This window comes from Bactrocera neohumeralis, chromosome 4 (genome assembly GCF_024586455.1).
Source record: "Bactrocera neohumeralis isolate Rockhampton chromosome 4, APGP_CSIRO_Bneo_wtdbg2-racon-allhic-juicebox.fasta_v2, whole genome shotgun sequence".
Lineage (NCBI taxonomy): Eukaryota > Metazoa > Arthropoda > Insecta > Diptera > Tephritidae > Bactrocera > Bactrocera neohumeralis.
This window is the reverse complement of record NC_065921.1, coordinates 32,316,050-32,368,591: the sequence shown is the minus strand read 5'-3', so window position 1 is coordinate 32,368,591 and position 52,542 is coordinate 32,316,050. Positions and strand designations below refer to the sequence as shown.

The following is a 52,542-nucleotide window of genomic DNA, read 5'->3' as shown; positions in this document are numbered from 1 at the left end:
TGCATCGATTTTAAACAAATTAGGTACATAAGATTCTTTTAATATTTCTGTGTCATAGTGCTAAAACGGAGGAAATCAGACCATAGCCGCGCTTATTTTCCATACAACACAATTTAAATTTCCATCTGATTCTCTCACATTCCATTATACGAGTACAATACAAATAAAACACCAATTAATATAGTGGGATAAAACTTTGCAGTGTGTCACCTTATGTGGAATCCAGTGCCTTTAGTTGATAATTGTATGTCTGAATGCCAAAGTGGGCTGAATCCGGTCAATACTTCCCTTAGCCGCCATATATCTAATATAAATATTTCCGAACTTCCTGGTGACCTTATACCGCATTTATCGGTCAATATGTTAGTTATATCAACGAAAATGAGAGCGCGTATTTTACTAATAACAATGTATCTTTGTACCTAAAATGGATTAAAGGGCTGAAATATAACTAATTTCAGAATTTTCGAACATCCGGCTGACTTAACTCTATAAATTGGTGATGGTATGTAAGGTACCTTTATAAACCCAGCAACTCTGTAAATTTGGTGAAAGACACGATTCTTTCCGTCCAGCTGCCGAATGTTTCTTAAGGTACAATGTTGCCAAGCTCCCTTTTGCCTAACTTTGTGGTTTGTCCTGTGTTGCTTATGTCCAAAAGACCTGGGGTGTTCCGCTTAGGCTCACAATTAAAAGTTGGTAAAAGTCTTGACTTGTTGTATAACCTAACTCTATGAGATTTTGAATTGGCACTACGACTGGCCTTAATTACCGCTTGGCTATCCACCAGAATGTTTATGGACTTGCTGGTTAGGACAGAAGCCACTTGGCTCCTTCTGTTACGCCCACAATTTCGGCATGAAAGACCGAATTGTAATAATTTAGTTTGAAGCTGTTTTCCTTGTTTGGATTACTATAGAAAAAGCCCACAGACCTGTGACCGGAGAAGGAGAACCTTTATTTCTGCTCTAACTAAACTTACCAATACGATATTAGGCCAACCACACGTCTATTGCATATGGTTAAGTCTAACAATTCTCTTCTACACGTTGTGAAGATTCATTGTTAGTAGGTCCTTATCGTTAATGTCCGAGCTACCCAAGACTGTATGATGGATTTTTATCCGACCAAAGAATATCAACTTGGTAACATTTTTCAAAATTATTTCAGTAATGTTTTCTGCCGCTACAACAACAACAACTGGAACTGTTCTACACCTTTTTTATATCCATAATATAACGAATTTCGATCCTCTGCTTGGCGTTTTCCATATCAAGTCAATATATTAAATTTATCCTCTTAGTTTGAGTTTACATCACATATGTATTTTTATCTCATTGGATGATTATTTTAGTATAATTTTCGAGGCACGACGTAAAATATAGTAACAACACTAAGTGATCCCAGGACATATACATAGGTTCATAACATACCAAATTTGATTGTAATCCATTCACGATTTCGTCGAATTTTTCGCAACATTTTTAAATATAAAGTTTACCGACACCTGATGTGATGAACCAGACCTCGATCTTTTGAAAATACAAGAGTGTACAATTAAACTCTTAAACAGTAACCATATTAAACTTTTCAAAAGCATACTCTGAACTTTCTGATCCGTAAAGACATTAACCATTATTTATAGCTCAATCACGTATTCATTTGGATACCATATGACTAACACCCAATTATTCAATTCAATTCTCAATGGGTTACATTTTTTCTATTCGTAATGTAATATTGTAAGGATTATACCTCATAGAGGATTACTTTTTATTCGTTACAAAATAGTTTCATAATTTTTTCCGCTTTATATTTTAAGGAACATGTACGTAGAGAGTTCTCTGAAATACAAGTAGATAGGTGGTGGTGTCCTTCATCTCCTGATTTTTTGAAAGTTATGCTAAAGTTGCGTAGATTTAAACACAGCATTGTTTACAGACCGTTTGTTTATTTCTTCCACATATTGTATTAATATTATGTAATTTTTAAATAATAATAGATACACAATAAAGACTGTTTGTATATATGTATGTATGTATGAATGAACATACAGTTTTGACTACAACAGCATACATTTAAACATTGCTGAAGCTTATAATCTTGGTGTTTTTTACATTTAATATATTTGGTTGCTAGTAATTGTGTCTCAATAAAAGTGATGATAGTGTTTGGCCCGCTTTTATTTTAAGTTTAAACTTTTCTTATGGGTAACGCATGCAAAAAATTAGACTATGTTTTATACATACTCTCATATATTATACTTCCAATAAATTGCAAGGCATATGTATATGTATGTAAATATGTTGATATATTGTGCAAAATATTATTTACGTAGCGATCGTCGGAAAGAAACATCTTGGGAAAAGTGCGCTTTATAAAGTGAAGTTAAATATGGCTAATTTTCAAAATACGTTATAAAAACTAATATGCAGTAATAACGAAATTCGTCTAATGTCAATCGAACTTCACAAATATTGTACATATTTATATGAATAAAGGCTTATGATAACATTGTGTTTTTTTAACATTACTATGTATTGTTGGTTGAATCAAGTCAAAGAAAATAGTTATGCATAAATATTCAGTTATATTTATATGTATATATATAGGGTTCATTCTAATTAGGCTTTCAATTATCATTTTTATTTATCAACTTCATAACAACTTTACCATTTTGTACTTCGAGAGCATAAAGACTTCCGTCTCTCACCTCATTATTCAATACCTCGTCAGTGACGTTTACATGTACGCCTGAAGGGCCTGCTAGAAAAATAAAGTTTTTGGTGCTATCATTGAAAATATTTGAACCGCTGCCGGAATATTTCGAGTGTATGCTCCAGCTACTGTAAATCGAGCCATTTTCTAATGCACCATTTGTGTTGCCATTTGCAATCATGTCGTAGAATCCAGGCATTTTGCACAATTTCTGCATTAGCTCCTTTGATGTGTTCGATAGCAAGTATATGGCATTGTAGCTATTGCCATCCAAACTTACATAAAGTGTAAGACGCGGCGCAATAGCTCTGAAAAATAATTTTCATTAATACTTAGTATGTATGTAATAAAGAAATTAAAAGGAAAATATGGTCATACTTAGCGCGCAATATGTTGAACATGCGAATTCCATCGGCAAGCCCACATATTTGAATCAAATCCTCTTTAGACATCCTAAGAAAAAAATGGTCATAATTAGTCAAAATTAAAGTGTAAGATCTATTATTTTCGACTAAGAGATGAAAACAGTTTAAATTTTTATATTATCGTAGTTTTTGTATAGTAACACACTATCTGCCACTACTACTCTATATAGTACTCTAAATATGTATAGGTTACCATGTGATATATTCACACGTTCGTGATATATAGTCCAAACGTTTCCTTAACCCGCTATACCCAATGTAATAATTTCCAACCCTCTCTGGTTTATGTATAATGGATTAGTAAGTGAGAGCTGCACCTGGCCTCAGCTGTTTTTATATTTTAAAGAATTTATTTTTCTTTTAAGTGACGAAAAACGAGTGTAAACGAACAATTTTTACTCTCACAGCCGGAGAAATACTTTCAGGAGTTGCAAGCTATTCATATATACAGTTTCGTAAGAGGATTCGAATTCAGTATATTAAAGGGACCAATTACTTTTATATTTAACACATTTTTTGTTAGAAAAATTGTCTAACTAATTTTAATAAAATATCACTCGTATTAAACGACATGAATGCTTTAAAGACAGATGGAAGTCAAAATGGATGAAGAATATGCTGGGACTATGTGAGTCTAAATCCAAAGACTCAGCGCATAATAGACCCAAGGTCGCGGTGCGATCCACATGCAATAATCTAATTTAACCTAAATATGGGAGCTAGGGGATATATGTACCTAGCTTATCACTAGAAATATATATATCTTTGAGTTTCATTAAAATACCTTACAGATTGGCCAATATATAAGGTAAGGTCAAGTGGATGTTTGAAAATCCTTATATTAGGTATATGAAGGCTAGGCTCCGATTTTATTCATTTTAGGCAACAAAATATAATGTTGTTAGGAAACACGCAAATTCATTAAGATATTCTATATATTGACGATATATGCGGTATAAAGTCAACGGCAAGTTCGATTTTTATTTTTGGTATATGCTATATAGGGGCTAAGAGAAGTATTAATCCAATTTGATCCATTTTTGGCACAAGGAAATAACATTACTAGACTTCTTAGAGTGATTGATATTTGTTTAGTGAGACATTCTATAGGTTTTCTATTCGTTAGTTTCATCAAGATATCTTAATTTTTACTCATGTTACAGTTTGCATAGACGGACAGACGGTCAGCCCATTCAGATCAAATTTATTTCACTACTTGAATATCGATATATGTGACCTGGTCTACGGAAAGGGGGCTTAGGTGTCAAAAAATCAATGAGATAACGAGAAATTGACGAAACGAGTTGTTTATTTTTAACAGCTGTTTCCCAGATAACTAGTTTTCGCACGTTAGCTCCCTTTTCGTAGACCAGGACACATATGTAAATACGTCAAGATTGCTTGATTGATAATAAAGATATATTCTCGGCATATCTTCTCTGCAATATGAACTGGCATGGCTTTTATAACAGGAATAATTGATTTTATTTACTTACCTCATTATGTCGGCACCGGAAAAGTGTGAAAAGGTTGACAGGTAAGAAGTCAATCTATGGTGGCTCAACCATTGCGCAACTTGGCTTGGAGAGGATTCTGGCAAAATGTTGATTGCCTACAAAAATCAGTTGAAGAAGTTATGCTATCAACTTTAAGTTCTTCAACAAACTTACGTAGTCATCCACGTCTGGCGTGACCGACTGCTGCGGAGACACCATGTTAGCTTCCATTAGTTTCAGCGTTGGAGAATTTGTTGAAGTAACACTATTTATGGCTATGGGACTGGAGTTGGTAACAGGTGATCCTCCAGTGTACGGCAATATGCCATCGTACTTGGGAATGTGTACCGGTGAATTGGGCCAAATCTTCATACTAAGTTAGGAAGTAAAAAGAGCAAATGTGGATATGTCACTGAATCAATTTTGGTATACGTATTTATATACGAAATTAATATGTATTATTAGGTTTCGATTTCGTTTTTGGCGAATAAACTAATACCAACTAATTATACTCGTACTCCTCTGATAATAATCTAAATTACTTTGCATCCCGATAGACGGATGTGATAACGCTAATATATACATATGTACATATATAGGTAGAGGTTAGGATAAAAAGTAAGAAGAACTGACAAAACAATAAAAGTAAAATGAAATAAAATGCAATATGCAACCTTTTAAAAACAACACAATTAATAAATTACGTTTTTTTTTTAATTTGAACATCCCGATCATAAATCAAAAACCACAATTACTGAAAGCATTTTGTCACTTATCTTATTCAAACATTCGTCGCTGTATTTAGTTTTTCTACCCATTTTGAAAGTCTCACTACGTTTGTGGTGCAACATACTTTTCCATAATTTGTAATACATATCTGATTGAAATCTATTCGTTCTTTTAATATCACAAAAACTCTTCCGAAATAGCTGGATCGATTGTGATAAAATTTGATGTGCTTATCAGGTAGGTCTGCGAATCAGTCAACATTTATTTTTCATACGCCGTCGCTAAATTATTTTTGTTTTATGATTTCACATTGAAAAATACGTTGAACTCTAAATTTTCACTCTTATACGATCTAAACCGATTTTCATAACCATATTCTGTTCCACTATATACACAGATCCACAACTGGAATCGAATATAATTACAATTGTAGTATTTCTTAAAATTAACGAATATAGCAAACTAACATTTGCCGGTCCAAATGGTTAATATTAGATACTTATATTAGATAGATATTAGAACGAAAGTAATGGATAAGTGAGAGTAGTTATGTACGTTATCAAAAATACATGAATTCTGTTCATGACTGCGCAAACCTACAAACACAGGTTTCAGACACCTATTTTATCTTAGGGCACTTATTTTAATAGTCGTTTTGCAAAATTTTAAAATATTTATACGGTTTCAAGCTATAGCATCACATATTGGCTTTTTTCTTTTTTTGTTTTTTGTATTTTCATATGTTATCATTTAGAGATATGCAATCTGGATGTGATTGTAAGTACACTCATACAAAAATATTTATATATACTATATGTATGTTAACTCAAAATACACATATTCAAACTTTTAGGAAAATTTCCTTTTTCTACGCACACAAAGTTTTTTCTATGATAAAACTATTTGTTAAAAATTGTATTGAATATTAATTTGCATTTATATTATTAATATTATTAAAATTAATTCTAAATAAAATAAATATTAATATAATTTAAAATAATATATTACTTATATTATTTATAAATATTAATATTATTTAAAATAATATAATATATTACCATGAAATTTATTTTAATATTAATGGAATATAAAAAAGTAAATTTGAAAATACAAATGTTTTTATGTTGGGAAAATTTCAACTGTTAAAAATAAAAATTTCAAGACATTAGATACAATTCATTTGTGTCCTGGTTTACCTGAAGCTGCTTTCATAATTGAAACTGAATATCTTACATAACGTATGTGTACGAGTATATGCATTACGTAACATACATGACATATTTTTGTACTCTTGCAACATGTTGCTGCGGAGTATAATAGTTTTGTTCACTTAGCGGTTGAATGTATCACCTAAAACTATTCGGAATAGATATAGGGTTATGTACATACATATATATGACCAAGATGACGAGACGAATTGAAATCCGTGCAAGCGTCCGTGGGCACTGCCACGCCCACAAAACGCCTTTAAATGAAAACGTATAAAGTACCATAACTAAGGACTAAGTTAAGATATAAAACTCTAATTTGGCACAAGTTATCGCCGTGACAAGGGACGCGGGCAAATAATTTTTAAAAAGTGGGCGTGGCAACGCCCTCTAATAAGTTTAATATACACATCTCCTAAAGCTACAAACTCACTCCCCATATATCGGCACTATTAAAACCTACTAAAAGCGCGATAAATCAATAACTAAATACGCCATAGAGCCAAGATCAAAATTGGACGAAATCGAACTACACCCACGCCTTCCCCCTGCGGGTAGGGGGACCCCCTTTGGGTAAGGGGGGAAACCGAATATGCCCGCGGCAAGGCATGCCTGTCGTAAGAGGCGACTAAAAGCCAAATGCACTATGTCTGACAAGTACAGGTCTGTTTATAATTGTCAACATGGTCTAAGTCGGAACAGTGCTATAAAAAACAGCTCGAAATGATGTCTTATTCTTAAATGGGTTTGCGATTGTATAACAAATTCTAAAATCTAAAGTGATAACAAAAATCATACAGTCGGGTTCTTAAGAGTTCCTTGGAATTCTTGGGGGCTCGACTGGCAGTAGCTTAAGCGCAAGCTTGGGCTACAGGTCACACCAAAGACTAAAACATGGTACCACGGGGAGCAGCCGCCCCTGAAGTTCGCTTCAGTCTGCTCATTGGGTTTTGGCCCTTTGGGGAGATTCGTGGTGGCTGTGGTTTAAACCTAAATGCAGGAAGGGTAATTGTCCAATGTGGAGTCGCACTGCGGCCGGATGCCGGACCCAGATACGGCAGAGGTTTTAGATGGGCCTCGAACCCGACCAAGGTGGCTAGGGTGTTTCCTTTGGTTTTCACCCGAACCGATTGGAACCAAAGTGTATGTGTGTGGGGCGGCACTCATACCTTGGTTTCTTCCAGAGTGTAGTGTTGTACATGCACTTACGCTTTGGGGCGCTGATCAACGCATTAATTTGATCTACATATGTATGTACATATGTGCTACCAGCAATAGATAGCACCGTGGATTTGAGCCTTCGTAGGCAGATACCCACGTAAAACACATTGACAGTTACACCCACGCCTACTTTCTGTATAACACAATTTTAAATTCCATTTGAAACTTTAACTTTTAAGTGTACAAAACAAGAACTAATTACTATATCAGGATAAAACTTTGTACGAAAAGTGCTTTTGAGGTGTGCCACCTTGTGACTAAAAATTGCGAAAATCGAACAAGAACTGTTTAATATTGTGTTCGGACCGACATTGAAAACATTTTGAAAACACATTTGTAAGTTGTGGAATCTAAGTCGTTTGGACCGACAATGTGTGTTTTCGATGAGTTTTCACTGACAACTATCAATAGCGGCATTCTCTTGCTCTCGCAAGATTGCACGATGACACAAAATGCAAAAATCCTATATCGAAATATGCAAGGCCAAGAGAGCACCCATTGCAGAATCTAGTTATATATGACGGCACGAAAATAAACATAATAATTTTCTGCGTGTGTTTGGTTGTGCTGTTGCACCAAGAGGAAAATTCTGCAATTCGTGCACCGCGCAAGGGCTTTGCAAGAGCAAGAGAATCCTCCTAATATGAGAATATCAAGCGACAGCTGTGTTTGTATATGGAATGTAAACAAATATCAAGTGACAATTTAGAGCCGGCAAAATATGTCTTCCAAAAACATCGATTAAACTAGAGCAGGCAGCGATTGTAATGAGTGGAATGTAAGTTTTCAAGTAGTTTTCAGCGAAAACTGTGTTTCCGTTTTGACAGATTTTACATGAACGAAAACACAATTTTTCGTGCGAAAACCAGTTTTTCCCACGAAAACATGTTTTCGTTGTCGGTCCGAACATAGTACATATAAGCCCCTAAGCACAGTTTTTACCGAAAATATCGGTCAATGTGTGAGATATATAAATGAAGTTCAGAGAGAATTCTTTTCTGATAGTTGTGTAGCTGTGTGTCGAAAATGGTTTGGTTGAATTGGGTTATGTACCTGATTGTACCCTGGCTTTAACCCTTGCAATTTGCAAGAGTACGAGTATGTATGAGTTGTTCGGTTAGACGCAAACTTAGCTCTTCCTAAATTCTTTTAGTTTATGCTTCGAGTTGTAGCAAGCCTTAAAATGATGGGCTCATACATACATACATACCACAAGCTATGTCAAGCGTGCAACCAATTCTTCAGTAATTTTATTAACAACAACAACGATGTTTGTTAGCGAACTATCAAACACGGCGTAACAATTTTGTTTTTGAGCTTAACAATTCTAGGCATTCAGTAAAGTTGTATGCAGCTGTGCGGCAATCCCTTGACGTAGAGTACATGATCGACGAAACGTATCGGACCATTCAAGTTTTTTCGTCTACCGCCTACCCTGTGAATTATTCTCGTGTACCGATCTAAAGCTATCGAAACAAAAACACTTAGTCTTAACTGGAGCCTTCGCCAATACTCGTATGCAGGCTAAGTTAGTTCTCGTCCGTACATAAGATTTTACAGCACAAAAAACACCGAATTTTGTCGTTGAGATTAAAATGAAGTCTCTTTTTTGCTTTCTTTTTTTCTGTAACGACGCGCTTGCGCTTAAGGCTTACTAACACTCCCGATCACATTCAAACTCGAATACGTACTGAACACGATACCGATACTGGAGCTCCTACACAACAGTCTTAAGTATAGTAACAATAGCTGTTGCAAAATGTTCAGTTTCGCAAATGCCAATTTCCATGTAGTGGTGAGATTTTGTTGGCCGGTATTATCAACGCACGTATTGGTGCACAGAGTATATGTACATATTTAGTATTGGTTCAGCTCTGCGTTTGCAATTGTGTTTGTGCATTCAATTGAGAAAGTCTTCTGCACTCTTTGTCGGAGTCAGAGTCGATATGGAGTTCGCTATCGGCAGAGTCCGTTGTCACACTTTAAAAAATTTGCAAAATAACGCATACAAACACTGAGGAACGATGGCAGCTATGTCAAGCATCAACGTGTGTATGAGAATGTTTAGTCATGTGTTTGTTTGTTTTACATATGTATGTAGATATCATATGTACGACCATGTATAAATATAGCGAATCATTTTAGTTGCAATGACAAAACCGGTTGGGTTTGTTTCTGTAAATTGGTGAAGATTGGTAAAGTCTAAGACACATATACTCACATACATATGTTAACCCAATACTTGTGAGGGCGCTACATTCATATTTCGGAACCTATATTTATGTACACCGATGAGAATCTACAGTATGCTATGGGCGATAATGAATTTGGCTAAAAGAAGTCGTTATCACCTTAGTAGAAACTCAAATTAATTTATTAGGCAAACGTCTACGCACACTCCTGCAGTTTCTTTTTTAATTAACGCCAACAGCAGGCAATAACTTTTAAGAGTTAGGTGATAATTAACATGGAGACGTACATATGTATGTGTGTGAAAAATATACGATTGTGTTCTAAAAACGAACTTCAGAGATAGGAGTTAAAGTGAAGACTCCTGCTCAAAGAATAAAAGAAGGCATTATCCTATGCGGAACTGAAGCCCTATTATACCTAAGAAAGCAAAGTATAAGTGTACCATAGATATTTGACTTTTGAGAATCCATTAGTGTGAGTCATTGCAAGCAGAGGTTGAGAGGAATATTTTCAGAAATCAAACTCTTATGTACGTATTAAGGATATGACGGCTAGACAAAGGTCTTGACCAATTTCTTTCAAAATTATAAAATATTATATACCTGATCTTAATAAAATATTACACATTCTGACCGACATAAACGCTCTAGCTTCAATTCGTTGACCATCTATGAATTTAATAAAAATCACTAAATGGGTTATATAGGGACTAAGCTCAATAAAAGACAAGCTCCAACTAAACTTGATCTGGGTTCCCGGTCACAGGAACATTTTCGATAACGAAAAAGCACACGAGTTGGCAAAGGCAGGAGCTTTCCTCAACGAATCCGAGGGGGAGCTAATACCAAGCCCGCTAGGATCGATCAAAGGAGAGATCAATAGACAATTTCAACAAGTTGCAAATAACAGGTGGAAAAACATTACAAAATGTGTCGTACGATATCTGCCGTGGCTGCGGAGTAGCAGGGAACAAGGAAACAATCTTCCATTTTCTCTGCGAATGCCCAGCTCTAGCACAGATCCGACACAAAACACTTGGAATCCATCAAGCACCAAGCCTTGAATGGATTTCCACTAAAAGCATATCGGACATAAGTAGTTTCAGCGAAACCTCAAAATGGTGTGAGAGGGAAGGTGAAACGTAATAGCAGATACAGGAGGTTCTACGAATAGTGTATCAAAATGGCACATCAAGTGCTAATTGAGCCCGATAGGGCTGCACTCAAACCTACCTACCTATATAAGGACTAGGGAAGGTCTGGACTGATTGCAGTCACGTTTTTCATTACTAAAGTATAACATACTCGCATTTGTGTGAAGATAATTCACACACTAGCCAACATATTGGGCATAAAATCTACTAGACAATCTTTATATGAAGAATATGGGAGCTTGGGTACTTAAACTATTCTACATCCAATATTATACGTTTACTTAATTTTGGTAAGATTCCTTTAATACTGACCGATATATTCGGTATAAAACCCCCGGAAGTGTGAATTTCTTATTTAAGGTATATGGGAGCTAGAGACATATGTATAAACCCGATTTTAAGAAATGGATACTCTCTAAGATAAATTACAGATTGACCTATGTATATGGAAAGGTCAAGTTGATGTTTGAAAATCCGTAGATTACATAGGTATAACATATGAGGGGTAACATCGGGTCAAAACATCCCCTAGCCCTCATATGGTACCTCATATATGGTAAATGTTGTCGAACTTAAGATTGACTTTATTAGTGAGTTGTCTTAATGCAAGTCATACTATTATTATTGTACCTAAAATGGATCAAATCGAGTTAATACTTCCCGATGTTTTGATCCGATGTTACCCCTTTCTGGCACAAGTAAATACTATTATCAGGAAAATGTTTTCTCTTCTTCTTCTTAATTGGCGTAGACACCGTTACTTCTTTTCGCTACGCGGCGCCAATTGAATATTCCAAGCGAAGCCAGGTCCTTCTCCACTTGGTCCTTCCAACGGAGTGGAGGTCTTCCTCTTCCTCTGCTTCCCCCGACGGGTACTGCGTCGAATACTTTCAGAGCTGGAGTGTTTTCGTCCATCCGGACAACATGACCTAGCCAGCGTAGCCGTTGTCTTTTAATTCGCTGAATTATGTCGATGTCGTCGTATATCTCGTACAGCTCATCGTTCCATCGAATGCGATATTCGCCGTGGCTAACGCGCAAAGGACCATAAATCTTTCGCAGAACTTTTCTCTCGAAAACTCGCAACGTCGACTCATCCGTTGTTGACATCGTCGAATACTCTGCACCATATTCGGAGGATGAAGTCATGTGTAGAAGTTCACGCAAGTGAGGAAAGTTCTCTGATCGCCATTCACTTGGGAGTGGCCAGAAACGATTCTTTTACACATGGCTCAAGCAGCTAACAACTTCCGGTCTTTGACCAAGTATCCTCTGGGTAGCCTAAGAACATCGTTCGAAGGCGAGCTAAAGTGAGAAGGCGAAACATCCCCTACATAGGGTTGTGCGCTGGGTTTGGGACCCGCCACGTAAAAAGCCCCCCCCCAATGAAAGATTACCAACTGCCTCGGATGAGAGACCCCCCTTTTGATGATGACCATGGCAAACGAAATAAGGACTATGAAATAAGGGCATGCACTTGGAATGTCCGGACCCTTAATTGGGAAGGTGCCGCTGCCCAGCTGGTTGATGTCCTCGCGAAAATAAAGGCTGACATCAACGCCGTCCAAGAAATGCGATGGACGGGACAAGGACAGAGACGAGTAGGAGAGAGACTCCGTAGCCGAGTACTATCATTCACTGCGGTGAATGAACGTCTAGCCACAATCCGCATCAAAGCGAGGTTCTTCAACATATCGCTGATTTGCGCCCACGCCCCGACGGAAGAGAAGGACGATGTGACCAAAGATGCCTTCTATGAGCGCTTGGAGCGCGCTTATGAGAGCTGCCCCGCCACGATGTCAAAATCGTGCTTCGCGACTTTAACGCCAGGGTGGGCAAAGAAGGTATCTTTGGCACTACGGCCGGTAAATTCAGCCTCCACGACGAAACATCCCCAAATATGGTTATCTGTAGTACTAGATTCCAGCATAATGTTTTTTTAACTCTCAAAAATATATCTCACAATTTTAACTATATTTTATGTAAGTAAAAAATCAGTAATAAGCACTGAGGGCAACATATACATATGGATTTCCACAGTTTTAGACAAAATCTGTCATGTTCCAAAGACACTCGTTGTAGATAGATTTATTTCGATATCTTCTTTGTTACTTTATTTATAAACTGTAAAGTGTAAGATTTAGAGGATTAAAATATAAAAAATAGGTAGAAATTTGTAATGTACTCCGGGAAAAAGGAGAATGATTTTTGATCTACATAAAAAAAAAGCAAAAATCCAACTCAGATTGCCAAAATTATGAAATGTTCTTGAAAAAGTTTTAATAACGCCATAAACTTTGTTACAAGTAATCCAAATTCTTTAGCGAGCTGGAAACAACTCAACGCTTCCTTCTTGATTGTTCCGCGTTCGGGAGATCAAGACTTAACCACTCGGGAGCGCATACCTTTAGACATATCACCGAACTGGCGGCAATGGAAATTAAATGCTTGTGCAGATTTGTATTGGCTACCAAACGTTTTGTTAATTTATAAATTCGAAGTCAGGAGTTCTTCTTTTCTTCTTTCAATACTTGTTTAAAGGAAACATAAGAAAACGGCTGAACTTTGCCAAAGAGCATTTAGAAAAGGACGTCAAACTTTGGAAAATAGTACTTTGAAGCGATGAAAAAAGCGTGAATCGTATTGGGTCCGATGGCGTCATTTTCCTCAACTCGGTCTTCAGCGTCCTCTCTGCCGGCACCTTTAAAAATTACATGTCCTTTTCAAATGGTTTGGTTTATTAGCGGAAGATGTTGGAATAAACATAAGAACAATTTCGTGACCGTAATTACAAACTTGTTATAGCCAAACGAAACTCGAAGAGTATAATGTTTCTCGATTATCAGGTCATGGAACTGCGAACATTTTACCATATAAAATACGTGTTTATAATATACCTAAATAAATGAATTGCGTTCATACTTGGTATTGTTAATTTTAATTAATTGCTGGCCATATGTCTGTTAAACTGATAGTTTTTATACTAGTTCCCGTTCTTATTTAAAAATCATAATTTCGAATACCAAATTACCAACTACAAATACAAGTATTAATTGAACCGAAAATTCCATAATAGTGTAAATTAAGTATGATTTATTATAATAGGTTGTCAAAAAAGTCTTGCGGTATTTTCGCTAGTTGCCGCTGAAAGCGCGTAGTTCTAGTTTTATTCGTCGCATCGAGTCATTTCACGCGCTAACACGTGTTTGATTGATTGTCGTTTCTTTTAAATCGTTCATGACTTATAGCGTCGCAAACATGGAGCAAAATAAAGAGAAAATACCGCATATTTTACAGTACTACTACGATAAAGGCAAAAATGCATCTCAAGCCGCCAATAAAATTTGTGCAGTTTATGGACCCGATACAGTTTCCATTTCCACCGCACAACGATGGTTTCAATGGTTTCAACGTTTTCGTTATCGAAGATTCCGGATGGCCTGTCGTCGAAAATTGCGATAAAATCGCTGAATTGGTCGAAAGAGACCGGCATAGTAGCAGCCGTAGCATCGGCCAAGAGCTGGACATGAGTCATCAAAAATTCATTTCAATTTCAATAAAAAAAAAAAAATTCAATAAAAATACCGCAAGACTTTTTTGACAAATCATTATATTGGTAGTCGAAAAAGTCTTTTCGTATTTTGTTAATAGATATTGTTGCAGTCGTATATCTCCAGTGCTGTCAATCACGTTTTATCATACCATATAGTGTTGGAAAAGTTTAACCAAAAAAAAAAATTAAATTCGGTGAAGTTAAAAAAAATTACAGCTGCTAAAAAATGAGTGCAAATAATGAAGAAATTCGCAATATTTTGAAATTTTTGTTTAAAAAAGGGAAGAATGCCACGCAAGCCACCAATGAAGTTTGTAAAGTTTACGGTGGTCGACCAAAATGGTACATATATGTGTTTATTTATTTATTATTATAAAAAAAAAATAGGTAGAAGTTTGATTAGAAATACGAAAAGACTTTTTCACCACCCAATATATTTACTGGATATATATACATATATGTATGTATCTTACTATTCAGGGCTAAAGCAACCCGATGTTGTGGGTGCTAATATATCCAGAGGTATGTCGTTCATAATTGTGCACTCATAACTTGGCTGGAATTTGTCTTGCTCTGCTTGAGGGCGCCTTTGAATTTTCTCGCGATCCTGTTTATGTTTACGATCAGCACCTTTTAACTTGAATACCTAGAAAAATTTAAAGCACTGGATTTTAATTCATATAAAAAATATATTTTATTGAATGGAATTTATAAACACTTTGATGCATATATATGTACATATACAGACAGTTTTGTGAAAAATAATAAGGACATAAATGCATAAAACAAAAACAAACTCCATTTGAACAAGTAAGGAAGGGCTAAGTTCGGGTGCAACCGAACATTTTATACTCTTGCAAACTTTCAAGCCAAACGTCGACCTGAGGATCGAAATCCAAGCAATATACATATACTATATATAACCCCTTATATTAACAGACACATAAGGTTTGTTAGAAAAACGAAAACCATTATATGTGACCTGGTCTACGAAAAGGGAGCTAACGTGCGAAAACTAGTTTTCTGGGAAAAGCTGTTAAAAATAATCGTCAGTTTCTCGATATCTCATTAATGGTTCTCCTTTTTTTGACACCTAAGCCCCCTTTCCGTAGACCAGGTCACATATGCAGTTTAAGGAAGTTGATGTAGTATCGACCAGATTTTATCTATGTATTTTTCCCAATACCCCATACTATTAACATGTCACTTACTAAAAAATTAATCACATAGAGTAAAGTCGACCGGATATTCGAAAATGCTGATATTAACTATATGGGGGTAAGTCAAGTTTTCGCTCAAATTTATCTATTTTAGTCACAAAGATACACTGTTATGGGTAAACGCTAGCTCATTTTCATTGAGATACCTCAGATACTCGTATTGGCCGATATATGAGGTACAAAGTCAATCGGAAGTTCGATTATCTTTATATTAGGTATATGGGGGCTAATTAAAGTATTGGTCCGTTTGAACCCATCTTTGAAGTACAGACATACCGCTGTCAAAGAAGGATTATCGCTGAATTTCAATTATATATCACAGACATTGACCGAAATTTTCGATCAAAAGTCAACTATAGGCACTGCGGTTCAAATATTCGGTACCTAGGGGGTTGAACAGTTTTTGTTGGATTTGAATTTAAATTTTTGATTATAAGGTGGCATACACTTAAGCACTATTGGTGCAGAGTTTTATCTCGTTACATTGATTGCTTCTTGATTTGTATAGCGGAGAGTGAAAGAATCAAAAGGAATTTAAAATTGTGTTGTATGGAAAGTGGGTGTGGTTGTGGTTCGATTTTGCACATTTTCTCACGGTAATATGAAAATGTTAAAAAAATGTCAAGTATCAAATTTGGTTGAGATCGGTAGAGCAGATCTCGAGATATAGGAATTCACCTAAAAGTGGGTGCCACGCCCATCGTCCAATTTTAACAAAGACTGATATAAAGCCCTCTCGTACGATCTCGGTAAAAAAATTTAATTTCTCTTGAATATACAGTTACGGATTTAATGCACATTTAGTAGTTTTAATCAGTACCGTTTTATGGGTAGTGAACGAGGTTACCTTCCGATTTCATTCATTTTCAGACTGTCGGCAAAAGTTCTTATAAGATTTGTACTCAACAAATTTTTTGTTGTAGCTTAAGTGGTTTAGGCGATATGTACATTAAACTTGTTAGAGGGCGGAGCCACGCCCACTTTTTAAAAATTCTCAAACTTTTTTGTACTAAGGAACCCACACAACAAGTTTCATTGATACATCTTAATTTTTACTCAAGTTACAGCTTGCAGGGACGGACGGACGGACAGACAGACAGTCAACCGGATTTCAACTTTTCTCGTCATCCTGATCATTTATATATATATAACCCTGTGTCTATCTCGATTATTTTTAGGTGGTACGTACAACCGTTAGGTGAATAAAACTAAAATACTAAAAATGCAAATTATTTACACACAATTGGTAAAAATCCCTTCTGTGTTCAACAAAGTCAGTTTACGGTTGTGCGATATAATAAGGGCGCCGTGTCGTTTTTAAACAAAAACAAAAATATTTTTACAAAAACGTGTTAATTTTACGAGATAAAGTAAGAATAATATTTTAAGGTTAATAACACGGCTCTACAAAAACAAAATTTTTCGTGCATGCAAACATCATGTGATCCTTACTCTCTGGCCCTAACGAAAAATATACAAAAAATTATGCGGAAGGTCTTAAGGTTTTACTAAACATCAAAATTGGGGATATCTAAATTTAGAGTCTACATATGTTTTCGACACTTTTGTTCTGTTTCAGTACAAAACTGTCATAATAAAGATATTTTGTTCATGTTTTCTAATTTTGTTATGTGTAATGAAAATAAGGATATAACAAGTAAGGAAGGGTTAAGGGACAACTGAAAATTTTATACACTTGCAACTTGCAGGAATCAAAGGCAGGGAAATACCGTAAAATATAAAAGTAAAAGCTATAATGGGGGTTAGGTCAAGTTTTCGTCCGATTTGATCTATTTCAGGCATAAAAATAGACTGTTATGAGAATTTTTATTGAGATATCTCAGATATTGGCCGATATATGCCTCGATTCAACACAATTTTTATACACAGAGTTAATATTGTCAAGAGAGGATTCTCTGAATTTTAATTGTATATCCAATACATTGAGCGTCATTTTCAGTCAAAAGTCAACTATAGATACTGCGGTTGTTTTAGCTTTAGTGGTTTAGGAGATATGTACATTAAACTACATACAAAAATGTTTTCCCAAAGGTGGCCCTGCTACCGCAATCCCCTGTGTCAAATTAGACTTTTATATATGTGACCTGGTCTACGAAAAGGGAGCTAACGTGCGAAAACTAGTTTTCTGGGAAAAGCTGTTAAAAATAATCGTCAGTTTCTCGTTATCTCAATTCTTCTCCTTTTTTTATATACCAGGTCACATATATTATATATAGTATAATTAAGTGCTTAGTTATGGTAATTTATATGTTAATCGTGACCAGTTAGTGTATGTTTCCTCTTTATTAAATACTTAGATGTGCGAAAGGGTAAACACAGCGAACGAAAACCTCGAGAGCATATTAAAAATTTAGTCGAGAGAAGTAGTTTTCAAGTTTCCAAAAAAAAAAATTTTGAACTAAGAGTTAGATGAGTTGCCCAGATTGAAATAGGTGTCAGGAAACCCAAAATAAGATTGCCAAACAAATACTATATAAATCGATGTGTTAAAAAAAAGTCCATTTATTTCCATAAAACAAATAAAATGTGAGTTTAACATTGATGTTGATCCATCAATTATCCATAAAGTGTTTACAAATAAAAGTTAAAGACCCTAAGCACAAGAAAAGTTCCATTGTTGATCAAAAAGAACGTGAAACACAAGAAAACTCATTAATTCTGAATGAGCTATTTCCTCAAGTAAGAACTAAAAATGCAACTTACAACATTAAAGACCGTTAAATATGGTGGCGGAAACGTTATGGTTTGGTTGTCATTTTTATACAACGGTTTGGGCCGCTCCATAGGATATAGGGCATTATTAAGGCAACCGATTATGTTGAAACACTTCAAGAATATATGCTACAGCACGCTGAAGATAATATGCCGCTAATGTTGGTATTTCAGTAAGGCAACGACTTCAAACGCACGACTGAGCGTACAAAAGAGTGGTTTAGAATCGATAATACCAATGTATTGGAGTGGTTTCCACAATCCCCAGATCTAAAATGTGGAATACAGTGAAAGTGGCAATTTAACTAAGATGAGCTTTGGCAACTTGTTCGGAATTAATGGAAAGCTATTCCAGTTTTCTCTACCAAAACATACTTGATTCTATGTCGATGTATTTTCGATTAATTATAAACAACTATGGATTTTCAAAAAAAAAAAGGATACTAATTAGAGATTAATATTAACACAATTGAATAGAAATTAGTTTCCCTTATTTAATATTGGAATTTATTTCGTAAAACTAAAAGTGTTTCCTTTTTTCACATGTTAAAAATTAAAATTAAATAAAAAACATTGCCAAAAACTATAAAAAAACTTGTTTTCAATTTGTTCCCAATAAATTTGTTAAATTAGTTGCCTTCGATTCCCTTACATTTCTGAATGCAATTTAACTTCATTAATTGTATATCACTATTTATACGAGGTGTGTTCAAAAAGTATCGCGAATTTTGAATTTTCGCGGGTTACGTATATTCGAATTTCGAACTTTTTGTGGCGTTATGTTGCCTCTCACTTATGCTCGGCCATTTTGAATGTTCATTTAATTGTTGACAGCTGCTTTGCTTGCACGTGTTTTGGATCGTCTTCGATTTTTACCTATTCAAAAAAATGGATCAAAGAACCTGCATCAAATTTTGTGTGAAAAACGAAATTAAGTGCGCGGATGCATTCCGAATGTTGACTGTGGCATACGGAGAAGCTACCTTGGACCGAAGCAACGTTTATCGGTGGTACAAAATGTTCTTAGAAGGCCGAGAAGATGTGAACGACGCAGAGCGTGCCGGCCGCCCGAGCACTTCAACAACAGACGAAAAAATTAATTAAGTGGAGAAAATGGTATTGCCCAATCGTCGAATCACCGTTAGAGAAGTTTCTGAGGACCTAACCATATCGACCAGCAAGTTATGCACAATTTGCGCGAAGCAATCCGCCAGAAACGCCCGAATTTGTGGAAGAACAAAAATTGGCTTTTGCACCACGATAACGCCCCTGCTCACACATCGTTGCTTGTGCGCGACTTTTTGGCCAAAAACAACACACTAATGATGCCGCAGCCACAGTATTCCCCAGATCTGGCCCCCTGTGACTTTTTCTTGTTCCCTAAACTGAAGAGGCCCATGAAAGGACGACGTTACGCTTCTCTTGACAACATAAAGACGGCATCGAAGAAGGAGCTGAAGAAGATAAAAAAAAAGATTTTTTGAAGTGCTTCGAAGATTGGAAAAACCGTTTGCACAAGTATATAATATCTCATGGGGATTACTTTGAAGGGGACAAAATAGATATTCATGAATAAATAAATAATTTTTGAAAAAAACACAAAATACGCGATACTTTTTGAACACACCTCGTACATATAAACATTAAGTTTTTAACAAGTTAGGAAGGGCTAAGTTCGGGTGCAACCGAACATTTTATACTCTTGCAACTTGCAAGAATCAAAGCTAGGGAAATACTTTAAGGTGTAAAACAAATCATATACATACATATGTACATATGTATATGTAGTAAATTTCGATGTTCGAATATCCTGATATTAACTATATAGGGGCCAGGGGGGGATTACAATATTATTGAAGATATCGAAACAATCCCATTTAAAAATAATTGAAATCCAAAATTCCAAAATAATTGGTAAATATCTGAGATATGCAAATGAAATAAAATACATATACAAGGTCTGTCGCAAAAGAAACAGGACTGTTAAAAAAACAACAAAAAATTAATATTTTTCAAAAGTTATATTTTTTTATTCAAAGTAGTTTCCTTGTGCTTCGATACAGCGTTTAGCCCGGTCAATTAGAATTTCAAGTGAGTGTTTAAGGTCATTTTTCGGAATGCTCTTGAGAATATCGGTCGTCGCCTTTTGGATAGCTGAAATGTCCTGAAACCAGTGTCCTTTCATGGGCATGGGCTAATGAAGGGATTAATGGTTAATATGGAGTTTTTTGTCAAAAAATCAATGAAAAGCGTCGACCGATGACACGGCGCATTATTTCAGTAAACGATTTCCCAAGTTTAAAACAAAATTTAATATTTGCTCTTTGCATTTTACGACCGATGACCAAAAGCTGCTGTCACTTTTTGATCGATAACATCGATTGTAGTTATCCAATTGTCTTTTACGAAATGTCCACAAGAGATCAAACATTTTATTTCATATACCCACCAATAGGTGGCGCCACCAGAAACAGTTATATTTAAAAAGTTCTGTTTCTTTTGCGACAGACCTTGTACATATAATGTATTATTGAGCATATATATTATTATATATTATTGGTGCTAAAAATTGATGATATCGGTTTCGATCTTTATATTTTCCATACACGTACTAATTATTATCATATTATTGGAGTTACACTTGATGATATGATTTTTTCTCCCGTTCCCATTCATAATTGCGAATTAGACATAAATACATATGCACATATGTATATCTATGTATATTGCATAAGAAAAATAATATTTTTTTAACGCGCTTTAAAGGGCTATAGGACATACTTGTATGTATAACATTTCATAATTATTATTACAAAAACTATTTTCTTCATAAACATTTAATATAAATTAAGTTATATTTGTTATATGGTCAAACTAAATTGAAGACATACATAATATGTATATGTTATCGTATATTATATTATTAATAAATATACATATTAATGTACTACTCGTATGTATGTGAGTAATATTAAATTGAAACTTTAACCACAAACCTTGATTTGACATGCTGCTGCATGTACCGGTTGCTTGCCACTTATGAGCGAGTGGTTGTTCCCCGATGGTATATTAGTACCGGCCGGCATAGACGCTGATGCTATCCCAGCTGATACTGAACTAGATGCAATTGATAAAGCACCAGCCGATATTGCTGATGCCGTTGCTCCTCCGGTAGAGTTGGTTGATTCTATATAAGTTTCAATTTGTAGTCGAAATGGCACTCCTTTTTCTCCTCCATGTTTTTTGGGTGTGAACTCAGTTGAAATGCAGTTCACTTTAACGTAAACGCCTACTTCCTTTAAGGGATCCCAGAAGATTTCCACAGTATTCAAGAAGTTCGGATTTAACGGTTGCGATACATGACATAGCCCATATGAAAGTGGAACGTCTACTTCAATAATCCGTTCCCCAGGGCGAGAAGCTTGCCACTGTTGCATTTGCTCACGTTCCATAAATTGTAGGCGACGCTCATGGAAGCATATTTTGATGACACTCTATAACAATAAGAAAGAATAAATTGACGATAATATACATATACATATATATATAGTTAGGAGTATATTTACAACTAGGTCTACTTGCAGATAGCACTAAAGTATTTGTTTGGAAATGTATTGCTATATAAGGACGAAATCTAAACTAATTTATATTGATTGCGAGAGGATGGAGAGAATTAAATTTTTCTTAATTTTTTTAAAATTTGATAGCTCTTCAGCATAAATGTAGTAATGCTTGAGTTACCCATATCAGACCTTTTTAATAACAAAATTCATTTGTTCTTTTCCAAATGCCACATGTGTATGTAGGGATGCACGGCAGAGATATGCATTGATGCACCGCAACTACAAGGACCGGACCGGAAAAAAAAATTTTTTCTTCTATAATATAATATATTTACATATAGCATATCTCGCTATCCATACTTATTCCAGTGTGAGGGCGTCTCAAAATTAGCGTTTTTTTTATAACAGTTTTCATTGTAGCCAGATCGGAAAAAACAATCATTTTTGTGCATTTAAATTAAAGTCAACTGTCAAAGTTCTGGAGGTTTTACCGTTTAGCAATTGCTCTCTCACTTCCCATGAGAGATTAGTTGGGTTTCTCTTTATCTCTGCCGCAACTGCGTATTTTAAGCGATTATACTTGCGGTAGCACTGGTGCAGATTTCTGATGCACGCATTATGGGTACGTAACTCCAAAATTTATATATGAACCTATTGCTTCACAGCACCAGTATTATAACCAGGCAGATAGATTATTCGACACTGTTGGTGTCAAAGGGTCTACGTTATGATGGAAAACAATTATAATGGAAATGAATCATCAACATTTTTTATTGAGATATTACGCGAAATTTAGCATTTTTTATGGGTATTATAGGTATACGAGGTGTGTTCAAAAAGTATCGCGAATTTTGTGTTTTTTCAAAAATTATTTATTTATTCATGAATATCTATTTTGTCCCCTTCAAAGTAATCCCCATGAGATATTATACACTTGTTCCAACGGTTTTCCCAATCTTCGAAGCACTTCAAAAAATCTTTTTTTTTTATCTTCTTCAGTTCCTCCTTCGATGCCGTCTTTATCTCGTCAAGAGAAGCGTAACGTCGTCCTTTCATGGGCCTCTTCAGTTTAGGGAACAAGAAAAGGTCACAGGGGGCCAGATCTGGGGAATACGGTGGCTGCGGCATCATTAGTGTGTTGTTTTTGGCCAAAAAGTCGCGCACAAGCAACGATGTGTGAGCAGGGGCGTTATCGTGGTGCAAAAGCCAATTTTTGTTCTTCCACAAATCCGGGCGTTTCTGGCGGATTGCTTCGCGCAAATTGCGCATAACTTGCAGGTAATATTCCTTATTGACCGTTCTTCCCTGTGGCAAGAACTGATGATGCACCACGCTCCTGCAATCGAAGAAAACTGTCAGCAAAACTTTCGCGATACTTTTTGAACACACCTTGTAGACTTCTTAAAATTTTAATCTTTACTTTCTTTTTCCAGTACAAAGTGTACTCGAAACTGAATTGGTTTAACCGGGAAAAATTGTATATTTATGTTAACAATTAATTAAATTCGATTCAGAGGTAAGTTGTTATATATTTTTGCTATCAAGTACCAAAACTTAAACTTAAAATGAGTCTATGCACAACTCAATTGTCTTCACTGATCGGCATGTTGGAATTTGTTATATGAATTCGGAATAAAAAAAAGCAATAAAGGAGCAATAAAACTTATATATTGGTATGGTGGAAGTAGTGCTCAAATTCCGAATGTGCCAAAAACTCAGGAAAAGCTGTATTTTTTCATGTCGATTTTTTTTTAATAATATCAAAGAATTGTTTTTTATTAATACTACAGTACTATTTAAGCAATATAATAATAAATTATTTTAATTTCTACTTTAATTATATTTCCGCTTTTCATAATTTTTGTTAATTATCTTGTTAAAGAAAAATAAGTCAATATATTTATAGCAACCTCGATGACTAGTCCAAATAGTTCTAGCAGGATGGTACATAAAAAAATATGGGCATGCTCTTTTTCATAGTGTATATGTATATGGATACATAGTATGTTCATATGTTAGTATGTACTATATACATATGTAAGTGCCTCGGATATACATATGTACATAGTTACATATGTACATACATTCCTATGTGTGCATTGTATCCAAAATTCTTTTGCCTAGGCTGTAAGAGTAAATTAATGAGATTTTTTTACAAAAGTTGTAAAAATTAACACACTTAGACATACATATGTACTTGTGCATACATAAAATGATAAGCATGTACTTCCAAGAGCGAGTCAGTATAATCAGTTTAACGTTTTAGCGTCAGTAAGATCTGTTACGAGTATATAATAATAAAGTTTAAATGTACTCCTAAACAAAAAAAAAATTACATATGTATGTATGTGTATGTACAAGTTACTTTTATATACATATATACATACACATGTATACATACATATACATAGTATATACATACACATCCATACATATTCTGCTGTATTTTGTTTTGTATGATTGCGTCAATTGGAGAGTAGGTACTATTCACCCCTCGGCACCGCTGTGGGCCGACCACTTACGATCTTAAAGTACAGTTAGATAGTTGTCATCAAAACCCGACGCTGCATTGTTACGTTCCTCAATCAATCCGAGCAAAAAATCAGCAAATATTCAGCACAGTTATGTATGGACTCAGTCTACTCGCCAAGCTCCGCGGACGATAAATATCTGTCGCCTACATATTGTACAGCACATATTTCAGCGCTGTACACTTAAGTATGTACATGTGCGAATATGTCCGTCTACTATTGTCGCAATTTGTTTTAATTGAAGCATATTAAAATCAATTTAGTTGAATAAATTCCAATAAAGTGAATATGAGTACTAAATATACAAGTACATATGCACAACTAGAAATGACACTGTAGTATATAACTGTGTATGCAAATAAATATGTTAGCGAAAGTACTCAAACCACTCTATCTACAAAAGAATATTTTTTTTTAGGTTTTTTCGTAGTATATACATACAAATGTATGTATATATTGATGTAGGCATTCATAATTATATAATATACCAACATGCATGAAACCAATACGATATGGACTTCAATTGTTTAATTTAAAACCAAATTTCTCATCCTTCTTTCTTACGATTAGTGAATAATTTCCTTTGCATGCTAAATATCTTTAATAGATTCTCACACACCTTCAATATTTTATCGCGATAAAACGATAAATCACCGATCTTCTTAAGCTTGATTTCGTAGCTTTGTCCCTGGTTTAAATAGGTAAGCGTTTCTTCATTATTCTTGGTGGCTATTGAGGTTGCAGCTGCCAAAATGTACTGAAATCTGAAAATTACGAAAAAAGTGTTTCAACAATTCGAATCTATACTTCTTTATGGCTTACTTGTGGTCATCAGAGTGTGCATTGGTATTATTTCCATTAGCAGCACCTCGACCAGTACTGTTCTCAATTTTGCTCCCATCGACTTCGGATAATTGTTGGGGCGCTGAATTTCCTTGTGCTGAAAAGGTTACCAAATAGAGCACATTGCTGTATTTGAAAGCACAAATACGTGATACATATATGTGTGTATACCTATGCATAGCATATACATACATATACGTATGTGAAACATCATACTTTACCGATTGTTTTTTCGCCGCAGCTGTAAGGTGAGCCAACATTACCGAATGCGTTGGATGCACCGCCGTTGGACTTGTCAATATTGTTTCCGTTGTGTTCGATTTCCTGTGGTGTGCCGGTTTTTGGTGAACCACATCCGCAAAGAGTGTTGTTCAAGGCATTCTTAGGTGTATTCTCGGTTGTTGGTACCGTTTCTATGTGCGCTGGCGGCTTATCGAGTTTTGGCACGCTTCCACCACTGCCAGTTACGATAGGATGAGTATTCAATGGACTTTTATTAGCCTTCAATTGATCGGATTGAGGCTCCTGTTTCAATACTGTCAGGGCCGGGGAAAATGATAAAAAGGATTCACTGTTGACAGGTCAAAGAATTTATTAAAATAGAAAAGGTACTAGTGTACTACATTTGAAATAATTTTTCTTTGTCACTTACTTGCTGAGATAAGAATTACTATTGAAGTCTGTATTCAAATCAAATCCAATATCTTCTGTCCAACTGCCGCGACCTGAAAATATGTAGAACAATTAATATTTCCGCCCAATTCCACACCCGTTAACATAAACTTCAAGTCATTCTTCGTTATAATTTCATGTAGTTTTCCACAATCATTCCAATCAGGGGTAAGGTCAAATCATACGAAAAAAGCCATGTTTTTGTATTATTTTTCCTGACGACACAGTTACAATTTATTTATCCAACCAATGGCACATTGAAGTATGACATTCGAAAAATGTCTTATCAATTTTTTAGAAAGAAATATTAAAAAATATGGCAATGGCAGCAATTGTCCGGATGGGTCTCGAAAAAAACTCTCCCTCATAACTCGTTGCTGGATCATCCAAAATCAAAAAATTAAAGTTCATTCGTTGGATAATAGTTTTCCCCAGGTAACGCTGTAAGGGCTTTTTGAAATTCCAATTTTTGAATTTTTTCGAAGACTTTGAAGTGAAAAACACAATTTTTTGGGAAAAAATCGGCTAAGTTGTTATTGCGAAATCAAAATTATGAACAAAAAAAAAAAAAAAACAACTCTCCAGCGTTACTTCGCAAAATATGTAATAGTGTTTAAAATTTCAAAAGGATCGGTGCAGTAGTTTTGAAGTTATGAGGGGCACCGACTTTGAAAACGTGAGTTGTGGGAAAAACGCTTTAAAGTTTCACAGACGCTCACAATCAAATCGGAGGGCGGAGACTTACAAGTGTATATCTCCGTCAATTTTGCTTTAATTGCTCTCAAATTTTCACAGAATAATCTTAAGATATTGTACATTAATATAAAATAAAAAAATGCAAAAAAAAAAACAAAAATACCTTACTCCCCCCTTAAAAAAATTTATTGAACCAATCGTTACAATTCTTTAACAACTTTCAAAATAGGCTACTTCTGCGTCGATGCAGCGCTGCTTGCACTATTCCCAAGCATTGAAGGCATCACGGAAGGCATACTCCGGAATCGCCTTGAGAGCCGAGGTGCATACTGCTTGGATCCCGCCTGTCGTCTCAAAGTTTCCTCTTTGTCTCGGGATTTTGACAAAAAAACTAGTTCAAATTAAATTTAAAAAAATACTTAAACTATTACTAATGTTTTGTTTGGCGTTTTGATACACAAGATATAGTATTAAGTAAGTGGCAACCGTGTTTGTAATATCTCAAAGCGCTTTTTTGGTCATACAAGCATTCAAAGTTCGAAAAGTCAACGAAAGCAAGTTGAGCAAGCCAGCATTGGGCCTGGACCTTAAATAACACAAAATCATCAAAATGTAAACGGAAAATTAATGATAAAAACAAGAAACAATTTTGATTTTGATATTATAGATACAAATACATTTTCGAAAACGGACGCACGCGCCTTATCGACACAGTCGGTATCGATCACAGTCTTATCTTCATCATTTTGAATCATGTAATGATGTAACCAAAATACAAATTTTCTTTCAATTTGAGTACTTTCTATTTTTAACATTTCTCCTCTTTCTTTACACTTATGAAAAGCGATGCTACATTATTTTGAATTTAAATGACGTTATTTAACTATGATGATTGATGTGACTGTAAACTAATTGCGGAAAAGCTTTTATTAAAAGACATAAGTATGTATGGTATATGTAATCGGTTACTTCAAATTTTTAATATTTCTTTATTTTCTAGAAGCAACAACACTAAATGAACGAGGACAGAGGATCAACAAATAAATTTCGAATACCAGGTTGTTCGATTAGTTCTGTCGTTGGATAAGAGAGAGCGTTGCTACTAGCCCAATTTTTTTTCTGTTGGTATACCCTTCACGTGAACGTATGTGAAGTTTCATTTCAATCTGTCAATTCCTTCTTTGTTTACAAGCCATTTAGAGCCGCCGTTTCACAGTATTTTTTTTATAATGGAAAAAATTGAATATCGTGCAGTGATAAAATTCTTATTTTTGGAAGGAGTAGCACGAAAAGAAATTCACGAACGAATGTTAAAAGTGCATAATGATGGTTCACCTACAATTAGAACAGTATAAAGATGGGTTGCGGAGTTTAAGAGTGGTCGTACAAGCCTTGAAGATTATCCACGTGAAGGACGTCCAAAAAGCGCATCAAGATTTAGTAGAGGCCTCTACATATCTCATGAGGCAGTGTGAGCCATATTTTAAGTGAAATTTTGAGTTTTAGAAAGCTGTGTGGACAATGGGTGCTGCATTCGCTAACAACGGAACAAAAACAAATTCGAATGCGACTTTCTCAGCACGTTTGGAGCGTTTTAAAAACGATAAAGTGGATTTTGTGCGTCGATTCATCACTATGGATGAGATTTGGAACTATCACCATGATCTTGAATCAAAGCAAGAGGCTAAAGAGTGGTGTGAACCTGGTTGTTCGGCTTCGAAACGAGTTCGTGTCCGGAAATCGGCCAAGAAGATTATGACATCAGTTTTTTGGAATGCGAGAGGAATTTTGTTTGTGGATTACTTGCAAACTGGTAAAACAATTAATTTTGAATATTATTGAAACCTTTTAGACCAGTTGAAGGAAAAAAAATCATGAAGAAAGACCCGGTTTGCAGAAGAAAAACATCTTTTTTCATCAGGACAATGCACCGTGTAGCAAGAGCATTTTGACAATGGCTAAAATCCATTAATTTAAGTTCGAATTGTTGGAGCAGCCACCGTATTCACCAGATTGGGCCCCCAGCGACTTCCATTTGTTTCTAGAACTCAAAAAATTTATTCGTGGCAAGCGTTTTTCATCAAAGGAAGAGGTCATAACGACTGTTGAAGCGTATTTTGCAGACCTTCCGGATTCTCACTTCAGGGATGGTATTAAAGTTCACGGAGATTATACTAAATAATAAGGTGTATTTTGAATCATAAAAATGTGTTTTTCTTATCAAACGACAAAACTTATTGAACAACCTGGTATTAATATGAAAATCTTTCGTGCTCCGGAGAGCATAAATTTTGATTTCAGATTTGAGGTCAGCGGAATCAACTGCTTCCGTAATATGTCACACATAATAGTGGTTATTATACGAGTACAGTTTTATTATTGTTGGCAGTGTTAAGCCAGCGAGAATACCTTCATAACGTAAGATCAAATTTCTAATACCGCAACCAAGATCAGTAAATAATAAGCACCTCATAAACATACATAGATACCGAACTTATTATTCACGTGTATGGCTAAATGTGCATGTATTAGTTTGGGAAGCTACACACTCTAAATTGAACTATAGAAATTTTCAGCTAGCCCTTCATTACTTGTTTTGAGTATTCCAAACATTTACAGATTTTAGAGCTCATAACAATGATTTTATAAACATACTAGCCTTATCATTTCATTGCAAATTAGTTAAGCCAACAATGGTTAATATGTTTTTCTTATTTTATGGGAAACCATTATTTGGAAATTGCTTATAAGCGCTACATTCATAATATATTTAACATTGCAAAAGGTAATTTTAATTATTTAACTCAAACAGAGAAACAATAATCACACATATGTATACATATTTATACCCTGAACAGGGTATATTAAGTTTGTCACGATGTTTGTAACACCCAGAAAGAAGCATCGGAGACCCTTTAAAGTATTTATGTATATATAAATGATCAGTATGCTGAGCTGAGTCGATTTAACTATGTCCGTCTGTCTGTCTGTCCGTCCGTCCGTCCGTCCGTCTGTATATATACGAACTAGTCCCTCAGTTTTTAAGATATCCTTTTGAAATTTTGCAAACGTCATTTTCTCTTCAAGAAGCTGCTCATTTGTCGGAACGGCCGATATCGCACCACTATAACATATAGCTGCCATATAAGCTGAACGATAGGAATCAAGTTCTTGTATGGAAAACTTTCACGTTTGACAATGTATCTTTACCAAATTTGGTATAGATTATTTTCTAAGGCAACAATGTAATCTCCAAAAAAATTGTTCAGATCGGATCAGATTACTGTAGCATATAGCTTCCATACAAACTGAACACATAGTTACTAAAAGAAATGCACCTGTGAAGGGTTTTTATTGTTCTTTAGTAATTTTGTTTTAGGAACATAAAGAGTAAGAAATGACTAGGTTAGGCTATAAACGAACATTTTATACTCTCACAATGTCCACAATCAAATTTCTCTCAGGGTCTAGGGTTAGTTTTTTTCCCCGATTTTACATATTTCAGGTACAAGGACACACTGTTTTAGAAAAATATGCTATCAATTTCATATAACTCCCAACTTGCCCGATTCATATTATGTAGTATAAAGTCAAATCGAAGTTCGAAAATCTTTATATTAGGCATATGGGGCTACGGAAAGTATTGTGCGTGTTTAGCTAATTTTTAACACAAGGGTATGTCATTACCAAAAAAACATTTCCCCGAATTTCAATAATATACTTGTATTTCACAGTTTGACTGATATTTTTGGCAAAAAGTCAGCCAATCGCACTGGCCTCCAAATATTGGGTGCGTGGTCCGATTTTGATAATTTTAGACTCCAGTTGGCTTACTTTTTAAGAACTATTTGTGCAAAGTTTTGTCCGAATATATATATTAGTGCTTGATTTGTGTACTGTCAAGTGAAAACATCATACAAAATTGAAATTGTACAATGTGGAAAGTAGGCGTGGTTATGGTTCGATTGCACTAATCAGAATTAAACATAACAACATCAAGATAATTTTATGTACCGAATTTAGTTGAAATTGGTCTAGTATGTAGGTCCGGAGATATGTTATTTCACCCAAATATGGGCGGTGCAACCCCCATCGTCAAATTTAGACTTCGTTTCCTTGGGTGTAAAATTTAATGCCTCTGTCGTCTTTGGTTACCGATTTGTCGCACTTTTAGTATTTTTTTTAACAAAACCGTTATATGGGGAGTGGCTAGGGTTATGACATGATTTCATCTATTTTCACGCTGTCACGCTGCAATCCTCTGTGCCAAATAACTGATTTATATCTTAATTTATTGCATAGTTATGGCACTTTATAGGTTTTTGCAATGACGTTTTGTGTGCATGGCAGTGGTCCGATAACGCCCATCTACGAACTCATCCTCACTTTTTTTTGCAAAGGAACATGTGTATCAAGCTTCATTAAGATAAATTAAACTCGTCTCGTCATCCTAATTATTTATACATATGTATATAATCACATACCTAACTCGATTATTTTTAGGTGATACATACAAAGTGAAAACTATTATACTTTGCAGCAACATTTTGCAAGAGTATAAAAAAGTTGCATCGAAATACAATATGAATTAAGCGATGAAACTGTCAATTCATAGATTACAATCAAATTTGTTTACTTATTCACTTATATTGTAGGTCATAGACTTTTCGGAAATACATAGTTATATAATATAAAAACAACCAATTTTATTGAAATGAAATATTTGTGGTATAAACCCAACCAAAAGGGGGCTAAAGCCAGTACTATGGGTATATACCGATTTCATTTATATTCAGGGTTAAACCACATAATATTTAGTAAAACGTGTCTACTTAATTTTAAAAAAATCATCACGCTGTTGACTAACACAACGCGTTCAAAGTCAGCTGGATAGTCGAAAATCACTATGTAAATCAGGTAGCTTGCGGCTGGGGGAAGTGGTATACTGCTTGCATTAACTTTCGACAGTATTCAAGTATAGTCAAGAACATGGAACCAATTGAAGAAAGATAACTCACATGAATTTGTAGATCGATTTTACAAAGTTGAACATTAAACTATAGTATATCCCTTATATCTCACTTATCGACCAATAGATGTGGTTAGAAATTATTTTTCTTATTAAGACATATTAATATGAGAAAAATATACCATATAAGTTTAATTTAGATACCTTACATATTCACAGATACTTATGGTATAAAATCAACCGAAAGTTTGAAAATCGTCTTATTAAGTATATCGAGACTCTGGAAATTATTGACCCAATTTTAATATTTTTTGGCACCAAAACACATTATTACCGAGAAAAGGTGTTCTCTATGGTTCATTGTTATATCTCACTGATTGACCACAGTGTTCGGTAATTGGCAACGATAAGCGCTTACTAAAGGCGATATCTTAATTTTTACTGAAGCTCAACATATCTCATCATCATTATCCGGTCATTATATATAGTATATATGTGCACATAACTTTGCATTTACATATCTCGATTAGTTTCAGCGGTTACAAACAATCATTAGATGAACAAAACTATTATACTGCGTAGCATAAGTAGTTATTTAGAACACATTTAAGCAATTGCAATGTTTGCTAAAGTAAAGTTGAAGAATTAGTAAAAGACTAAAACTTAGTTTAAATTTGTTTCCTCATTTTGCTGTCAACCATGCATTATTCAAACTATATTCAGTCAATATAACTGCACACGTTCCATTCATGTATGTAATTTGTACGCCATAGTACAGCGTACAATTCTTTGGATTTTTCTACTTCAGCGATGAATGAATTGTCATAATTTTAATTGAAAATTCATTCGATGGTCATCACCAAGTACGATTTTTTCAGCCAGTACTCAGCATGTCCACGAAGTTCATTTATCATTTTCGTTTCTAATATGCAATATTTAATATTTTTCATTGACGTTTTATTGAACAAATCATTGCCATTACCAACTGCCCACTTATAAAAAATTTCATTCGAGATTGTTAAGTATTTCACTTCAGAACTCGGATTATTAATTTTATACCTATGCCAGATTAGTTTCGGCCACGACTGAAAAACTACTCAACTATTATTATTAGGATTATAACATTTTGTCTTAAGATCATACCACATAAGTCTGTCTGATACCAAGAGTATATGCGATTAGTGTTGTTATTGTTGGTAAATGCATTATTCTGCATTTATATGTGTTATTGCTTATAGCCAACAACAGTTCCAATTATTTCAGTCAAAAACGGGCTTTCATACAGTATTGCGAAGTAAATTTCCGACAATATATCACTGACCCTATGCGCCTTTAAGCAAGCATTTATGAGTTTAAAATATGTGTATATTTGTATATAATCCACGTGCTATAACACAACCCTCGATTCTGATGGTCATAAAATAACTGAGCGTACTTTGGTCGTTTTGTAGAAGATTCAAATTTAATCAACTATAGATAATTGAAAAGCTGTAATCTGGCACTCTTTTGACACTGCTCTGAGAATGATAATATTTACATTATGTTACAAAAATCAGACGAGTAGATTTGATTATAGCAATACTGACACGCATACATATATATGCTTACATACATACACCAATATGCCTTAGTAATAGAAACAAATAACATACTGCTCACAGCTCAATAGGAAATCAGTAAAACATTTGAATTTCCAAAATATAAATGTTGTATATAAATCATTTGGAACTACTCAACACTAAACTAAATATGTTCACATTAGACTCCAAAGCGTCCCACCTGATAAAAAACAAAGGTGCATGATAAGAACACGCTGAATATACATATACTTAAATCGGATTTATATTCCGCTGTGGAATATCTTAAGAGTTATATATAGTATATTATAACTCTTGCTCGGTTTCGACCATTTTTAGATGAAGTTTTTTCGCCAATTTTTTTTATTTAACTAGAGGCAGGTCTTCTGCACCGAGATTATATGTTTTAGCTTGGTGTTTGCACTAGTTTCGCTAATTCGAAATATCAATCAGCGTAGAGTGCGGAACACGGGTACCATGTCTCATCATCGAAATTCAATTCTAATCATTTCTATATATCATATGTATTTTTAAATTTAAATCGATTGGCCTTGGGTGTCACAAAAAACCCTTAGGTGAACAAAACTATTGTACTTGTTGGAAAAAATGTTTTAAATTTTAAATTAAACAAATAGAAATTTGGAAAATAAAATTTAAAATTATAATTTTAATATCAAAAACAGAACTAAATTGACAATATTTTTTAATTTAAGAAAAAGGAGTAACAAAAAGGAAATATTATTTTTCAAAAAGTTAAAAAGGAAAGATATACATACACATTCTACCATATGCTAAAGTATGTTGAAATTTTGTTCAAAAATTGCTTTCCAAATGCAGGCATCACTCCTTTTAACCACACACGAGTTGTGCTCAGAAAATAACGAGAATATTAAAATTTCGTGCGTTTGCAGAATTTAGTTATCAAATTTTTTTATTACATTGGTATACATGCTCCGAAAGTACTTGATTTTAAGGTTTATTCATTAAGCTCACAAAAACAATACTGTAACGTTATTCCAGCCTACATATTCGCTAGACATGGCTCCGTGTGACGTTTCCCTAATTCCAAAAAAAAGAGAACCTAAAGGTATTTTAACAAGATTGGAAGAAGCGTCGGCATTACTGCATAATATCGAATGGTGAATATTTTAAAAGCGACAACATAGACGAATGAATAAATAAAAAAATAAAAAAAGAATATTCTGGTTATTTTGTGAGTACTTTAAATTAATCTCACAACAATTGAACGAATAAAGCAGGTTAGACGCAGGTTTACTTGCATTACAATTGTTTAAATATTTATTATTATTTTAGTGATGATTGAAAAAAAGTTTATATGCAGAAACATGGGTAAATTAATGATAATTTAAATATAATATTCAAATGATTATTCAAACTTAACAAAATTGTGTTTAAAAGTACTCAAAAAAGGTGCCGTTTTCTTGGTCATTAGAAAAAACGCACTTAAGCTTTTTAATTTTTAATAGAAAAATATTTTTTTTTTTAACTTAAATTTTTAGTTCGTGTAACTATTTGATTTATTGGAAATAAAAAATAATAATTTCAGTAATGAGTACCTCCTCCTTTGTTAGTAATAACTTCATATATCCGGTCCTTAATAGAATGATACAGGGAATATATGTAGTTCAAGGCAATCTCACTCCGAGCACGTTTAATAGATGAAGTTATTGTTTCCTTATCTTCGTATCCTTCGTATACCTTACGTGTTAGCCATATGGTGGCCAGGTCATGACATTAACGTTTTGACTCGTAATAAATGACTTTACTACTCGGTGGTTATGAATAAGAGCATTGTCTTCTTGAAAAATCCAAGGAATTGGTACAAAGAGATCACTTATTTGTGAAAATACGGACTCCAACAATGTTTTGAAGCGATCGCCGTTCATCTTCTGATCGGTAAAAACCAATTCATTTGTTCCGTAAAACGTGATGGCACCCCACACCATGACTCCAACTTCTCGGCTATGGTGGCGATTTAAATACATATGTATAACTCATCTTCTCTCAAATCGTAATAATAGTATTCAAAACCATAAGGGCCATCTAAATTAAAACGTTTTCAGCAGTAAAGACAACTGAACGCCAATCATTAAGTCGAGTGCCAGATTGAACAGTCCAAGTCATGTATTCTTTCGCGAATCATTCAGCGGGTTTTTTTTTTTCTTGATTTTTAAACACTTTAGGTGTTCTGCATTTCTGATTCCTTAATCTTAGCTGCAGACTTGGTCGATTTTGAAGCAATTCTAACAATATTTGTACTGATTGTTCAGATAGAAATCTAAATTGCGTCTATTTCAATGACCAACCAAAAACGCACGGGATTGCCATAGACATTTCTGGAATCTTCGAATGTACAGTTATTTTTTCGCAAAACAACAGAAAAAGCATTTTGGATAATAAGAACAAGCAGGATTATAAATATCACAATTTATTAAAAAAAAAAACATTGGTGCGTCATACTTAAGACGCAGAGGAGGAGGAAGAAGTATACTCCGTTGGATAGACCAGGTGGAGAAGGACTTGGCTTCGCTTGGAATCTCCAATTGGCGCCACCTTGCGAAAAGAAGAAACGACTGGCGAGTTCTTGTTAACTCGGCTAAAATCGCGTAAGCGGTGTCTACGCCAGTAAAGAATTATCAACTTACCTGTCGTTTTATCCTTTTTGACCTTGTCTTTATCGTGATGTGGAATTTTAGAAGCCAATTCTCCAGACTGTGTAGTAGTTGTGTTTCCACTTTGACCAATGTCCAATGAGTCCCAATCCATTCGTCTCTTTCGCGATCCACTATTTGAGTAAATTGTCTGCACGTCGATTATTTGAGGTCCAGGGGACTCTTTTGTATTCTCGTCTGAAAAGTTTATTACAAATAAGTCGTTAAGGCTTAAGGCTCAGCCATAAAAACTTCAAATTTTATACATAATCTTAAATTCTATTGTAAATTTAAATTATTGTTTTAGTAGCATTGTAAGTATTAAAAAGATCTTAAATAGCATTCCACGATGAACAAACATTATTCCACAGTGAATCTTTCAAACAAAAGTTTTAAATTGTTTATTTTTATGAAAACTTCTTAATGTTAAACGTTATTAATATATTTTTTCAATCAATTGTAATGAAATTTATAGTTTCTTTCTAAAGTATTATATATAGAGACAAGTGTATTTCAGTAACATACCAGTCCAGGATTCCTCCGAATTCGGTGGAGAATCTACGAAAGTGATGACATAATCTGATGCCACTTGATGTTGTGAATAGCCGTTCACGTAATAACGGTTTGTTTTGTTTAATATCTGTCGAAAAAGTTGGTAAAATAAAATCAAATTATAGAAATAATATTATATATATTAAATCGTACTTTTAAGCTTTATTTATTAAAAAAATATACAAAAAAAATAAGCGGAATACTAATTTATTACTGTGGACCAATTTATAAATAAAGAAGTAAGAAAGGGTTAAGTTCGGGTGCAACCGAACATTTTATACTCAAAGCCAGGGAAATATTTAAGGTATAAAACGTCAACTAGAGGATCGAAATCCAAGCTATTTTATATATATATACATATACTAAATATAACTCATACACTGACCGATATATTCGGCATAAAGTTTGTTAAAAAAACTAAAATGATTATATGGTATATACATTAGAGTGATTCAAAAAAAAAAATTTTTTTTTCGTTTGGTACTCGGAAAAATAGGTTCCTAGACACCTCTAAGAAAGCCTCTCCAAACATGAGTTTTTAATTGTAACGGGAAGGTCCTCCTACACACAGTTTTCTATTTTTTCTTATTATCAGATAGAAAAATTTATATCTCGCTTCCAACTACTTGAAAAAACATCTTGTTCCTTAGATTTTGTAGGAAATTGAATGCTCTACAAAAAAGGTCTCTTATGATTTTTTCGTAAACCCAAACGTTTAAAAGATATTAACAGTTAAAGTTTGATTATTTTTGGGAAAATTTTTTATTTCTTATGAATTTTATAACTCAATGAAAAAAATTATTATGAATGATGAAACTCATAGTTTTGTAGGAAATTTACTGCTCTATAAAAATGGTCTTATAGGATTTTTCGATTGAGTTAAGCGTTTACGAGATATTCATCGTCAAACATCAATGCATATTAGGGTGGATCAAAAAAAAAATTTTTTTTTTTTCGTTTGGTACTCTGAAAAAGGTTCCTAGACACCTCTAAGAAAGCCTCTCCACACTGTTATGACTTAAACACGCTCTCTTATTTTCATTGAGATAACTTACATATTGGCTAATACTTATATGGGGTAAAAAGTCAACCGCAAATGCGAGAATCTTTAATTAAGTGGAATTTAAATTTGTACTATATGGGAAGTAGGCGTGGTTGTTGTCGGATTTCGTTACATTTTTCATACTGCGACAAAAGAATGTATGATGAATGCCATGTACTAAATTGTGTCGAAATCGGTTGGTCGGGTACCGAGATATGGGGTTTCACCAAAACGTAGGCGGTACCACGCCCATCGTCCAATCTACATAGCGGCTCCTCTAAAGTTCTCTTATACCATTTTGGTGGTAAAATTTTCTGTCTCTGGCATATTTAGTTATTGATTTATCGCGCTTTTAGTAGTTTTTAACAGTACCGTTATATGGAGAGTTAGCGGAGTTATCTTCCGATTTCACCCATTTTCACACTTTCGATTGAGGTTCTTATAAGATTTGCGCTCAGCAAATTCGGTTGTTGTAGCTTCAGTGTAGAAGATACATATGTATGTGCATTAAACTTGTTAGAGGGCGGGACCACGATCACTATTTCCACTGCGATCCTCTGCGATTCCACTGTAAGAGTTTGATATCGTAATTAAGTGCTTAGTTATGGCACTTTATATGTTTTCGGACAATGGCGATTTGTGACCATGGCAGTAGTCCGATAACGCCCATCTACAAACTCGTCCTCGTCGTCCGCAAAGGAACTCACTTACCAAGTTTCATCGAGATATCTCAATTTCTACTCAAGTTACAGCTTGCACGAACGGACGGACGGACAAACAAACAGTTAACCGGATTTTTACTTTTCTCATCCTGATCCTTTATATATATATAACCCTAAATCTATCTCCCGTACAACCGTTAGGTGAACAAAACTATAATACTCTGTAGCAACAGGTTGCAAGAGTATAAAAATTTGGTTGCATTAAAATGTAATGTAGTTTTGTTCACACAAAGGAGAATATTTCCGACATAATTTTTTCATAAGCCTATTAAATTTGATAAAAAACTAAATTATTATAAAATGTAAAAATAGGGACCCTTTTCTCAAAATATGGCTTATTAAAAATTTTTCTGGTGTTTTTTAGTATTTATTTTTTCAAATATAAGGATTCTAGTGCGTTTATAAAATAACGATTTTCATTTAGCCGATTAATTTGCGGAAAACTATTTTTATTGTTTTGCAAATTAACACTTATTCAATGGCTGTCACTGACGCGTACAATTCGGTCAGTTTTTTTCGATCTTCTTAATGTATCACGTCGTCCTGAGAAATGAGAAAAATTAGTGCTCAGTATAAGCTTCGAAGCATCCTAAAGATCCGAAATGGATTATTAAAACAAACCGCAATGTATTTAAATGTACATTTGTGAAGAGGTGGTCTGACCATATTGGAGAAACTGGAAATGTAGATGACAAGCCAGGAAGAGGGTGGAATCACGTGACATCTAAAAGTCAGAACAAAACGATTGTTCTTCTTTTTAAGAAGAAACCACTTCTCAATCCAAGAGAAGATAAAAAAAATATTTAAAAGGGGATCATATATGTTTATCACTAAATACTGTAATCAAACCCCTACTTTCAAAAACACATATTAAAAAATGTTTGCATTGAGCGCAGGAAAACATCAACCGTGATTGGATCAATGTAATATATACAGATGAATCGACATTTGTATTGTTCAACTCCCTTGAGAGGTTTGGCCAAGAAAGGACAAACATGTATTCAAAAATTCTCATGACGTGCTTCACAGAAAACCTGAGCCTGAAACCTGAAGTCAGTTGAAATGCTTCAAGGCAAAAACAACCATGATTGGGTACTGCAAGAAGACCATGAACTGAAACATAGGAGCAGACTCTTTATACAAAGAAAACAAGAAAGCCATATTGTTATTTTAGATTGGCCATAACAGTCACCCGACGCCAATCCAATAAGAAAACATTTAACATCAAAAAGATATTTCATTCGGGTACTATAACACATCTGGAAGTCGCTATAATAAAAACCTGGGGGATTATGGAAGTATTGAAGAAACGTCAGCTATAATATAAAAAAGAAAATATATTGTTCTCTAATTATAACATATTTTCCAATAAACGCTCCCTATACTTTGAAAAACGAAAACTTTATTTTTTGAACGCACTGTATATACTTTACAAACATCGTGGCAAACTTTATATAACCTGTTCAGGGCATAAAAATACCGAATAATAGTTTGATACTCATAAAAAATCAATTGAAATCATTTAATTTAAACATTCAGGAGCGCAGCACTCTCTCAATTTTTTAGTTTAAGAGCCATACACCAAAGAAACAAAAACATGTTATTTTTTATTAGAGGGGCCAAAGAAGGACTGAAGAACTACGAAATCAATTCATATCTTCAGTTACCGTATTCTAATACGTTACAGTTACGAACAGAATCCACTAAATCCAAACTTTCATACGCCCATCATATTTAAAAAAAAACAACGATTTTAAGAATCGAAGATTTCCAAATAAACATGTTCTTGTTTATTTTCAAATTGTGTTAAAAGTAGTTTGTGAGTTAAGTTAAGGAAGGTTGAAATTTTTATTTTAAAAACAGTTTACCACGATTTCCGGTAAAACTACCAGTCCTATGGAAAAAGTTGGATACTTGTAACTCTTGCAACATATTGCTACAGAGTATAATAGTTTTGTGCAATGATTGTATGTACCACCTAAAACTAACCCTGTCAGCCAGCCCTAACCACTTTTTGAATAGTTTCAACTCAATTACACATATTTTCTTCAATTACTAACACCAATGCACACGTGTGAACTCTTTTGTTTTTTAACCTTTACGCGATCGGAAAAAAGTCGCCTAAAATCCTAAAGTTAATGCATTTCGAATTTCCCAAATAAAATAAAATGTAGATAATGTAGTTATCTCATTTCTTGTTCTTATTGAATGAGTGTGAAAGAGAAAACATAAGTGTCAATAGTGTTAATGAATATCCCAAAAAGGGAAATAAAAATCGAGGGAAAATTGCGAGCCATTTGCATTATAAAATTTTTTCAGATGTTAATAATTTCTTTAAATTAAATATATTTTTATTTACACATTGTTACCCTTAATATATTTAATTATAATAAATTTTATATAAACATGTATAAAAAATAATAAAATTAATAATTTGAAAATTAAAAAGGTTTGAAATTTTAAGAATATTCAAAAGTAAGAATCAAAAAATGCAACCCTACATTAGCTGATGATAAGGGTAATTAGAACAGTTCAACTATATTTTTACATACATACATATATAATTTATATGACACTGCTGAATGAGCGCAACAGAGAAGTATGATCACATGTATACGTATGTACGTGTGAAGGGAAAAGTGGTTAGAATCTGCTTACGGCTTATGGCGAACTCACCACTTTTTTGAGGGTTTGAAAATCTAGTGTTTCACTAGTTTTTTCATCAATTTTAGCTGGCAGGGAAGCGAGATAGATATAAGATAATATACATATACGAGTATATATAGAAATGATCAACCGAATATGCCGGTCAGTGTCTGAGATGTATATATGCCATTTATAAATATATACTATGTATATAATTCCTTGGATTCCGATCTTCTGGCTGTCGTTCTACAGTCTAATGTATTTCACTGGCTTTGATTCTTGCAAATTGCTTACTTGTATTTATTTTAAGTTTGTCATTAACGTTCGGGAAATTGAAAAATAAACCGAAATCGGTCACCTGCAAACAACTTTTCACTTCTTCGTGTTTGTTGATGAAGTTGGGCAGGCGATCTTTCAATCAGGCCAAGTATTTCTCATCCCATGTAGTATTTAATTTTGTATTAATTTCTTCTATACTTTACTGTTGTCATTGTAAGTAACTTACAGGATTTATTTGTTGATATCATCAAGTTATCGAATAGTGAAGCCTAACTTAGTAGCAAAACAGTATACTTAGTTATATAAAAAAAATAATAAATTTAAATAGAAAATAAATTCGTAAAAAAAATAATTTCTGTTCTAATAAAATTTTCAGGAACCAATCACAAAAAATCAAATGAACTTTCCATTTATTGTCTGATGTTATAGTGTATAGCGGAGGCCGTTGGTGCAGGACCAATGCAGAGAAAGTTGAGGTACTTGCCACACACCTCCAAAACACGTATACTCAGCTTACAATACAAGCTTAGTGATGAATCTAGCAATGCCACTGTCGCAATTTTTGGATATTGATTGTCAAATGGAATTTTCGATTGCTGAAATAGAGGCTGCAGAAACGCAGAAGGAGATCAAAACATTAGCAAACAAAAAATCACCAGGTTATGGCAAATAAATACTTTTGAACTTAAAGCGCTACCCAAAAACATAATCAACATGATTATCAAGCTTTTTAACGAAATGCTCAGACTTTGTCATTTCCCATCGCAATGGATATGTACTGAGGTTATTTTAATTGATAAACCCGGAAAACCTGAAAATCTGGTTAATTCTTGTCGACCAATTAGTATACTTAGAATTATCTTACGCAGGCTTTTGCCGGTGTTGGAAGACAAATAGCTTATTATGAATTATCAGTTCGGCTTTAGAAAATACCATGCACCATTGAACAATGTAATAGGGTAGAACACTTTATAACTGATGTTATGGAAAAAATAAACACTGCTCTAGTGTTCCTTGATGTCCGCCAAGCATTTGACAAAGTCTGGCGTCTACTTGTAGATCTACATATTATTCAAATTAAAGAAAAAACTAGAATGCCTTATTATTTGCTGCTAAAGTCTTACTTGCACAATCCGACGTTCTACGTTAGACGCCGAGATGCTGAGTCGTATTGAACCTATGCTGCATTGCCACAAGGCACTGTACTCGCCCCTGTGCTCTACATTCTTCATACAGCATACTCTCCTAAGTTCATAGGAAATAGGGTTTGTCCCACTCCAAAACTGTTTACAGGGGCTTTACTTATATACAAGGTCTGTCGCAAAAGAAACAGGACTGTTAAAAAAAAAAACAAAAAAATTAATATTTTTCAATAGTTATATTTTTTTATTTAAAGTAGTTTCCTTGTGCTTCGATACAGCGTTAAGCCCGGTCAATTAGCATTTCAAATGAGTGTTTAAGGTCATTTTTCGGAATGCTCTTGAGAATATTGGTTGTCGCCTTTTGGATAGCTGAAATGTCCTGAAACCAGTGTCCTTTCATGAGCAAATGAAGTTTTCCAAATAGGTAAAAATCACAGGGTGCCAGATCAGATGAGTAGGGTGAGTGATTAATGGTTAATATGGAGTTTTTTGTCCAAAAATCAGTGACAAGCGTCGACCGATGACACGGCGCATTATCGTGCAACAGGCGCCAGGACCCTGCCTCACGGTAATGTGGTCGAGCACGACGAATGCGTGACAAAAGAAGTTTCATAACACCAAGGTAAAACACAGCATTAATCGTTTGGCCAGGTGGGACGAACTCTCGGTGTACAATACCCTCGGAATCGTAACAAATCAGCATTGTCTTTATTTTTGACTTCTAAAGAAGACCGACTTCTGATCGTCACAGAAGTCCTTACGACCTCCTTGGAATCGCTTAAACCACTCATGCACATTACTACGCGATAGGCACTGATCACCATAAACTTTTTTCATCATTTGAAATTTTTCAGTAAACGTTTTCCCAAGTTTAAAACAAAATTTAATATTTGCTCTTTGCATTTTACGACCGATACCAAAAGCTGCTGTCACTTTTTGATCGATAACATCGATTTTAGTTATCCAATTGTCTTAAAATTTTTACGAAATGTCAACAAGAGATCAAACTTTTTATTTCATATACGCACCAATAGGTGGCGCCACCAGAAACAGTTATATTTAAAAAGTTCTCTTTCTTTTGCTATATACATACAGTTGCGATAGGAAAATATGTAGTAGTGGATGTTAGAGTTTTACATATCTTTGAGTTATACAAAATATTAAACAGTTTTAATATCGTTGAAATGCAAAGTGGAGCATATTTTCCAGGCTATGCTTATTAATAAAAATATTTTTATTTGAGTAGGTGTAAGATATGTTTATCTACAAAGATTGGTTTATGTACTATGTAGTTTCATCTATGCGAGATCTTAGTACTTGGATACATGGTCATGATTTTTTATAACAGTAATACGACGCCTCTTCTTAGCATCTACAAGATTCTGGCATCTTCCTTGCTTGCTGCACTACAGGCAATAATTCGTAGTTGTTTTTAGGTTTATCATCCCACACGACTTTTTGACGCTTGTCCAGAGATTTTCAATGGAATTGAGGTCAAGAGATTGGCCTAGCTAATCCATGACCTTAATTTTCTTTACCCGAAACTACTGCTTTGCTACTCTATTGGTGTGTATCGGGTCATTATTCTGCTGTAATATCCATTTCAGCGGCATATCCTCTTCAGCAAACAAATAATATTTTGCATTATATTCACGTATTCGTCTCGGTCCATAATTTTAAAAATTTTGTGAACTTGGTCTACACCTCTAAAAAAACCGCCCCAAACCAAGATACTCGAACCACTATGCTTCAAAGTTTTTGTGGTGAATCTGTGTCTTACTCTGTAATATGGGGGCATCTTATACCGACGGAGCTCTTTACCGCCGTATAAAACCACTTTTGACTCGTCGGTTTACAAGATCTTGCGCCATTTCTGAAATCGGCTAAGTTAGGAGTTCTTTTCAAGGACTGCGGACATATAAATTATGTTCACAATATCTCTGAACTTGGTATCTCCGCAAAGCTAAAACGCCTGTGTAAGCTAACGCTGAGCAACACCAAAAGCTTCGTGAGAACCGGAAAGGACTTTTCAGAGCAGTTCGATACCAAGTGAGATTTTAGACAAGGAGACTCCCAGTCTATTGCTGGAGAAAATAGTTCGAGCTGCAGAGCTAAATAGAGAAGGTACAATCTTCTATAAGAGTGTACAGCTGCTAGCGTACGACGATGATATTAATATCATTGGCCTTAACAACCGCGCCGTTAGTTCTGCTTTCTCCAGACTGGATAAGGAAGCGAAGCGTATGGGTCTGGTTGTGAACGAGAACACTACGAAATATCTCCTGCCATCCAAACACAAACAGTCATCGCATGCGCGACTTGGATCGCAAGTCACTGTTGACAGTCATAACTTTGAAGTTGTAGATAATTTCGTCTATCTTAGAACCAGCATCAATACCAACAACAATATCAGCCTTAAAATCCAATGCAGAATCACGTTTGCCAACAGGTGCAACTTCGGACTGATTAGATAATTGAGAAGTAAAGCTCTCATTATCCTCGTCCTGCTGTATGGTGCAGAGCATGGACGATGACAACATACAAGTATGTTGAGTCGGCGTTTCGAGTTTTCGAGAAAAAGGTAGTGCGGAAGATTTATGGTCTTTGTGTATTGGCAACGGAACGATAACCTGTACGAGATATACGACGACATTGACAAAGTTTAGCGAATTAAGAAACAGCTCTGAGAGTATTCGACGCAGTACCCGCCGGGAAAAGCAGAGGAAGAGGAAGACCTCCACTTTTCCACCGTTGGAAAAACTAGGTGGAGAAGGACTTGGCTACACTTGGGATCTCCAATTGACGCCAAACAGCGAAGAAGAAGAACAACAGGCGCGCTGTTATAAGCTCAGCTTTAATCACGTAAGCAGTGTCTACGCCAGTATAGAAAAAAAGAACTTATATGTCTAAATTGGCAGAAAATTTCATGTTTAAAACTTAAAAAATCTCTGTTTAATAATATAATACTGATGATCGATTTGTAACACCCAGAAGGAATCGTCGGAGACCCTATAAAGTATATGCATATATAAATTATCAGTATGTTGAGCTGGTTCGATTTAGCCATGTACGTCTGTCTGTCTGTCTGTATACATATATACGAACTAGTCCCTGAGTTATTAAGATATCGTTTTAAAATTTTGCAAACGTCATTTTCTCTTCGAGAAGCTGCTCATTTGTCGGAACTGCCGATATCGGACCACTATAACATATGGCTGCCATACAAACTGAACGAACGGAATCAAGTATGAGTTATTGTTCATAGAAATAATGTAATATCGGAAGAAATTGTTCAGATCGGTTAACTATAGCATATAGCTGCCATACAAACTGAATGATCGGAATCTAGTGCTGGTATGGGAAACTTTGGCATTTGACGTGGTATCTTCACGAAATTTGGCATGGGTTACTGCTTAAAGTATAATAACTTGAGATCACAATAGCAATATAAAGTCACAAAGGTTTAGAAATAGCAATCACTGGTAACACAGATATTGAAAAATGGTAATATCGTTCATCACTATAATGTAATGTTGAACTGTTTTGTTATCTACTATGGCGGAGATAATGGTACTTACTGGACTATTGTTGTTATTAGGCGTAATGTTGCTGGTCTTTCTGTTATTGCCGATACTGCTATTAATATTGGTGTTATTGGTGTGGTTAATGTTTTCGTTACTATTTCTACTTTGCTGCTGTTGATAATGATTATGATTCTGATGAAGATTGCTGGCGGGGTATTCCATTTGATCTGAACAAAAACTTATTGGTTCTGTTGTCGGATCGGCTTTCAAAGTCGAATCGTTGATTCCTGAGCTTTTGGGCGCCGGCAAATGTAATTGCTGCTGCTGCTGCTCTATATGCAATTGGTGATTGTACTGTTGTTGCTGCTGGAGTTGCAAATCTTGTTGTTGGTGATAATTATAGGGGTATTGGGGGTGTTGTTGTTGATGTTGTTGTAATGGATATGGATCAAATAATGTTTGCAAATCGAAATAATTTGGCTGCTGCTGATGTTGTGAAAGCAGCGAAAGCGCCATTCGGTTTTATAAATATGCCAAGGATCTTAATACACGCACCCACACGATCGATTAAAACGCAATATTTATGTTCAATTACCGAAATTTAATAATAGAGTCCCGGAACAAATGTTTTCACTTACGTACGTTGTTATTATTTCTTTCCGACGCGTTTTGTTAGTTTAGAATTTTGGAAGACAACCAAGGAAGTTGTCTTTAGATCTTCCTAATGAAGTTGATGTAGCAAAATGGTGGCGGGTTTCAGAATGTGTGCACTATAAACACATATTTTTGAAATTTTTAAGAGTTTGAGGTACAGGGACCTTGCAATATTTATTTTTCACATTCAGGGAAGCTATTTACACTTTGATTTTACTAATAACCGTATGCTTCTTTACACTAATTTCTACTGTTATTTTATTTACTATTTTATATTGAACTCCTTAATATCGTTAAAATGAATATAGCTTTGTAACACGAACTAGTTGACTAAATATTTTACTTTGACACTGAAGGCTGTTTTAGTGAAACAATTTGCAAGCTTCACAGCTAAAATGTTTAAAATAATACGAAAAAGGAATTGTACAGCTCCTTTATTCCTGTTGTCTCACGTTGACGATGGCTTCGAAGTAGGGTATTTTCGATTTTCAGCAGCATTTTGTTTATCAGATACATGTAACTCACTTGGTGCTCATTGGAATGGAATCGGAGTTCTTTGTGATTAGGCTTCTCCATTTATTGAAAGGCAAAGTTTTGTTTTCGCGATCGAAAAAGTTGAAAACTCTGTTTGTATAGTTTATTCTCAAGTATAATTGTTCGTGTGGATTTCTCACTGTGCGCGTTCGCAGCAATTTATCAGTTTAATCAGGCAGCACTCCAGCTTTCTATCGGCTTTGTTGTTGCGCTTATCGCGTCTAGTCAAATGCTCGAATTCATCATGGTGCTTTGACTGTTTTCGTTCGATGTCCGACAGTATTACACAGACTATTCAGATTAATTTATTTGCACTTTATTGAATATATCAACTTTATTTTCTACTTTAATTGTGCCACGTTTTTACTTGTTTTTAGTATTTTTTGACTGATAATATGATCATTTGTGGAAAATAATAAACAAATTACGCTCTCCGAAAATGTGGTATTTCTTAAATTATTCCGATTCGCACAACACTCGATTACTTTCTGAAATGGGTTTTTTGTGTTGTTAACAATTCGACACTACACAGAGTCGCTAGTCGAATTGGTGTGCGATGTATGGTGATTTTCCTATACAATGTCACAATCGTAATCTTGTTCACTGCTCATGTGTGTTTAACTTTTTAACTTTGTATTATTTATTCAACACTGTATTTGTTAATATGATAAGTTCACTTCTGCACTTTTTTGTTGTTTTTTTATGGTTGTTATTGTTTTTCCTTTTTGCTGTTGAGTTGTTGACGCTGTCGTTGTGAGCTAGGCCAGTTAGTAAGAGCGTGATTTTAATGACGTTTCAGCTAGTTTCTCAAACTATAAATATTCACTCACTGTAAACACACACGTATTTATTATCGTAGAATATTTGTTAAAGTTTTAATCAGATTTGCTTGAATTAAAATGTACTTATTAATTGATCCGACTGTGTATTTCAATTTGTTCACGCCTGAAACGAAAAACGCCAGTGTTTGTTATAATTACGCGCACATTCTCCAGATATACTCGTATATATATCGACAAAATGGACACCCACTTAGGCAACACTAACAAACTTGTATCATTTGGAGTCTTTAGTTGTGATCTTTTTCCGTAGTTGGGGTTTTCGGTGAGCGTCTATGGAACGTTTAAGCACGTTAAAGGAGCAATTTTAATACAACGAAGCAATGCTTCGCACAGCGAAATGAGACCAGCATTTTCGTAGAACTTTTGGCTGAATCCAACCACCACCGCTACCGCGCGTCGTTCGTCCACGAGGTCAAAACAAAAATGATCAGGGAGAAATTGTGTCGCTTGCGGGAAACTGCAGAATCCGTATCCAATCAATCAGTTCAGCGATGGTGATGATTCTGGTCTTGCTTGTGTTTCTGTCAACAGATCCAGCTTTAGCGACGATTCAAACACGGACTCCGACAGATCGACTGGTGGCGCTCGCTCGATACTCACTACAAGTACAAAATAAATGAAAACGAGAACGAAAACGAAAACTACTGATGACTGCGACCTAAAAGCTTATTTCATTGCTAACCTATCCATACATATGTATATATGTATGTACATACAAGTATTTACGTCCATTTGTAGTACACACATTTATGCATATTGTCATCAATGTTGCTTTGTTGGCGTTGTCTCCATGTATCGACATACATAAGTATTTATATATGTATAGATATTTTACTCATGAATCTTACTGATGATGGCTCTACCACCGACAGCCACTTACTACACACATATGTACATTCTAATAACCGTATATAAGTTCGATATAGCTAATTGAATGGGAAATAAGCGTGGAAGAGGTCGGTTACTAGCATTCAGGAGTGTGGAGTCTCTTTTGTTCAGATACTTATCTTAATAAACCGTTTAAAAGTATGCAGATGAACTGAGTGTATGTGTGTGTGTATGGAAATTTATATGAGTAGTGTGTGAAAAGTAATCAGGGAGTAAGTGAGTACGTTGTGATGTAGAAGAGATCGAGAGCTCAAGTAACCTTTGCTGGCAGGTTGGTGAGCTTCATATCCACACACACTTCACACACAGCTTACTCTTTCGCGCCTCCCTTTGCATTCGGTGTAAACAAATATATACGTACTTAAATAGAAGAGTGTGTGCTTAAATTTGGAATATTTTTTTCTGACAATTTAGTATTATACAAGCCTCATTCGGCCAGTCTTGCCTTCGTAAAATATTAGGGGGATTCTCTTGCTCTTGCAAGATTGCAGATTGCAAAAATCCTATACCGAAATATACAAGGGCACGAGAGCACCCATTGCAGAATCTAGTGATATATGAACGGCTGATTAGGTCAATTTATTGTAAATCACTATTGTGCATGGCTATTGTGAATTGGCGCACCTTCTGCATTTTATTCTTAACAAAAAAACTGTAACAAATCTTTATAATTTAAATATAAATTATAAAATCTATTTAAAATTTAGCTTCCTCAACAATTTAACGTCAAAATATGTATTTAAGTAAAATGACAGCTAGCGCAGGGTTGCAATTATTTTTTTACGTGTCATTGCACGAAAATAAACATGGGTTTTGGTCTGACATATTTAACAGCCATTGCAAATAATTTGCTGCGTGTGTTTGTTGTTGTGCCGGTGCACCACCGTGCAAGGGTTTTGCAAGAGCAAGAGAATACCCCTATTGTATTCGTGTTAATGTTTGTACGAACGTATTTCAATGCCTTCCTATAAACTAGGTGTACACATCCACGTGAGTATTACATGCTTATTTACAATTGTACGATCATCTATTTCTCAAATTCACCATACACACCCCGATCACGAACTAGAGTTCACTTACGTCCGTATCAACACATATGTATGTACATAAGTATCTACATACTTCAATATACGTAAGCATATATGTTTTTGTCACTGGCTTAATACTTTTCAACGAACTTGTATGTGTATGTATGTAATACATACGAGTATACATTGTATTTTCGTTGTGTCTGATAAAATAATAGCGTTTAACAGATCTTGCCTTGTGAGTGGGATTACGATGATTTCACGTTTCAATCAACAAATGTTGCACAATTGGCTTTCCTTCGTTCAATAGTTAGTTCAGTAAAAAAATATATATATACATATACATACATATGTATATATATTTATGTACAACGATACATAAAAGTCGACACTGTTCGTTAAACATCAATTGTTGATATTTTATTATTGCATACATCGTTTTGTTCTGATCTTATTGTCGTAGAACTTGGCATTATGGTTACTGCCAACAGATACGCTAGTATGGGAATGCTCAGAGCCACAAAATCATAACTGATACTCACACACCTACAACTGAGCACTCACAGTTGGTTCTCGACTGTGTTTTCTCATTAGCTCAGCAAATAAAGGAATATTGCTCACAAATTGATAGCGAAACCCCAAACTACGAACATTTGTTTCATATAGATATATGTATGTATGTATGTATGTATGTATTAACATACACGTTTAATTTAAATTTTGATCTAATATCAATTATATTTGCTCGAAGACATTGTTAAAACGAAATCATTAAAATTCGAAGAAGCAAAAACAGCGCCCGTGCTGAGAGACGTTCACAAACTTTTTTATATTACACTTATGGTATAAATTTTATTGAAAAAGGTCCCGGCAATTGAGGTTCAAGGAAGCAACAGAAGCGCTAAAATATAACACTTGCTATAATTACAATCGTAACAATCGTACTAACTTCGCTGAATGCGGCATAAGATGGTACGAGTTATGGTTTCCAAAAGCTGTTCTCACCATTCAGCGAGAATTAGAGCCATGGTTGACCAAATGGTTTTAGTCAGCGAAATAACTTGCTCTACCTACTTGCCATGTGCATGTATATTCATATACTTATATGTATGTATGTATGTGATTAGGTTGTTATGCCAACACCGGGAATGCATTTCATACATACACTTATGAATGTATATACATATATGTATATATTCATATACTTACATAGAAACCCAGTAGGGAAATGCACTGCTACCATAGGAGGTCAAAATTGTAATTATACAAGTACATACATATGTATGTATATAACGAGAAAATTAATATTTCTACTTTTTTGATTCAGATAACGTTGTCGTATTCGTTTATGTTTATTCTAAAAATCTCTGGCTACAAACGTACATAAAATTAAACTAATTAAATTTAGTTTCTGCTTTGTGCGGTTTGTCTGACTAAACCGTTGCATGAATTGAAAAATTACCTCAACCAATGAGGATGGTTTGTAAAAAATATCAGAAAATGTTAATTTTTAACAGACTTACGAGCGTAAATTTCCAAGATGTGACTTTTCCATACAATTTTTTTTTTAACTTTTTTTTGCTTTGTTTTCCTATTGACTTATTTGTAAAATATTTGAATCGTTCGATTCCGGTCGTTTGCTTTCTTTATTTCGGCTATTCAAAAGGTAAATTATTGAAAATTATTCAGTGAAAACTTTATGTGTGTTTCATACAAAGTGGTCAATTACAGATTGAAATTAGTTACAATACCACGAAGAGGTCGCCCTAATATCGGTCGGCGTTCTTCTTGCCATCAACGTACATTGACAGCCCAAAACACATGCACGAGTAATCGCAGGATGTGATGACATACTTGTGGAATTATGGATCGCAGTCAATTAGCAAGCGATCGTCACGATGTCACAGCACGCCTTTTCAAACAACAGCTACGATGTTTGATCAACTTTATCTTGAAACAACACTATCCCACTTTGGTTTGTATCTTCTTCTTAATTGGCGTAGACACCGCTTACGCTATTATAGCCGAGTTAACAGCAGCGCGCCAATCGTTTCTTCTTTTCGCTAAGTGGCGCCAAGCGAAGCCAGGTCCTTCTTCACCTTACAACGGAGTAGAGGTCTTCCTCTTCCTCTGCTTCCCCGGCGGGGCCTGGCGTCGAATACCAGAGCTGGAGCATGTTTTCGTCCATCCGGGGCAAATATGACCAGCCAGAGCAGGCCGCTGTCTTTAATCTGCTGAACTATGTCAATGTCGTCGTATATCTCTGTACAGTTCATCGCCCCATCGAATGCGATATTCGCCGTGGCCAACGCGCAGCGACCATAAATCTTTCGGGAACTTTTCTCGAAAACCGCAACGTCGACTCATCAATTTTTGAATCGAAGCCCTGCACCATGCAGGAGGGAAATGGGAGACTTTAAAAGTTTGTTTTTGTTTTCGATAGAGGACTTTTTTTCAATTTCCTACAAAGTCCGAAGGCACCTGTGCAAGAGGTCCTGCGTTGGGGTTTCTAGGCGA

General features: G+C 34.9%; 2 protein-coding genes across 7 annotated transcripts; both read right to left on the bottom strand.

Moving 5' to 3' along the window:
* Nucleotides 1-1,931: 1,931 nt before the first annotated feature.
* On the bottom strand, nt 1,932-46,600 carry LOC126757236 (upstream-binding protein 1). Of its 2 annotated transcripts, XM_050470977.1 has the most exons (13): nt 46,134-46,600; nt 36,698-36,812; nt 36,167-36,370; nt 26,239-26,311; nt 25,808-26,157; nt 25,566-25,683; nt 25,363-25,507; nt 21,646-22,143; nt 15,170-15,342; nt 4,814-5,012; nt 4,640-4,755; nt 3,097-3,171; nt 1,932-3,026 (listed from the first exon to the last, which is right to left on the bottom strand). In XM_050470977.1, exons 1-13 carry the CDS (start codon nt 46,593-46,595, stop codon nt 2,633-2,635), a joined length of 2,922 nt encoding a protein of 973 aa, XP_050326934.1. In that variant the 5' UTR covers nt 46,596-46,600; the 3' UTR covers nt 1,932-2,632. The 2 variants fall into 2 exon arrangements, with proteins under 2 accessions (XP_050326934.1, XP_050326935.1); XM_050470978.1 differs by lacking the exons at nt 15,170-15,342; nt 21,646-22,143; nt 25,363-25,507; ... (4 more) ...; nt 36,698-36,812; nt 46,134-46,600 and adding an exon at nt 9,008-9,026.
* On the bottom strand, nt 46,527-50,967 carry LOC126757260 (uncharacterized). 5 transcript variants are annotated; one of them, XR_007666716.1, is made up of 3 exons: nt 50,568-50,714; nt 48,315-48,708; nt 47,265-48,212 (listed from the first exon to the last, which is right to left on the bottom strand). XR_007666716.1 is itself a non-coding variant. In XM_050471033.1 (2 exons), exon 2 carries the CDS (start codon nt 47,307-47,309, stop codon nt 47,133-47,135), a length of 177 nt encoding a protein of 58 aa, XP_050326990.1. In that variant the 5' UTR covers nt 47,310-48,212; nt 50,862-50,967; the 3' UTR covers nt 46,527-47,132. The 5 variants fall into 5 exon arrangements, 3 of the variants coding, with proteins under 3 accessions (XP_050326990.1, XP_050326991.1, XP_050326989.1); XM_050471033.1 differs by lacking the exons at nt 48,315-48,708; nt 50,568-50,714 and adding an exon at nt 50,862-50,967 and having other exon boundaries at nt 46,527-48,212; XM_050471034.1 differs by lacking the exons at nt 48,315-48,708; nt 50,568-50,714 and adding an exon at nt 50,730-50,840 and having other exon boundaries at nt 46,527-48,212.
* Between the last annotated feature and the right edge of the window lie 1,575 nt (nt 50,968-52,542).

Bases quoted from the DNA above. Each gene is read 5' to 3' on its own strand.
- LOC126757236 (XM_050470977.1), bottom strand. From the start codon at position 46,595: ATGGCGCTTTCGCTGCTTTCACAACATCAGCAGCAGCCAAATTATTTC. The intron at 25,508-25,565 runs GTAAGCCATAAA...CGTAATTTTCAG, and splicing joins GCACACTCTGATGACCACAA to ATTTCAGTACATTTTGGCAG. The intron at 5,013-15,169 runs GTAAGATACATA...TTCCTAACTTAG, and splicing joins GGTTGCTTTAGCCCTGAATA to TATGAAGATTTGGCCCAATT.
- LOC126757260 (XM_050471033.1), bottom strand. From the start codon at position 47,309: ATGGAGAAGCCTAATCACAAAGAACTCCGATTCCATTCCAATGAGCAC.